Raw genomic sequence first — 61,626 nt, 5'->3', positions numbered from 1 at the left:
AATAGGTAAATATAAAGGGCGTGCTGCCCAAATTTGCACTCGAGGGCTAGGTAGATGTACTCGTGACTTGAATAAGGGTTGAAGATGAAACTAACTTGAATCATCTAAGGTATTCAAGTCTTCTTTATTAGAGGTATATAAGTTAGAATCTAGCCGAAACTTGTACCCTTGAAAAAATAAAATTTACGACTAATAGAAATACGTTTTCTTCGCTTCTTCGACTCAAATGGAGATTTCAAAGTTTTACGAGCGAGCATGAGTTTTACAAATATTTTACTCATGTCCTTTGGTTTAAATGTACTCTTTTCACTTCCAAAACTATACTTATACTTTGTACTAGTAGTTATTCAGATTTTCTTTGGTTCACCTAAACTTTGAATGGTTTAACTGTAATATTTTCTCTTGGTTATTATTAGGGTTCCTTGGTGATTGAGAGTATTATCCGGAAGGAAAATTTGGACGTTATTTTGCTTAAATAGGTGAGTGTTCTTTGTAAGTTATGTTTCCAATGACTATGTGGATTGTTGTGACTATGTGACTATTTGTGAATGTTGGATTAAATGTTAAATATTTTCAATGATTTCTAAAAATGAATTTTGCTAGGCGAGTGTGTACTTTATCGCACTCGACCTAAATGAATATGAAATTTATAATGATTAAATGTTTAAACACTACTTGTACATGAATGTAAGCCTTTTGGATAAATTGGGCCCTTGCCCTTCGTTGCCGGTCGACTCAAACCAGAAGCGGACTCGGTCAAGCGATTGGTGACCCTGGGTTAATGTTTGGTATACTCGAATATGACCACGAGATCTAGTGGAGACTGGCCAGTGTCCAGTAGGGAGAAAATGAAATGAATGAATGGATAGTAAGAACAATGGAGGAATTTTCACTTACAAATGAAATTATTTTTAATGCTGGAGGAATAAGGAAATGGTTGGTGGAATGAAAGAACGAAGAACTCCATGTGAGCATGTATCCTTTTAATGAGTGTGTTATCATTGCTTTATATTGTAAATGTTTTCTGGATTACTTGTTGTTACATGATTAATATCCTTGTTTAATTACTTGGTTATGTGTATGGAACCTCACTGGACTTTTAGCTAATTCCGTTAGTTTTGTTTTCCTTGTAGGGGATGCAAGCGAGAGTGTGAGATCTGTGCAGACTAGCCTGGACTAGTTCTTTTGAATTTTATTTTTTTTTACGATTTTCTCACGCTAGTGCTTGGATAGGGTTGGATGTATTAAGAACTACGAACTTTCGTTTTATTTGGGATTGTATATTATTTTGAGATAGAAATGAATGTAAGTATGCGTCTCAAGTTTGGGATTTGATATTTCACTTTTCCTCGAAGTTATATCTTATTTTGGTTTGAAGAGAGTGAACGAGTCCTGGTGAGAGTTGGGCAGGCGGTCCGCCGAACCCTTTTGTTCGCCTTAGGGGAAGGTGGAGCTATCACAGGTGGTATCAGAGCCATTTCGCGTGGTCTCTGCGCGGAGTGAGCTTGGGCCAAGTGATGTTATGGTCCTAATTTCATGAATAAGTATGAAAGATTAAGTACTCTTTTGAGCATAGGCTATGAATCATGAAGTGTTATAGGTCGTAAATCTTTCTCATGGTACTTAAGGACAATAGATATGTACGTCAGGTAGGAATTTCAATGGTAGATAATTTACTCTTGGGACTAGCCTGTTCTAGTGGTGAATTATCTCGGATTCTTGTGCCCAAGTACGCGGGAATTGAGGGCAGTACTAAGGACTTACGATCTTCATTTCGAGGAATAGGTATGGGCTAACGTTTGGTGGGAGCAAGTGCAAGGGGTCCACGGATGTCTAGTTCGGATAGTATGAGAAGTGAGAGATCGGATGGGGGAATATTTTAACCGAGTGTGGAACGGCATGTCGTGTTTCTTCTTGTTTTGTCCTGTATTGCTACTGTATGTATTTGGCATGTGGCATTTCAATACTCACATGTATAGTACTTGTTGCACTTGATTTTGTCTAACTTGATATGTCTCCTTGCGTATTTGGTGTGTTATATCTTGCCATTTTAGTCAATTTACTTTTTTACATACATACTAAATCATCTTTTAAAAAAAAAAGAAAAAAAAAGAGAGAGAGAAAAGGGTATGGAGAGGAGACGTAGTCGGGGACGTGGAACTAGTCGTGGCCGTAGCGTTAGGCAAGTTCAAGAACCAAGAAAAGAAAGAAAAATAGTAGCTGAGTAAGATCGTGGATCGAGGGTTGAGGCCGGAGATCAAGTAGCGACGGCGAAACAACAAATGATAAATATCTTAGCGCGATTGGTAGATCAACAAGGCCAGATGCCAGTGAATCAACCCCGGAATCCCGAGATAGGAGAAGATAGGGCTCTGGAGCGGTTTCAAAAATTTGTACCTCTTAAATTCCTTGAAGGGCCTGATCCGGATGTAGCTGAACAGTGGTTGATAAGAGTTTATTTTACGTATTTTTAAGTGCATTTTATTAGTTAATTTTGAGTTGATTATTTAGTTTTATAAATAAAATAAAGAGGTTTTTGGTAAAATTATATATTTTTGGTAAAAGTGGATAATATTGCATTTCTATTGATTTTAATGGTAAAAACTTCATTTTTATGCAGGACTGATGATTCAATCACCAAAGGATGTCAAATGAGGTGAAAAATAGAGATTTGGTGATGAATTCAAGTGGCAACAAGAAGAATGAAGTGAAAAACGTTCAAGTGAGGAAATGCAATACAAGACAGTTTTGACACTCTTCGGTATTTTGACCATATCTGGAGCTACCCTTATCGGATTGAGGTGATCTTTATACCATTTTAAAGCTAAGAAAGAGACATACAATTCGTATGTAGACATCGAAATCCAATTCTACCATTTTCATGGACAAAAACTCAAAATACAAAAGCTAAATTCTGTGGTCGGAAGTTAAAACAGAGGTTTGACCAGGTGTTAGTATTTCGATCATATCTCAGGCTACAAAACTCTAATTTGGATGATTTTTGAAGCATTGAAAAGCTAACTCAAAGGGATACAACTTTTGTGTTTTGCACAAAAGCTAGTTTGGCCTTTATCATGGAGAAACTCGCAGTTGAAATAAGGCCAGAGAGAAAACAGGAATAGATAAAACGCGATTTATTGCCGTGTTTTGTGTAGGCGCGTTTTGTAGCCGAAAATCTGCAATTTGCTCAGCCATTCCTCTTGTGTTCAGACTACTTTCCAGCTATAAGTTGCAAGGAAATTCGGTGCACATGCTTCAGAAGACCGAAGGGCAAGAAAGGGGGCTTATTTTCAAGTTAAAAATATTGGTTTTTGACTATGCTAACAAAGTGGAGATTTGGGAATCAAATGTTAGAATTTGACTTGGAAAAATGGAGCCATTGAGTAGTTTTTATGCAGAGACATTGAGGGAGGTCTGGACATCCAGAGGTAGCTAGTACTCTCACTAAAAAACATAGTCTCTCTCGCTAGGTACTTGCAAGGGGCAATTGAGGTTTCATCTTGTAATCATCTAAGTTCAAGACAAAAGAGATTTTTGGAAGGTTTCACCATATCTTGGCTAAGACTTTCTTTACTCTTTTTGTATTTGTAATTCATGATGATTTACATTAATGAAGTTATGAGTGTTTCATCATTCATGAGTAGCTAATTTTCTTTATCTAGGGAGTAGATGAAGCTTATTGCCAAATGATATGAAGTAATTGTGATTTATACTTGTTATGTCTTGTATTAACTTATCTACTTGTGTATGTTGGATTACTTGTTGTTGCTTGATCACCAATAGCAGGTTTATAGTTGTTTTTACTCATTGAGAAATGGTAAAAATAATGGAATGACATAAGTAGAGCTTGAGTAGTATATTCATGAGAATAGAAATACATTCAAGTGGATAAAATCTATATTTCAGGTATGCACAAAACAGATTTAGTATTTTCCAAGAGATTAGGAAAAACTAATCTGTTTTAACCCATTATTATCATGAGAATGTGATTTTGGTATTGTTGGAAATGAATCCTTGGTTAAACAAGAGTTGTAACAAGTGTTAAATTCATTCATTTTAGATCTTTTGTGTCATAAGTGGAATCTACATCCCTAGATCTTAATATTTAGTGAATTCTACTCCTTTTGTGAAATTGCATTTATCTAGTTAAGAATTTTTGTAGTTGGATTAAATTCTGAATTTTCTACTCAAATTTATTGTGAGTCTAGATAATAGAGTAAATTAGTATCTAATAATTGTTTTAATTGCTCCTCGTGGGATCGACCCGATACATACCCAATATTACGATTTTGGCCTGTATACTTGCAGTAAAACGGGTATAATTCAGAGTTAAACTTGCACTTGAAGTAAAAATCCGTCAAGTTTTTGGCGCCGTTGCCGGCGAGCGGCAATATTAGAACCTAATCATCTTTATTAATTTAGACAGCTTTATTTTTATTAATTGAGTTGATTATATTTAAGTCTACATTGTAATCAATTTTTGACAATTGAAGTTGCATAATATCTCTTATTTCTGTTTGTAGTGTATGCACCGGGCATCTCGGGAAGTTACACCTTTCGATCCAGAAATTGAGAGGACACTACGTAAACAAAGGAGGCATCCACCTCAGCAAGAGGAACAAGAGATTTGGCAACCAATAGAGGAAATCTTAATAGAGCTTCCAATTGAAGAAGAAATGGCCGAAAACGAAGCAAATAGGCGAGTTCTATGAGATTTTGCTCTACCGTTTGCTCTACCGGGAACACAAGGATCTCAAACAAGCATAGTAAGGCCTACGGTAAATGTTAACAATTTTGAGATTAAACCATCACTTATCCAAATGGTTCAACAATCTCAATTTGGAGATAATGCAGTAGAAGATCCTAATTCGCACCTAACTACATTTTTGAAAATTTGTGATACAATTAAAATAAATGGAGTTAGTGATGATGCTATAAGGCTAAGATTATTCCCATTTTCATTGAGAGATAAGGCCAAACTTTGGCTACATTCTCATGCTCCTAATACTTTCATCGGATGGGATGATTTATCAAGAGCATTCTTGAATAAGTATTTTTCACCAGGTAAGACTGCTAAGCTAAGAATGGATATCACTAGTTTTAGCCAATTGGAAGGTGAATCATTATATGAAGCATGGAAAAGGTTTAGAGATTTGCTTCGAAAATGTCCACATCATGGACTGCCGGAGTGGTTAATCATACAAACCTTCTATAATGGTTTAGTTTTTTCTACTAAAACTATGATCGATGCAGCTGCAGGTGGAGTTTTAATGGGTAAATCATCCCAAGAAGCTCAGAATTTGATAGAAGAAATGGCCGCAAATAACTACCAATGGGCCAATGAGAGAGGTAATACAAGACGTCACGCAGGTATGATAGAAATGGACACTCTCAATATGCTGAGTGCTCAAATGAATAATGTGATGAAATTGCTAAGTAGACAAGGTGGAGTTGATCCAAGTTCATCTAATGCACATATGGCATGTTGTTCTATATGTGGAGGTGAATATGATACTAATGAATGTGTTGATTCTGAGCAGGTACAATTCGTCAATAATTACAATCGAAGTGCTCAAAATAATCCCTACTCGAATACTTACAATCCGGGGTGGAGAAATCATCCAAACTTGGGATGGAAGGACCAAGAAAATCAACCAAGGCCAACCAATCCACCGGGGTTCCAATCAAGGCAACCACAAACTGAAACTAAACCTGGCTGGGAGATGGCAGTGGAAAAACTTGTTAAGGTTACCTCGGACAGATTTGAACGAGTAGAAGGGACACTGGATCAACTCACTACAATGTACAGGAATGTAGAGGTCCAAATTGGTCAAATTGCTAGTTCTTTGAATAATCGAAATCAAGGAGAATTACCTAGCAAAACAGAGGTCAATCCTAAGGAGCATGTGAAAGCCATTACTCTTCGTAGTGGTAGACAATTAGAAGATCCTCCAATGATGGAAGTTGAGAAAGATGAGAATGAAAAATAAGAAGAAAAGCTGAGGAACCAAGAGGCGATTGTGGAGGAAAATAGTCGGGAGAATCCAAGAGAAAAGCAATCATCATCTTCCACTACCATTCCAATACCTCCTGCGGTTCCATTTCCACAAAGACTAAAGCAAAATAAGTTTGATAAAGATTTTGAAAAATTTGTTAAACTTTTCAAACAATTGCACATTAACATTCCTTTTGCCGATGCTATTTTGCAGATTCCGTTTTATGCGAAATTTCTCAAGGAAATCATGACTAGAAAAAGAAAGTTGGAAGATTGCGAAACAATAGCATTAACGGAGGAATGTAGTGCAATTATTCAAAATAGGCTACCACCGAAGTTGAAGGATCCGGGGAGTTGTTCTATACCTTGCACCATAGGTAACGTTGATTTTTCTAAGGCATTGTGTGATCTTGGTGCTAGTGTATCATTAATACCTTTAACGGTGGCTAGACAATTGGATTTGCATGAGTTTAAACGCACTAATATTATTTTGCAACTAGCGGATCGGTCTATTAGATATCCATTGGGAGTGTTGGAGAATGTATTGATAAAAATTCAAAAATTTATCATTCCAGTGGATTTTGTGGTGTTAGATATGGAAGAAGATATATCTATGCCAATTATTCTTGGTAGACCATTTTTATCTACTGCAGGTACTATTATTGATGTCAAAAATGGCAAGCTTAAGTTTCAAGTAGGTGAAGAAGAGATAGAATTTAATTTGAATGAAATGAAAAAATACCCTTCTTTTACCGATCATGCTTATTCTATTGGCACAATTGATAAATTAACCCAAGAGATGAGTCAAGTCAACTTTGACTTAGATCCTCTTGAGTATTGTTTAATGAGTTTAGGTAAGCAAGAAGATGTTTGTGAAGAAATTGAAGAATTGACCAAGTACTTGGATTTTCAAGCACCTTATAAAAGGGGTAATTTGTATGAAAATCTTGGCCAAAGAAAAGGGTTTTCACAACCTTCAGAAATTGAACCTCCAAAGTTAGAGCTCAAGCCACTTCCAACTCATCTAAGGTATGAATTTCTTGGAGAAAATAGCACTTTACCTGTAATTGTTAGTGCTGACCTTGATGATGAGTAGTGTGCAAAGTTGTTAAGAGTTCTAAGAAGGCATAAGAAGGCAATTGGATGGACAATTTCAGACATTAAAGGTATAAGTCCTTCTATATGCATGCATCGAATTTTATTGGAGGATGGTTGCAAACCAGTGGTGGAAACACAAAGAAGACTCAATCCAAACATGAAAGAGGTGGTAAGAAATGAAATTCTTAAGTGGCTTGACTCAGGTATAGTTTTTCCTATCTCCGATAGTGTTTGGATTAGTCCAATTCATGTGGTACCAAAGAAAGGTGAAATAACTACAATCGTGGGTAAAAATGATGAATTGATTCCATCTAGACTTGTGGTAGGGTGGAGAGTGTGTATTGATTATCGTAAGTTAAATACGGTAATAAGAAAAGATCATTTTTTCCTACCATTTCTTGATCAATTATTGGAGCGAATAGCTGGATATGAATTTTATTGCTTTCTTGATGATTTTTCAGGATATAATCAAATAGCTATAATTCCAGAGGATCAAGAGAAGACTACATTTACATGTCCTTATGGCACTTTTGCCTTTAGAAGGATGCCATTTGGTTTATGCAATGCACCTGCGACTTTTTAACGTTGCATGATGGCTATATTTTCAGATTATATTGAGAAAATTATGGAGATATTTATGAATGATTTTTCTATGTATGGTTCATCTTTTGACCATTGCCTTCATAATTTGGAATTGATTTTGCAGAGATGCGAGGAAACAAATCTTGTACTGAATTGGGAGAAATGCCATTTTATGGTAAAAGAAGGGATTGTCTTACGACATAAGATTTCCTCCAAGGGAATTGAGGTGGATCAAGCCAAAATAGAAGTCATCGAAAAATTGCCACCCCCAAGCAATGTCAAGGGGATAAGGAGTTTTTTAGGACATGCTGGTTTTTATAGACGTTTTATTAAAGATTTTTCTAAAATAGTAAAGCCATTATGTGATTTATTATGTAAAGATACCCCTTTTCAATTTGATGACAATTGTTTGGTTGCATTTGAAAGGTTGAAGAAGGAATTGATTTCGGCCCCAATTATAACTTCGCCCGATTGGTCACTACTATTTGAATTGATGTGTGATGCAAGTGATTATGCGGTTGGAGCAGTTTTGGGACAAAAGAAAGAAGGACGATTGCACGTCATTTACTATGCTAGCAAGTTGCTAAATGAGGCACAACTCAATTATGCAACTACAGAAAAAGAGCTATTGGCAGTGATATTTGCTTTGGATAAATTTAGATCTTATTTAGTAGGATTTAAAGTTATTATATATACGGACCATGCGGCTCTTAAATATTTGTTACATAAAAAAGATGCAAAACCAAGACTAATTCGGTGGATTCTTTTATTGCAGGAATTTGATGTGGAGATAAAAGACAAAAAGGGAACGAAGAATCTAGTAGCGGATCATCTATCACGCCTAGAATATATTCCAGTAAAGGATCAAGTTCCTATTCAAGAGAATTTTTCGGATGAATTTGTCCTAGCAATTATCAATTCTCCATGGTATGCTGATATTGCTAATTTTTTGGTAAGTGGAGAGATTTCAAGGGGATTTAATTACCATCAAAAGAAGAAATTCTTACATGATATCAAAAGTTACTTTTAGGAGGAACCATTGCTGTATAAACATTGTGCCGATGGTATGGTACGTAGATGTATTCCCGAAAATGAGGTACATAATATCTTATATCATTGTCATAACCTTGAAACAGGTGGTCATTTTAGCACTTCAAAGACTGTGGCAAGGGTATGGCAATCAGGGTTTTATTGGCCAACTATGTATCGAGATGTTCGGGAATATGTTAAAAGTTGTGATGCATGCCAAAGAACTGGAAATATATCTCGAAAGAATGAAATGCCCCTAACTACCTTCTTAGAAGTTGAGTTATTTGATATATGGGGTATAGATTTTGTGGGACCATTTTCAAGTTCTTTTAATAATAAGTACATCTTAGTAGCAGTGGATTATGTTTCTAAATGGGTAGAAGCAATAGCTTCACCTACTAATTGCTCTAAGGTTGTACTCCGATTCCTTAAAAAAAATATTTTTTATAGGTTTGGTATACCTAAGACCATAATAAGTGATGAAGGAAAACATTTTTGTAACAAACAACTGGATTCCTTATTGTTTAAATATGGCTGTAGGCACAAGACATCACTCCCGTACCATCCTCAAGCCAATGGACAAGCGGAGCTAGCTAATCATGAGATAAAACTCATTTTGGAGAAAACTGTGAATAAATCACGCAAGGATTGGGGTACAAAGCTAGATGACATACTATGGACTTACCGAACGGCATTTAAGACTCCCTTAGGGATGTCACCGTATCGTTTAGTCTATGAAAAATCTTGTCACTTACCTGTAGAGATTGAAAATAAAACTTATTGGGCTATTAAAGCAATTAATATGGATTTTAATCTTGCAGGCGGAAGGAGATTACTTGAACTGAGTGAATTGGAGGAACACCGATTACATGCATACGAAAATGCCAAAATTTATAAAGAAAAGATCAAATATTGGCATGACAAGCACATGCACATTATTCCTAAACAATTTCAGGTAGGGCAAAAAGTGCTTTTATTCAATTCACGCCTGAGGTTATTTCCAGGAAAATTGAAGTCAAGGTGGTCTGGACCATTTGAAGTCACTCAAGTATTTCCCTACGGAGCGGTTGAAGTGGCAAATTCAAGAAATGAAAGGTTTAAGGTCAATGGACAACGATTGAAACCCTACTTAGCAGGTGAAATCGTACCCAAGGGGCTTATATGTCTTTTGGGCGAGCCCTCTTCAATTTAAGAACCCTAATATGTGAGTCGAGCCAATGACTATAAACAAGAGCGCTAATTGGGAGGCAACCCAATGTTTATGTTATATGTGTTAATTTGGTGTGATTTTGTGGTTTGAATAAGTGTTTTAGTTAATTTGTTGTTTTGGTGTTATAGGGTTGACAATTGGAAGCAAGAATGACCATTTGAGGTAAAAAAGGTGAACTTTGATCAATCCACTCAACCTCTTGATTTGCGTAAAGGTGTATTTGATCCGTCGAAAAGGGGTAAAATGCATGTTTTTATCATTTCACATGTGCGCACATTAATAAATTTTGCAAACAAATGATCCATGATGCATTTTGAGTGATTGGAGTACCAATGGTAATTTTTCAAAGTTCATTTTCTGCAAAAAAAAAAAAAAAAAAAAAATTGCAGAAGAAAACGCACCTAGCATAAAAACGCGCTTCTTTGTCGCGTTTTCCTCAAAACATGTTTCCAATTCTGCAACCACAATGAAGAAAACGCACTTAAAAACGCGACATAGAGTCGCGTTTCTCAGATAAATCGCGTTTTCAAGCCTGGATCATAATCCAAAAACCCGACTTCAAATACGCGACTCAAAGTCGCATTTTCCAACACAGTCGCGTTTTCGTTTCTGCAAGATTTGTGCATGAAACGATACTTCAAAAACGCGAGTTGAAGGCGCGTTTTCAGTCGCGTTTTTTGTCTCTGAATATAGCCTTCAGAAACGCGATTTCAGCTTCATTTCTTTCTCTCTTCTTAATTTTCCAGGCGCGTTTTTCTTCTTCTCTTCTACCCAACTCACAAATCTTCAATTTTGTTCCATAATCTTGCTAGAAACATCAACCCAACACCTTTTGAGCTTTATATAACCTTTTTAACCAATTAAAATCCAAGAAAAACACCTCAAATTCAGTTTTTGAAGGATTGAAGGTTAGGGTTCTTCAACTCTAATTACTTCAATTGGAGGTCAATTGGAGGTTGTTTCATAGGACTTTTTGCATTTTTAGCTTCACCAAACATCCTTTTACGTGATTGAGGTAAGTTTTTTCATCAAATCTTTTGATTTTAGAAAATCATATTTTTTATCCTGAGCTATCTGACATCTTTTAATGTCGAAAATTTGATGATGTATTTGATTATTTTTGAATTTATTCATACTTATTGAGATTGTTTAAGTATGTTTATGAGTTTAAATGTAGCAATTTGTTGGTCATTATTGCTTTATAAATTCATAATTGCTATATTTGAAGGAAAATGAAAAATGAAGTTAGGATGTTTTTGAGCCATTGGTGATGTTTAATTATGGTTAAGAATGGTTAGTGAATGATGTTTGAGTATGTGCATTGTGTATAGTGAGTAATTTGGTTGATTTGGTGAGTTAATTAGTTTAATTTTTGCTTAAACATGATTATAGCTAAAAGCATATTTTTATTGTTAAGTTTAAATAGTTATAATAATAATTGTTGTTAATTTCACTGATTGGGTTATAATTATTCAATATCTTGTTTCAATTGGTGATTTTGAGCAATTTTTGGCATAAATTATGGCTCTTCTTGATTCGGTCTTTTACATTAGTTATTGGACGAATTATCACTTGCAAGGACACATTAGAGATTATTTGGATCATTTTAGGATATTCATTGTCAAATTGTACATTGTATCTAAATACATGTGGTTAATTGCAACATTTTCTTTTAGGTACTATGCCAAGGGGAAGAAGAGCGGTACTTTCATCCTCTAATAGTGAGGAGAGGGAGGTTACCAACAGGGGTTGGTTCGAGTGGTAAGCGGCTCGGATTCGCTTAAGCAGGTCTCGTGTTCGAGTCCTAGTGTATGCAGACACCTCTGTTGGGAGACTCACTCACCATAACCAGGTGCGCGACGCGGGTCGGGTTCGGATTAATCGGGGCAAAAGCTTCGGATACCGAGCGGGCAACCAAAAAAAAAAAAAAAGGAGATGGAGGTGACTGAGGAGGAGAATTCACCTTCTCCTCCACCAGTTAACCGACAGCCTGGTGAGGGCACCTCCCGTGGAGCGGGTAGATCGGTATTTGACAGTGCTAAGTTCAATACTCGCAGGAATCAAGAATGGCATGAGGAGCATGCTAACTTGGAGTTCCTGTTTGAGATGCATGTCAACCCAACAATTGAGATGATGTATAACATCTCAGAGGCTTTTGCTCAGCTGGAATGGGCGCCGATTCTCACCCTACCAAACCATTACTACCCCGACTTGGTGCACGAGTTCTACGCCAACATTGAAAGTAAGGCGCGTCATAGTGGAGAAATAGTTGAGTCCTAGGTGCGTGGAAGACGAATCACCTTGTCGTCAAGATTTGGCCGCTATTTTGGGGTGTATGGATGACGGACGTCCAGTAGATCTGAAGAAGGAGTTTGTTCCCCCGAATAGGAGGTGGGATCCCTCGTTGGCCATGGCTAGGTTTGGTCTCGAGTACCAACCTTTTCGCTCTACCAGAAAGGAGACCATATTGGCGAATGTATTCGAACCTCGTCATCGTCTTATCATTTACATGATGGCTCACAATGTCATTCCAAAGAAGACGGGGCACACGGAGGTCCGCAAGAGCGATATCTACTTCTTGGATTACATGTTCCATAACCGGACGTCTCCATATACTCGGATTTCATTACCTAACATCATCATCAGCCACATTAGGTCTACGGCGAGGCGTAAGACAACTTCCTTCAAACTATCATTTCCTCGTCTACTAACTTTAATCTTTCCCCGTTTTGAGGTTCAGTTGGAAGGAATGAGGCTGGAGATTGTTCCACCACTGGTTGAAATGACTATCACTACTCTTCGCCGCATCGGTATTGGCACGGGGGACATTCCATGCCCTGTTCAGGAGCGGAGACAGAAGGCTAGACATGGTCGCGATGAAACCGGACCATCTACTACAGCACCACCTCCTCCTCCACCACAAACTAATTGGCAGCGACTTTTTGACCATATGGAGGACTTTACATTCCAGTTCGCTGACGTTAGAAATCGTCTAAGCCGAATTGAAGATCATTTGGGCATTCATCCACTGCCTAATCGTGATGCACAGGATGACGATGATGCTGAGGGGGATGACTGACTTGGCACACTGCAGAAGCTATCTTTAGTTGCTGGAATTGCTTGCCTAATTATCTTAATTTGTGGAGCTTAAGATGTTTAATTTCATTTTATTTTTCTGTTTTCTATGTGGTAGGTACTTGTATTTTGACAGTGGTCCGTGATTAGTGGCTGATACGGATCTCAGCCATTCACTTGGGGAGTACTTCTTTCTTTTCATTTCTACTTTTGTTTATTTCCTTCCCTACACATTGAGGACAATGTGTAATTTAAGTGAAAGGGGAGAAATATGTGTGGTACTTGTGGTTTTAGTTGTGTTTAATATAATTCTTGTGCTTAAATTGTGTTTCTTGTGGTTGATGGCAGGGAGTTTTAGTCCACTTTTAAGGAAGATTCTGTCAAAATTTTTCCAAAACCTTATACATATATATATGTTATTAACCATAATAAATAAATAAAATTTTGTCACTTATCCTTTTGAAATAAATATATGTGGTTTTGAAACTTTTTTTCTCATGGAATTTGAAAATGATTTTTATGTGATTATAATTTTTACATCTATAGGAAAGTATATCTAGTAAAGTGGAGAAAATTATGCCTACATTTTGCATATTTGATGAAAATTCTTCTTTTTATCTGACTTTATAAAATAAGAAATTAATATGGTCAATAAGTGTCATACTTTTCTCATGATTATTCTTAGAGGAAATTTTATTATATATATATATATATAAAAGGGTCATTCTACTCCAATAGTTTTTGGTAACCGAGAGTCTTCATCTACAAATGTCGACTTTCGCGTAAAACGGTACTTAAATTAAGAGTATGAAAAGCAACATGAGTATGTGAAATGTTGAGTAACCGGGGATCTTCATCTAAAAATGTTGATTTTCGGGTCAAAAGGCATTTTTCACAACTTAAGTAATATTTAACCCTTAAAATATATACATAAAAAAAACAAAGAGTAAGTAAAATAAATTCCTCTTTAAAAGAAAAATAAGAAGTTGATCATGAGATTAGTTAGCATCTTTATTGACTATAGGAGTTGCTTGCTTGCGAAATTGGATAAAAATAAAAAGTTGAGTTGAATTGGTAAAAATTATGGTATATTTGGCTCTTTTTTGCTTGATATGATGAGTACTTGAGGTTAATTGAAAGATCACATAAGAGTTATTTACCTTGATTCAAGGAAATGGAGTTGAAATACTACATATGTTTATTTTCAAATTTTTGGATCATTGATGGTTGGAATTTTATATTGCTTGAGGACAAGTAATGATTCAAGTGTGGGGGTATTTGATAAGAGTTTGTTTTACGTATTTTTAAGTGCATTTTATTAGTTAATTTTGAGTTGATTATTTAGTTTTATAAATAAAATAAAGAGATTTTTGGTAAAATTATATATTTTTGGTAAAAGTGGATAATATTGCATTTCTATTGATTTTAATGGTAAAAACTTCATTTTTATGTAGGAATGATGATTCAATCACCAAAGGATGTCAAATGAGGTGAAAAATAGAGATTTGGTGATGAATTCAAGTAGCAACAAGAAGAATGAAGTGAAAAACATTCAAGTGAGGAAATGCAATACAAGACAGTTTTGACACTCTTCGGTATTTTGATCATATCTGGAGCTACCCTTATCGGATTGAGGTGATATTTATACCATTTTAAAGCTAAGAAAGAGACCTACAATGCGTATGAAGACATCGAAATCCAATTCTGCCATTTTCATGGACAAAAAGTCGGAATACAAAAGCTGCATTTCGTGGTCGGAAGTTAAAATAGAGGTTAGACTAGGTGTTAGTATTTCAATCATATCTTAGGTTACAAAACTCTGATTTGGATGATTTTTGAAGCATTGAAAAGCTAACTCAAAGGGCTACAACTTTTATGTTTTGCACAAAAGCTAGTTCGGCCTTTATGATGGAGAAAATCGCAGTTGAAATAAGGCCAGAGCGAAAACGTGAATAGATAAAACGCGATTTATTGCCGCGTTTTGTGTAGGCGCGTTTTGTAGCCGAGAATTTGCAATTTGCTCAGCCATTCCTCTTGTGTTCAGACTACTTTCCAGCTATAAGTTGCAAGGAAATTCGGTGCACATGCTTCAGAAGACCAAAGGGCAAGAAAGGGGGCTTATTTTCAAGTTAAAAATATTGGTTTTTGACTATGCTAACAAAGTGGAGATTTGAGAATCAAGGTTAGAATTTGACTTGGAAAAATGGAGCCTTTGAGTAGTTTTTATGTAGAGACATTGAGGGAGGTCTGGACATCCAGAGGTAGCTAGTACTCTTACTAAAAAACATAGTCTCTCTAGCTAGGTGCTTGCAAGGGGCAATTGAGGTTTCATCTTGTAATCATCTAAGTTCAAGACAAAGCAGATTTTTGGAAGGCTTCACCATATCTTGGCTAAGACTTTCTTTACTCTTTTGTATTTGTAATTCATGATGATTTACATTAATGAAGTTATGAGTGTTTCATCATTCATGAGTAGCTAATTTCCTTTATCTAGGGAGTAGATGAAGCTTATTGCCAAATGATATGAAGTAATTGTGATTTATACTTGTTATGTCTTGTATTAACTTATCTACTTGTGTATGTTGGATTACTTGTTGTTGCTTGATCACCAATAGCAGGTTTATAGTTGTTTTTGCTCATTGAGAAATGGTAAAAATAATGAAATGACATAAGTAGAGCTTGAATAGTATATTCATGAGAATAGAAATACATTCAAGTGGATAAAATCTATATTTCAGGTATGCACAAAACAGATTTAGTATTTTTCAAGAGATTAGGAAAAACTAATCTGTTTTAACCCATTATTATCATGAGAATGTGATTTTGGTATTGTTGGAAATGAATCTTTGGTTAAACAAGAGTTGTAACAAGTGTTAAATTCATTCATTTTAGATCTTTTGTGTCATAAGTGGAATCTACATTCCTAGATCTTAATATTTAGTGAATTCTACTCCTTTTGTGAAATTGCATTTATCTAGTTAAGAATTTTTGTAGTTGGATTAAATTCTAAATTTTCTGCTCAAATTTATTGTGAATCTAGATAATAGAGTAAATTAGTATCTAATAATTGTTTTAATTTCTCCTCGTGGGATCGACCTGATACATACCCAATATTACGATTTTGGCCTGTATACTTGCAGTAAAACAGGTATAATTCAGAATTAAACTTGCACTTAAAGTAAAAACCCGTCAGTGGTTAGAGGCAATGATTAACATCTTTGCAGCCTTGAACTATATGGAACAAAGGCAGGTGAACTTTGCAGTATTCCAATTTGAAGGGCCGGTCCGAGCATGGTGGAATATTATTAGGGTAAAGTGGGAGAGAGAACAGACTGCATGGAAATGGGCGAATTTTATAAGGGAATTTAACGAGAAATACCTCCTACCTTTGGTCCAAAAAAGGAGAGAGGATGAGTTTATTGGGTTGCGTCAGGGAACCCAGAGTGTGGTTGAATATGAGACTAAATTCACTAAACTATCTAAGTTTGCGTCCGAATTGGTGGTTACGAAGCGAAGAAGAGTGAGACGGTTTATACAAGGATTAAATTTGGAAATCCAAGAAGTTTTAGTGGATGTTCAAATTAATACTTTTACTGAGGCTTTAGAGAAAACTCAAAGAGTTGAGGACGCAAAAGCACAAGTAAAAGCTTTTCAAACACGAAAAAGAGATATATCTAGTAGCATACCTGAGGAATCTAGAGAAAAGATAATGCCCTCCAAAGTGCAAAAAGTGAACTATTTACCTTACCCACCATGGACATTAGGAGCATTAGATGAGGGGTCTACAAAAAGAAGTCAAATAGGATCAGAGAAAATTTCTCAAGAAGGCCAAAAAGTGACTTCTCACTTGGCCTGTGGATACTGTGGAAAGACAAATCACACTGAAAATGATAGCTGGAGGAAAGGGCGAAAGTGTTTGATTTGTGGGGGTAGCAATCATCAACTTAGTAATTGCCCGAAAAAACAACCACGAGAGAATAGTACTCAACAAGTGGATGGAACCAAACCGAAACAAACTAATGAAAGAGGGAATCAAACAAAAGTACCAACACAGGTATATGCCGCAGATCAGCAACAAGCTCTGAGTTCCTCTGAGGCAATGGAAGGTAAAAATTTCGAGGACGAAATTTCTTAAGGGGGAGAGAGTGCGAGAACCTGAAAAATTTTAACATTTTCTAAGCATTATTTTATTTTTGCTTACATTTTTATACTTGCCTTTAAAATATTAAAGTTTCTATGCATTTTTATAAGTAAGTACAGTTTTAAATCATTTTCCTAGTATAAGTTAGAGTACGTTAAATTTGTAGTGCATTATAGACGTGGGACCCGCTAGTGGGATAAAATTTTGTTGACTAAGTGATTTTTATACTAAGTATTATTATACAAGGTGTTAGAGAATAATTAGAGGTTTGTTATATGATGTAACCATTGCAAGCCAAAGGATTAGAGAAAACACTAGAAAGGCCAAGTGTCACTACATCATTGGAGGTTGGACTTCGACCTAATTTTCTTCACTTTACTAAAACAAATTTTGACCCAAAATATCCTCCATTTTCTTCTTCTTGGCCAGTTTTTTTGAGGAGCAAAACAAGAGAGAAAAACTCTATTTTCTACTTCACTTGCTAGCTTGAATCTTGAGTTTTAATCAATCAAATTTGAAACTACTCCATACAAGTGATCACTAGGGAAGTTTAAAGGCTTTGGTGGAGTTATTTTGGAGGGGGAAAGACTAAGCTACCATTTTTCTTGAGGTTACAAGATATTTTTGACTAGCAACTTTTCCCTACTTTCAATATGTGCAAACTAGTAACTTATGATTGAGATTTTGATAGTTTTATGCAATATTTCATGAGTTGGGGTAATAATATGAAAATTTTCAATTTTATGGTGTAATTGCTGTTCACATGTGAAGTGTAATGGTTGGTCATGATTTATTAGCTTTGATGTATGGAAAATCTTGTGTTTAGGTGCTAGGTTACTTTGTCTAAAGAAATTTCTGGTTGATTTGCATAAATTCCAGTTTAGGGTTTTTATTTGGTAGTAACCTGTTCTAACCAGTTTCATTCAGTCATGATGGAGGTCGAATTGGGTTTAGCTTAAAACATTAAAGTTGTAGAAAATGATGTTTTATAGCTGCTTGTAAATTTTCAGCTCAATCAGAGTACTGTATCATGTGAAATGACAACAATACCCTTGACTGCCATAGGTAGAGTTTTGCGGACAGTTTTTACATTTCATCATTTTGGCTTCGTTTTTCACCTTGATCCGTATTAAATCCGCAGTTGGCCAAAACACAAAAGTTGTATTCTTATACTTTATCTTTCCAACGCATGTGAAAACGCCTCAATCGGACTTGTGTAGCCTGAGTTATTGTCATTTGAACCCAGTGCTGTTATCCAGCTTGATAGTGAAATTCTGGTTCTGTAATCTGTAAATTCGACCTGGATAAACTGTGAATCGGGCTGAGTTGTCTTCATGAAAGTTGTAACCCTTTGTCTTACTTTGAAATGGTATAAATTGTACCACAATCCTATAAGCGTAGCTTCATTTGTGACCGATACACTAGGAGATGTCAAACCTGCATTTTGTTCTTTACCTTAAACCTTATTTCCGGTCACTTTTCTAACTTGGTTTTGTAATGGAATGACTTTTAACTTATTGAACGGCTATTGTAATGAGATTATTTGTGTGTGATTTTGGGGGCTGATTGAGGAAAATAATGAAGGCATAAATCACTGAAAAATAGGTAAATACAAAGAGCGTGCTACCCAAATTTGCACTTGAGGGCTAGGTAGATGTACTCGCGACTTGAGGAAGGGTTGAGGATGAAACTAAATTGAATCATCTAAGGTATTCAAGTCTTCTTTATTAGAGGTATATAAGTTAGAATCTGGCCGAAACTTGTACCCTTGAAAAAATGAAATTTACGACTAATAGAAATACGTTTTCTTCGTTTCTTCGACTCAAATGGAGATTTCAAAGTTTTACGAGCGAGCATGAGTTTTACAAATATTTTACTCATGTCCTTTGGTTTAAATGTACTCTTTTCACTTCAAAAACTATACTTATACTTTGTACTAGTAGTTATTCGGATTTTCTTTGGTTCACCTAAACTTTGGATGGTTTAACTGTAATATTTTCTCTTGGTTATTATTAGGATTCCTTGGTGATTGAGGGTATTATCCGGAAGGAAACTTTGGACGTTATTTTGCTTAAATAGGTGAGTGTTCTTTGTATATTATGTTTCCAATGACTATGTGGATTGTTGTGACTATGTGACTATTTGTGAATGTTGGATTAAATGTTAAATGTTTTCAATAATTTCTAAAAATGAATTTTGCTAGACGAGTGTGTACTTTATCGTACTCGATCTAAATGAATGTGAAATTTATAATGATTAAATGATTAAATGCTTAAATACTACTTGTACATGAATGTAAGTCTTTTGGCTGAATTGGGCCCTTGCCCTTCATTGCCGGTCGACTCGAGCCAGAAGCGGACTCGGTCGGGCGATTGGTGACCTTGGGTTAATGTTTGGTATACTCGAGTGTGACCACGAAGTTTTGTGGAGACTAGCCAGTGTCTAGTAGGGGGAAAATGAAATGAATGAATGAATAGCAAGAACAATGGAGGGGTTTTCACTTACAAATGAAATTATTTTTAATGCTGGAAGAATAAGGAAATGGTTGGTGGAATGAATGAATGGAGGGGTTTTCACTTACAAATGAAATTATTTTTAATGCTGGAAGAATAAGGAAATGGTTGGTGGAATGAATGAACGATGGGTTCCATGTGAGCATGTATCCTTTTAATGAGTGTGTTATCATTGCTTTATATTATAAACGTTTTCTGGATTACTTGTTATTACATGATTAATGTCCTTATTTAATTACTTGGTTATTTGTATGGAACCTCATTGGGCTTTTAGCTCATTCCATTAGTTTTGTTTTCCTTACAGGAGATGCGAGCGAGAACGTGAGATCTGTGCAGACTAGCCTGGACTAGTTCTTTTGAATTTTGTTTTTTTTTTCGATTTTCTCGCGCTAGTGCTTGGATAGGATTGGATGTATTAAGAATTGAGAACTTTCGTTTTATTTGGGATTGTATATTATTTTGAAATAGAAATGAATGTAAGTATGCGTCTCAAATTTGGGATTTGATATTTCACTTTTCCTCGAGGTTATATCTTATTTTGGTTTGAAGAGAGTGAACGAGTCCTGGCGAGAGTTGGGCAGGCGGTCCACTGAACCCTTTGGTTCGCCTTAGGGGAAGGTGGGGCTGTCACAGAGGAGGTGGATCTATTATAAAATTCAAACATTATTATCCACCTCTTGAATTGAAAAAACTTTAGCCTACAAAGTTCAAAGTTTTCACACAACTAAACATTGGATCCACCTCTTATCGTGTGCCTATAAACATTTAATAGAGAAGTCTAAGTAATATAACTCATTATTAGTTAATTCTTTATGTGCACACTAATAAATACATATATTAAGCCAATGTTGAGACCCACCAGTTAAAATAGGAAGATGATATGAGAATCTAATGACATGAATAAATCAAATAAAAGAATTAAGAAAGAAAAAAAAGAAGTTTAATCAACTAGCTTTCAGTGTTTTTAATCTAATAGATAGTCAAATTTCCAACTATCTTTGGTAATGTCCCTGCCAAGTTATAGCTTTAAAAAGTTTAAACAGCTCAAATTCAATACAATGTTAGAATGATGAGTAAGGACTTATTTTCTATAGGAATTTTTGACATTTATAGAGTGCAATGTATTAAAGGATTTTCCAATTAGATTATCGCTATTGATCCGTCATTAGTAATATGATAAATCTCTTAAGCTTTTCTCCCTGGACTTCAAAGTTTTCCATGAAAATGCTTTACTTGTTTTAGTGTGTAAAATTTTACGTGAAAAGGCCTATAAATTCTTAATTAATTTATTTTGCTCAACTTCACTACAATGATTGTCGAGAAAATTTTTTCACACCATATCTCTTTGTTATCAAAATTATTGGATTCTACAGGTTAGCAACTATAAACAATTAAACATTCTATTGTCAACTAGCACATCATATGTTATCTATGTCTTTTTTAATATGCATTTGAAACATGCAACCATTGCCATGTTTAATTGATAGGAACTTTCTTTCTCCATGTTAGCGTGGGTCACTTACAATTGATGTTCCTAATGGATTTTTGACTAACTATTATTTTTATAACTATATAACTATTCCAAAAAATATATATATTACTGAATACCACTATTAATTATCCTAAAAGTAGTTTAATACTTGAATTATATGTTTAAAGTCTTTTAATTTAGTGTCATGCTTTGTCTCTACCACCTAAGATTAACTAAGAGAAAAAGGGTGGAGAGAACACGTTGTATACCTAGACTTGGCTCCTTTCCAGTGGATTCTCTCTTCATTTCTCACGGTGCGCATTTCGATGAATGCTGCGTATATTCATTTATTAATAAGGATTAGGATTAGTCAAATTTAAAATAACCATGTCTCTTTCTGATAAATGAAAACATATGTCATGTATCTAGATGTGCATTGTGAAAAATAGACAGAGAATCCACTGAAGAGGAGCCAAATCCTGTCTACCTTAGCAAGCTTAATAGACGTGCATAGTCTATTATGTTAGATAAATTTACACATATACAAGAAAGAATTGTGTATGACAATTGGGGAAGGAAAATAAAGCAGAGAGAGAGGAGCATCAAGGAAGGCTCACTATACTATCAATTTCACAAGTAGTACAAGGAAGGCCACAAACCTATAAATCTTTTTGTTTCAAGATTTTACTTAGACATGAAAATTTTTGTACCGTTTTCTTATGAATATGTTTGGATTTAGATACGATTTGTGTGATTCAAAATATTGGTTTGGCATGATTTTATATCTTTGAAACATATTCATTATGTCTTGTTGATTGTGAGAATATTGAATTTTAATAACTCAAAGATTTTGTAGAGATATAGCCACGGGTTTGAAACAAATATGACGATAAAGACATGGTTTTTCATTGCTTGGTCATTTGGCTTAAAGAAAATGAGCAACAATAGCTATTAGAGCCCATTTTGATAGTATTTTTTAGGAATTTTTGAAAAAAAATATTGTAGTATTTTTTTAGAATGTTATTTATGTGATATAAAAAAAGTGATTGAAAATCATGTAGAAAAAATATTTACAAAAACCATAAAAATATTACTCCAAAAAATCACAATCCAAACAAGGCCAATGTTTTGATGATGATGATGATCGATGAAGACAATTTTTTGGTTGCTGTTGTGGGTTTCCATTTTTTCTCTTTTTTTATTTGAAAGATGTTGTGGATTTTCTTTAATTTAGATCATGCGATTATTTAATTTAGTTAAAGGACTAAACTTATGTTGGATTGGTCCAAGTTTATATAGTCTTGAAATAGTGCTCTTGCAGGTTTCGTTTTTGTGAAGCCAATATAGTAATGCCTCCTTGTTCATAGTTCAAGTTTTTTGTTCTGTAATAGGATGGTGGTGTTTGGGTTCTTCTCTTACTAAAAAGAAAAAACTATTTTAAGTATTTGGGCCCAAATTTATGGACTCCAAAACCAAATTGGGTTGTCTGATTGTCTTGACCAAATACTATGTTGGGGCTGAAATTACTAGTTGGACTAAATGGATTTGTTAAAGAAAAAGGAAAACTAACTTTCTCAACACATGCAAATGGATGCAATTGAACTTATAGAGAATAAGCCCTAATTTCAAAATGTCCATTTCTACCTTGTATATAAAAAAAAAAAGAGGTTACTGTAGCAACCTCTTTTTTTGCCATATGTATAGTTTTTTCTTTTAACAAGTGACAGTTTCCATTTATAGTTAAATTTTTGCTCCACTATTTTCTTTGATTAACCAAAAGTCATGAAACGTGATTTTTTGTGCTAACAGTTATAAACAACATTGCTAGTCAATTTGATCTCTCCCGAAGTGAGAGCGCCTTCTTTCTAGAATAGAGAGAGAATTCCCCTTTAGTGGGAGCCAAAACTTTTCAAACTTTTCAAAAATTTTTGAAACTTTTCAAACTTCAAAATTGCTTCTCAATGAAAAGAAAATTTGATCTAACCTAGCCTTTTAGGAACACTAGTTCCAAGATCTAGATTCAGTCTAGAATTCTTCAATCCCATTTAGTATAGAATCTTTAACCCGTTAGCTAGCCTTTCCTTTAGTCTCTTTCCTAATTAGGTAGCAGCATCCTATACAAAAAAATTCCCACAAATTGAATACTTTTCTTTTGATCTATTTATAGCCTAGTTTTATCGTTTCTCTTTCTAGTTTTCCATAGTTAGGGATTATTGTGGGTTTAACTCTTGTTTACGTAGGTCTGGAAAGGCTGGGATTTAGAACAGTGATAGCCAGTGGAATTGTAGGGTTCTTCAGTATAGGATGGTGGTATTGGAGAGTGTATTGAAAAAATTTAATCTCTCAGAAAGGGAACAAGAAGGAGTGGATTTGGAAGAGTTAGAGGTTAGAGAAGAGGTATAGGAATGTAAACAGTGACTGGAAATTAGCAAACCTAGTGGGGATTAGAGCTTTATGAACAACATGTGGGGTTATCCCAAAAACCTGAAGATAGTAAAACTAAGCTGTAACCTCTATTAGATTATTTTTCAATCCCAACATGAGATGGAGCTAGCTTTTAGTGGTAGACCATGGACTTTCAATGGCCAACCTTTTGTGATTAGCCATGGCAAGCAGGCATAGAAGAAGATGAAGTAGCTTTTACAAGGAGTTGATATCGGTGCAGATGTGGAATCTACCAATACATTGGATGTCTAAGGAATTGGCAAGAAAAATTGAAGGAGTACTAGGAGGAGTTAAAGATATCATTATTCCAAATATGGGTAGCAAAAAGGTTAGGCATGTTAAAGTTCTAGTGGAAATTGACATTATGCAACCACTTCTCCAGGGAACAACAATCAAGATGCAGGGGGTGACAAAATGGATAGAGTTTAGATATGAACGCTGCAGAGATTTCTGCTATGGATATGGGATTATAGGTCATGCAGAGAAAAATTGTAATCGAAAGAGAGCTAACATAGGGAGGAATACACAGTATGGAAGTTGGATGAAAGTATGTCAACCAAGGAGTCCAACTAAGAAAAACAACTATCCTAGGAAGTAGGGCAGCATAGAAAAGGACACTGATGAACAATAAAGGAAGGAATCGAGTGATTTCCTGCTTCTCACATATGAGCCAGTAGGACATAGCAGAAGTGACATTCGCAAGGATGAGGATAGGAATGATCAAAGGGAAGATGACCAAAGACAAATGGAGGAAAGTAGTGACCAAAAAAGCATGAATAAGGAACTAAGAGAGATTCCAACAAAAGGGATAATGATTATGGAAACACCGAGGGAGGATAAAGGAAAAGGGGTAGTAGGGCAGACAAAAATTGAAAAAATATAGATAGAGACCACAAGGACAGGAATGACAGATATGATGTGGATTGATGTGGAGACAAAGGAATTACAAGGAGCAAGAGAAAAAAAAGACACTACAGAGAACTGCAAGAGGAAGGTGGAAAGGAAGGGTAGGCAAAAAATTGAAGAAGGAAATAAGATGAGCAAAGAAAATTATAAAGAAAACAGGGGATTGAAGAGACTAGTTAGGGAGGGGAGCAAAAGAAAACCACTGCAACAAATATGGGGTAATGGGGAGGTCAGAGAGGGAAATGGGAAGAGAAAGAAACTGGCTAAAGAGGTAGATGGGGTAACAGATGATGCAAAGATGGAAGATAGGAGGAAGCTGAGGAAGCATGCACAAATGGTGAATTCTAATAGGTAACTAAAGGTGATGAAACTCTCCATCAATTGGGCTCTCGAATCCCAATGAAGGTGCTGGCATGGAATTGCCGAAAAGTAGGGAGAGGTTCCCCAACTCAATGATTTAATACACCTTCACTCCCCTAATCTGAGATTAAGAATAAAAAGACTTTTATGAACACAGTAAAAATGAGAATTAAGTATGTCCAACTTTTTGTAGTGGACCCAATGGGCAAAGCTGGTGACTTGGCTATTATGTGAAAAAATGATTTAAATATTAAGAAAATACATTTCACAAATTTTACTATTGAGGTAATGATTTAGGATAGTGAATCGAGTACACAATGGTGGTGCATTTGTACTCATGCAAGTTCTAAGGATAGAAGGAGGAAAAAACAATAGGAAATTTTGAATCAAAGGAAACTATTATGGGGTAATTCTTAGATTATTGTAGGGGATCTAAATGATATACTGTCGAATAATGAAAAATTGGGGCAAGATTAGGAATGAAGAAAGCTTTAGGGACTTTGGAAACTTTATCCAGGGGAATAGTCTAATAGATATAGGTTTTGAAGGGGTGCCATGGACTTGGTGTAATGGATGGGATCCTGAGAGGAAAATTAAGGAAAGATTAGATAGAGTGTTTACTAATAGGAATTGGAGACAGTGTTTTGGTAGAGCTAAGTGCTTACATATAGAGAAAGAAGTCTTGGACCACTGTATTTTACTACTAGACACAAATCCTAACACCAGGCAAAAGAAGAGAAGATTCTATTTTGATAAAAGATGGCTAGAAGAGGAGGGCATCAATGAGGTAGTTAATAAAGTTTGGAACAAAGAACAAAGGGGTACAAGGCTTTACAAATTTCAAGCTAAGATTAAGGAGTGTAGGATGGCTTTATTGTCCTAGAAAAAAACTTTGAACATGAACTCCAACAAACAGATTAAATAGATCAAAGAAACTATTACAGAGATACACAACAAAGGGGAGTCGGGTAAGAAGACTGAATTTGCTGGATTACATAAGATGTTGGGGGATGCTTACAAAAGAGAGGAGCAATTTTGGAATCAAAAGGCCAGGGTCAGATGGTTAAGGGATAGAAACAAGAATACAACCTTTTTGAGGAGGATGTAGAGCGGGTGATAACTAATTATTTGAACAACATTTTTTCCACTTTGTATCCTGAAACTAGGGAAGATATTACCCAAGGCATTCCAGTAGCTATCATTGACCAGATGAATTCATGGTTGACTAGACATGTGACTGAACAAGAGATTAAAAAAGCAATATTCTCTATGCACCCAACTGAAGCTCCAGGTACGGATAGTATGTCTCCCATTTTTTATCAAAAGTTTTGGCATATTATTAAAAAGGATGGGATTGAAGCCATTCAAAATTTTTTCCATTTTGGTAAACCGCTGAAATCTTTCAATGAAACCTTATCACCCTTATGCCTAAAGTTGAGGCTCCTACTAAGGTTTCCCATTACAAACCTATCCATTTATGTAACACCAATTACAAGATCATTACAAAAATTTTGGCCAATAGACTTAAACCTTTGCTTGGAAAGTGCATTAACAACACCTAATCAACATTTGTACCAGAAAGGTAGATAATTGATAATGTGTTGATTGTCCATGAATATATCAATGTTCTCAACAACAAAAGAATTGGGAAGGATGCTTATATGGTCCTTAAACTATATATGTCAAACGCCTACAATAGGGTAGAATGGGGATTCCTAAGGAGGGTTATGAGCAAGATAGGATTGTGTGATAAATAGATTGGATGGATAATGGAATGTATCTCGACTGCCTCTTATGCTGTTAATATTTATCGGGAGGAAAAGTGATATATTAAACTAACTAGAGGCATTAGATAAGGGGATTCTTTGTCCCTATACTTATTTTTGTTCTGTACTGAGGGATTAACTAGTCTCTTGAATCAAAAGGTTAATTAGAAGCACATTTCTAGGTTAAAAATATCTTCTCCTGGTCCCACTTTGTCTCACCTATTTTTTGAAGATGATACATTAGTGTTTTACAGAACTAATAAGAAAGAAGTAGAGAATTTGATGCAGATTCTCCAAAATATGCAAGAGCATCGAGACAAGTTATAAACACTAATAAGTCATCGGTGTTTTTTAGTAAGAATACAAAGGAGAATGAGCAGGAAGAGATTTTGGAGAAGTTGGGCAAAATGAAACATGCAAAACAAAGCAAATTCCTCGAGCTACCAATGGTGATAGGAAGAACAAAGGTTCAAATTTTTTTATTACATCAGAGAGAAAGTGATGAATTAGCTAAATAGATGGAAGAGCAAGTTGCCAAGCCAAGCAGGGAAAGAAACTTTACTTAAATCTGTGGCATTAGCTATGCCCACATATTCAATGGCTCGCTGCAAGTTACCAAAGACCCTATGCAAAGATATATGTAGCGAAATGCCCAACTTTTGGTGGGGACAGACTGGAAAGGAAAAGAAAACTCATTGGCTAAAATGCGAGAGACTATCAGATGTGAAAAGGAGGGGTGGGCTTGGATTTAGGGATCTCCAAGATTTTAACACAGCAATGCTTGCAAAGCATCTCTGGGGATTATCACTCAACCTAATCTATTGGTTAGTAAAGTTTTTAGAGGGAGATACTTTAGAGGACATCCAATATGGGAAATAAATGGATGGCCAACAGATTCATGGATGTGGAAAAGCCTGTTAAGCTCTAAACACCTACCAAAAGTAGGCACAAGGAGGAAACTAGGAGATGGCAAATCAATAAAAATATGGACAGACAAATGGCTACCCGATCAGAAAGATGGAAGGATACATACAAGGAAACCAGAGGAAAGCAATAAGAAGAAGGTAAGTGAGTTGATTAAAGATGGAAAATGTGATTCGGAGATTATTACAAAAATGTTCTAGGAGGAGGACAGATGCAAAGTTGCAGAGATACCTATTAGTATGGAAGAAACCAGGGATAGCATGTGTTGGGTGTTCTCTGCAAGCGGAAACTACACTGTCAAATTAGGATATGAAGTAGCAAGTAATTGGCATATTAGGGGAGGAATGGAAAAGAGAGGCCACGAAAATGGGAGTAGGAATGAATACAGAACAAGTATATTGAAGATGCTATGGGGACTCAACATGAAACACAAGATAAAGCACTTTATTTGGAAGTGTCTGCACAGTATCCGTCCAGTCAATCAAGTGATGAAAGATAGAACAGGAAGAGGGGAAGCTATGTGTACATGCTATGGGAAGCATGTGGAAACAATTGAGCATACCCTTTTCATTTGTAAGAATGCAAAAATGATGTGGAAAGTAGCACCACTGGATTGGGATTGAATTAAAGGTTTAAGATGAAGCTTCTAGTTGTGGCGGAGTTAGCTAATGGAAGTCGCAAAAAGAGAGGAAGGAAGAGAACATATAAGTCTAACAAGGACCGTTTTGTGGCAAATTTGGAAGAATAGGAACGAGATTCATTTTAATGGAATGAGGAAAAATCCAATTATCCCAGCCAATAAAGTGGTAAATCAGTGGAATGAGTATAGACAAGCTCAAGAGAAGGAAAAGAAGGAGTCGAACAGGCAAAGAGAACCAGAAGAGCTGAGATGGAGACCTCTGAGACTTGGCTGGATTATTCTCAATACTGACACAGCAGTTAAACAAGACAAATAGAGTGTTGGATGAGATGCAGTGGCCAGAGTAGCAGATATCAAAGTCATTTCTTGTTGGGCAAAGTCAGAAGAGAGGTATGCTGAAACGATAATTGAAGAAGCTAAAGCCGTTAGATTTACTCTAACGAAAGCAAGAAAAGAAGGTTGGAATATAGTTGAATGTTAGTCTGATTGTAAGCGATTGATTGACAAGATTAAATTCGAGTATGGACAAGTTGTCACTTCTGAGTACAGTGCTTGTGGATATCAATAGATTTCAGATGGGGTTTGTAGAATGTTGCTTTTTCTTCACTTGAAGGACAAACAACTATGTGGGATATAAACTGGAAAGGTTTTGCTATAGATGTGTGTTATGAAATTTTTTGGAAGGATTCCTTTCCAACTTAGCTTTTACAAGTAGCCAAGAGTGATGTAATGAGTAGTTGCTCAACCTGATGTAGTTTCCTTTTAATAGTTATAAATTCTGCCATTTTGGGGGAAAAAATCAAAAGTCATAAACATCTCTCCCCCCAATTTTTCTCTTCTTCCTCTTTTTGCATGTACCTTCAACCCTTATCTCCCTCTTTTTTTTCATCTTTCTTTTTTTCTTTCAAATTTTTTCTTTATAATTAATTATAATAAAATTACTTTGTTACTATTTTTTTAGATGATTATTGTTGACCATGGAGAGGTATTGTGACAATCAACTGATTTATACTATTACTTCCTCCTCCATCAATTTTAAATCTTTGATCTAGTATTTTGCTTTTTCCCTTCTTCTTTTCCTTCATCCTAATTTTTCTGTGTCTTTCCTCCTTTCGCTCAGTTGATACATCTTTTCCTTTTTCCTATATAATTAATTGAATGTATGTTTTTCTTTCACGAAAATGGATATTTTCTTTTGTTCAAAAATCATGATTCGTGATCATCTCTTTTTTTAGGAGAAATATAGACAATAGACTTTTTATCTCCGCTACTCCTACTATCTGGTATTTTTTTTCATTAACTATATTTTATTTAGTCTTTACAATTTTTCTTTTTTGGCCTCTTTTATCCTATTAGCATGGTGTATTTATTTATTTTGGCTTGATCTCCATGATATTTATTAAGCCTTTCATTATTTTGGTCATGCGAGTCAATTCTTCTTTTGTGAGATTTATCTTCAATCTAAATGTAAAATTTGTATTTTGCAATTCTAATGTCTTAGTTCCTTTTCATTGCATAATTGAATCTTGCATTTCCTTTAGTAATTCTTTGGTACTGAATTTTTGTACCCTTTTTATGCATTGAAAAGCCTTCCATTCGAATTTCTTGCAAGTTTTATTATGAATTTTTAGGATGGAAGTTTTTAGGTGATGGTGTCTTGTTTGAAAAACAAATAGTGGTGAAATTTTGTGCATTTGTAATTATAATGCATGATATTTGAACTTTATTAAGCATATATCATTTATGTTAACATTGAATTGGTTTTGCATATCTCATGTGCTTGGTTTTTGAATTCTTTACTATTGTTTGTCCATACAACAAGGATATTCATAACCTTTTGGATGATACTTTATGTTAGCCTTGGACACGAGTTTAAATGATTACAGTAAGATATATCTCTACTGCATCACATTAAGTAAGCTTGAGCAAACTTTTGAAACATTCCACTAAAGATAAACTCTATTTTTATAGGCTCATTTTTTGACAATTATAATTGCTCTTTATTTGAAAGCAAATTATAGTGTGATGAATTTTAGCCAGAATTTTATAGGTGGGTCTAGGTTATGCTTACACAGCCTAATTCCTTCTAGTCTACCTTGTATATAAGAAGAAAGCTAAGTTATTGTAGCAACCCATCTTTTTGACATATGAATTGCCTATACTTTTGACACGTGGAATCTTGCTCATTTTAGCTAAACTTTTCCTTCCCTTTTTTCTATTCAATTGGGCCAAAAGGGTTAAAATATTTTTTCTCCATCAGAAAATCAACTACATCTCTTCTTCTTCTTCTTGCAGTAACTATAACTTTTTTATTTTTATTTTTTAAAACTAATCTAACTAAGGTTGTTGCCATGTTTCTTTTTTTTCCCCAAGATAATTAGTTATTTAACAAGGATGAGTCTTTATTGTTTCTTTGATTCCATTTTACATTTTCTTTTCTTCCATTTTTTCTTCATCTATAATCTCTCTCATTTGCTTTGCTCTTCAATCTTAATGTTATAGCCAATTGGCATTTGTTTGTTAAATTTATAGGATGACATTTTATTTGGTATTTCTTCATGGATAAAAGGCGTAATATTGAAAGATGTAAAAAGTTCTTAGAATTCATTTTATACTAGTGATCATCTTCTATGAAGAATAAAGCAAAAAATTCATTCTTTTCTTTCCTCCTCCCAGGATTTGATTACTTACTTCACATTTTTTCATTTTCTTTGTTTTTTTGGTTCCATTTTGTTTTTTTTTTATTGCAAAAACATTTTCCTAATCAAAATTCAATTTTCTAACATTTTTTTTGCCAAGTCACACTTTAAGCTAAAAGCCTCAATTCTGACTTCCACCACTAACTACAATCCCTTGGGTTTGTTTGGATTGTAAATTATTTGAGATATTTTTACTATAGCACTTTTTGTGATGTGATGTATGTGAGATAAAAAGATAATTGAGAAGATAAAAAGCTGCATTGGAAATTGTAATAGTGATGTTAGCAAATATATTTAAGGAAATAACCCACTATCCAAACAAACCCGTTTGCCAACCAGATTGACACTACAGCATTTAAGTAATTAAAAAAAAGAAATTAACATTAGTTTAAATATATACAAAATTTTATTGGATGCTTCAATTAAATTGAAAGTGATTGCAAAGGGGGGGGAGAAAGAAACAGAGAAAAACAGATGTAGAAGAATGGCTAATTAGAATTTTCTTGGCTGAAGCATCACATGATATATCTTTTCTCCTAAAAAATACATAAAAATTGTAGATAATGTTCTATTTTGTATATGTAGATTTGGAAACGTAGCAATTCATATTTTTATCTAACCTTACTATTTATATTCTGGAGTTGTGGGATAATGTTGTCACCTTTAGTTGGGATTTAAATAGATAAACTAGCTTCTTCTATCAAAAAGAAAGAAAAATGTGCAATTTGTAGTAAACTATATCGATGTTGAAGATTGTGCCAACTCTTAGTGGCTTTCTAAACTTTTTCTCATTATTAAAATACTAGAAGCATTATGATTGCTTTTGACTTAGTTACAACTAAAGCTATGCTACTATTAATATGGCAATGCACTTTTAATGTACTAATTTTAGTGTTCAAAAATCTTTATCTAATTCACAATAAATAGGGGAGTTGAGTTCATAGATGGAATTTCTTTTCACAACAAATTTTGAGGAAAATTTTATTTATACTTCATGTTTTGTCAATTGTATTCCTACTATTTATTTTATTATATAGTCAAATAAATAAAAGTTATATGATAAAAATGATAGTGAAAGTATGATTAACAAAAATGAGAGTTCAAATAACATTTGTCAATTTTAATTATTTTGATACTCAATTTTTTTGCTATATTTCAATTCATTCATCATGTGCTAAAATAATTTGATGTTATGTGTTTGACTAAGTTTTTAAGGGATCCAAACTATGTTTTGCACAGCTTAAGTACCTCTAGTCTTCAAACAAATTTAAAACTCTGATTTTTGTTACCATGACCTATTTTAAATTAATCAAGTTCAAGGTTTCTTTTAAAAGTCCAAACTGACCAAGACAAGTCTTTTTAATGATGGACCAAGGTTTAGAACTCGAACCAAAATCTATCCCATTCTATTATGTGCCAATTTACATAAAAGATATAAACTTTTTTATGAGATATTTCCAACTAAGATAGGAAAGCTTTCCAAATGGAGAAACTTTTTTAATCAGGAAACTTTTTTAAATGGGAAACCTTGAATCTCACTTTTCTTCAAAGTTTCAAACATGTTTTCTAAGGTTATTAGAAAAAGAATTTGTACCCTAAGAGTATAATGTGAGGACTTATTGAGGTATATATGCTTTTCGCTCTGGATTTGAGACAACTTTATGGTAACTCTAAGATATCTATAATCGAGTAGTCTAAGGTAAGTGATGCGAACTCGATTCTCCAAGCTCCTGCTCTCGAAGAAACAAATTGCACAAGCAGCGGAAGGATCTATGTTGATCAGGTTATAGACAATTGGGTGGATTCTAAACAATCAAGAATCGCTCGAAATTGATTAAAATGATAGAATGACACCACAATCTAGTGCGTTTCTAGATTGATAAGTCAGTTGAAAACTCAAGAATCCTCTCAAGAATTCAAGTTAGGGGCTTTTGGACAAGAGACTCACGAAAACACAAAGTGTTGCTGAAATTTCGTAATTCATCTTGACATAATAAAAAATGTTAAACTCAAGGCTTATTTATAGCCCTTACATGACTTAAAAATTGGAACCAACTAGGGCTCACTTATTGACTTTCGTAAAACCTAATTCGCCTAGACTACTAAAAGAAATCACTCAAATCAGTTCAACTAAAGGTTAACATGACCTAGCCGTGTAACTAACCAAACTAACTCTTAGTCAGCAACTAACAATTGGAAAAATTGGAAATAACTTAAACTAATGGCTGGAAAATAATTAAACAAATGACACTAAGTTATCATCTCTTCATTGGAATTGGGTAGATTGGACATGATTTAAAGCTTTCTTAAGCATGACCAACTTTGAAGATTAACTAAACGAAAACTTTATGATTTGAGAGATGATTAATAAAAGTAAGTTTTTCTCCTTTTATGGAGTTCCTTGCTGAAAATTTTCTTCTTGAAATGTATCAAGCATTTAGCTTGGATACTTATGGTGTTCAAGGCAAGAGATCACATCATCTTTTTTTTTTCAAACCAATAACCAATCCACTAAGTTTCTAGAGACGGATTCTCTTTAGGTCTAATAAGGTAGTTATTGTTCCATAACCTGATCAAAATAGATCCTTCCGCTACCTGATCAATTTGGTCCTTCAAGACAAATTCTTGCTGGGTCGAGTTTGTATCAGTAAGTGATGACTGTTCCTTTGTATTTTTTTTAAGAAATAAGATTTCCTATTTTAAAATGTTTTTCCTTTTGGTTAAGCTTTCCATTTTTGGAAAGTGTGTTAAAAGTTTTCCAAAATGGAATATTCTGTATCTTGGAAAGTTTTCCTTTTTGGAAAATTTCCACTTTGGGAAACGATTTCTCTTTGGAAAGTGCCTTAGTTGGAAATATCTTACAAAAGATTTTTTTTAAGGTGTGCACGACACTTTCACCCAAACTTGGGTTCAGTGTGGCCCTAAAACTAAGTCCATCCTCAAGAAAAATTTGCCTAGATAAATTTGGGATTTTAGAAGAAACTTTGGGCGTAACTAATATAGATAGGTCATGGTAACAAAACTTGGGGTTTTGAGCTTGTTTAAAGGATTGAGTATTTGAAATTGTCCTTCAAAAAAAAGTCTTTGAAATTGGTCTTAGGTTCCATAAGTTCAATTATTGGCCAAACTATAAGAACATGCATATTAAAGAGCATGGGTCCAACAAGTTAATTTTCTTTTTCTTTAGGAAGTTTGCTCCAAAAAAAATACTTACTCAATACAATCAGTTAATCCAATTTGGTTGGGGAAAGCTTACACTTGAGCCCAACAAATGAAATAGTAAGATAAGAACCTTAACATCACAACTCTATTAGAAAACAAAAAACTTGGATTTTGAACAAGTAGGTGTTACTAAATTAACTTCACCGAAATGAATCCACAAGAGCACTATTTCAAGGCTATTAAAGTTTGGACCAATCAAACAAAATAATCCAACAAAAGTTTACTACTCAACCCAATCAAATGACCCAAAAAACATACCCCACGACAAAAACAACACAACATCTTCATCAGGTCATTACTGTCAGAATAACATGATGTTGCAGCTGTCCATTGTGTTACTATTCTAGGGGCAAGTGCAATTCTAGCTCCTCCCTTGAGGAACGGCCACCCTTCTATATTTCTTTTTTTTTTCTTTTTAAGCCAAATAACCAAGTAACAAAAAATCATGCCTTTGTCATCTTATTTGTTTCGAACTTGTGGCTACCCATATTTCTACTAGATCTTTGAGCCATCAACAAGCCACAATAAAACCAATGTTTCCAATCATAAAAATCACACTTAAATCCAAACATATTCATAGGGAACTTTACAAAAACTTCCAAACCTAAATTAAATCTTGAAAACAAAAATATTTAGAAGTTGACGACCTTACCATATACTGCTTGTGAAATTGACAATATCGCTAAACTCCCTTGATACTGCTCTCTCTCTCTCTCTTCCCCTTTTTCCTTCCCCAACCTTCATGCACATTTCTCTCGTGTATGTATCTAATTTTGTTGAACAAAATAAATTACGTTTGAAGAATCTGTCTAGAGCATGATCTAAACAGGACACTAAATACGCGCAATTGAATTGACCTGCAATGAGTCGAACAACGTGACTATCTCCCCATTGTGACTCCAACACTCAAGCCAATCTGAGAATAGTAGAATAGAGAAGAATAAATGTAATGTATTTTTTGTACCTTTTGTTAGTGCATCCAACTATTATTTACAAGACTTCCCTGGATATCTATGAAAGAGTCCAAAGTTATCCTTCTATTTCTCGTAGTTATCCCATTCATGAGTATGAGTCCTACTAAGTTACTAGAGTTAGAGTAACTTTGGCCCTGATCTTATCTCGAAGATTTGACTGTCCCCAACTAAGATAATCAGTTCAGTTCAATTCTGGTTCAAGGGTGAGGTCCGAATAGAGCTCCATGGCCCTGACATGTGTCCATAGAGAGTTTCCCCCTCCACAATGTACATCTAATAAATGGCTATATCAAAGAATGTATTCTATGCACCCTTTTTCTCTTAGTGAGACAAAGTAGAATACTAAGTTAAAACTTTGAATAGATAATGCAATTACAAAACTACTTTGGTTAATTAAAAGATTTTGGATAAAGAGAAAGACCAAAAAATTCAGGGTTTCACCATAATTGCAATTAAAACTTTATATAGGGATTTGCATATTTTTGTCTACATTTAATTATTTAGAAGATAAGGAATGGGAAATTATTGGAGACTGACATGATGAACTCAAAGTATATGACACAAAATGAACTTGATGTATCTACGAACAACAAGCATTTATGGGATGCAACCAACTTTCTAATGTATAAGTCTTATATTGTCATCAAAATGAAGCAATGATAATAACAAAACAATAAGAGAGTACTCAATCTATGATTCTTGAGGACATTTTGTAGACGTGTAACTCTTGCAAATAGTTGTGAGGTCTTCTGTTTTTGAGTTGTAATTTTATTAATGCATGTTGGTCCAGAGGCCGGCACTATTTACTTCTTATTGAACTTCTTTTTTAGGTTAACTGTGTTAAGTCAAATAACCTCAAAGTTTTGGTTGGTATATTTTTCACTTCATGATTTTTTTGAACTTTTAGACTCCATTAAATGCTAGGACGAAATAGGAGAGGGCTGTGGCTGATCTTCTATGATTTTTTTTCTTTTTTAGTTCTTCAACTAATATTGGTTATACTCACTACATGTGTGACAATATTCCAGTATCAAGTGGCAGCATTACATCAACAACTTAGTCCATACTCCATATTATCTTCAGATATTGCCATTTTTGGAGTTAAATTGAATCATGAAGTTCAAGTTGTTAAATAGGTAAAATTATTCCTCCATATAGAAGTCTCCCCTTGGCTATGAAACTCCCAATCTCCATTTTTGTAATACTAGTATAACGCAAAAGATAGCAACTAAGATATGAAAGCAAACAAATTGAAAAGAAAAATAAAGATATAAGGAAATATAAGCTCAATAAAAAATATTGTGCTACATCAATTAAAATAAATTAGGAGTATTTGTCAAAGTAATTGCATTTGTTAAACTATATTAGTTACATTAGTTATGTAACACGTCAAATAGAGAACCAACTTTTGTTTCTTTATAATTTTTTTTCAACTATAAACTCTCTCTAATTATCCAAACTCATTTTCCAATTAATTTTTTTCTTTTCAGAATGTCCATTATTGTATATTAGGTAAGGGAAATTTTATTTGCATTCCTATTTTCGTTAATCACGCTCCTACAATCATTCAAGTCATACAGTTTTCATTTATTAGACTATATAATAAAACAAATGATAGGAATATGAATAACATTTTCCTTAGTTAATTCTATAAATAGTTATTCTTGTTTATCAGTGAGAAGTACAACCATCTTCCATGTACATGACCTAAAGGAAATTATAACTTTTACTTTATTATTGTCATTCTAACTTATATTTAGCCTTTTCCTCATATGTTTTTACTAGATTTTTTTTGTTTTAGATGTCATTCATAAGCTACTAGGGGATTGTTTATCACTATTTCTTGACTTCCTAATGAATTTAATTTTTAATATTTTATTTTATTTTATTTTATTTTACATTTTGTCTATTTGGATGCTTGTCATTGTCTTGTAAGTATGAACTTTGTAATTTTTTGTTTGGTTGTTTGCCCTTCTAAACGACAATCCTAGTTCCATTCTTAATTAAACGCATTTTGCCAAAACATCTTAATTTAGATCTTTTGATTGGTCGTTTAACACAAAAAAGATTAATATGACTAGAACATCAAGTACACCTACACTATTTTATTCAGTTACTCAAAAATGATTAAATAAATTAAGGAAAATACCTTTTAATTGAAAAGGTAATTTTGACCACCACTGATAAGTGTCAAATCTGTTCAATAATAAAATACCTACTCGAGAAAATATAGATTTGCATATAGCAGTGAGTAGGATCATCTCCACAGGAATTGAGAAAATTTTGTTTCTTTTAGAGTAAGATTTAATGGGGATTTTGAATAATTAAAATAAATAATTAATTTGTACTAAAATAATTAAACAAAAATTAAATCAACAAATAGCAAACCTCTACCCAAGATTAATTCACATATATGAAAAGAATGAGGCATAAATTAGCAAAAATACCAGAAAATAAAACAAAAAAAAAACTCAAAAAAAACAAATAAACCAAAACACGAACCCACAGGAATATAATAAAATGCCTATTCGAGAAAATATAATATTGCGTATAGCAATGAGTAGAATCGTCCCCACAGGAATTGGGGAAATTTTGTTTATTTTAGAGCAAGATTTAATGGGGGTTTTGAATAATTAAAATAAATAATTAATTCACACTAAAATAATTAAATGAAATTAAACTAAAATTAAATCAATAAATAGCAAAACTCAAGCCAAAAGAGTGACTTTTAGAGATGGTTCGCAAAATTGATCTTTGATGCAGTAATAAATTCAATTATTTAATGATAAACTAGTTATAGCTATCAACAAATACTGATAGCCAACTTTTTCTTACTTTATCGATAGTTAAAATACAACTATTAACTATTTTCTTAATCAAGAGATAACCTTGGATATAACCATAAGATTCAATCTCTCAATTGCAACAAAAACTAGAAAAATCCTAGTTGTAACCAACAAACGCACTACAAGGATTTATTTAGATTATATTGATTGTTTCCTTTATACAAATCCAATCATGCCAGTCACTACAAGGATTAAAATAACCAAACAATAATAGATTCAACTATTTTAATTGTTAGTAGATTATGTAACGACCCCACTTCTCCTTCGGACGAATCCTAGGGTTTCGGCAGGCCGCCTGCCTAGTTCTCGCCGGGGCTCAATACTAATCAAATTTAAATTTAAAGGTAATCAACCAATAATAAGATCAATATAAAGAAAAGTCGCTTCCTTATATAATCATTCAAGTCTTACATTACAAAGTTTCCAAAGGGTACTGTGAGAACCCTAAAAATTTTCACATTTTCTCAGCATTATTTTATTTCTTTGCCTACATTTTATACTTTTCTTGGAAATATTAAAATTTCTATGCATTTTTACAAGCAAGTACGGTTTTAAAATTATTTTTTCCAGTATGAGTTAGTGTACATTAATTTGAAGTGCGTTATAGACGTGGGACCCGCTAGTGCGATATAAGTTTGGTGACTAAGTGATTTTTGTGCTAAGCGTTATTATTATACAAGGTGCTAGAGTTAATTGCAAAGATTAGAAGTTGTTGGGGGCCATAGTGTGAGGATTAGCAAAGTAAGGGTACTAGTAATCTAAGAGCTTCTAGGCTTTTCTTATGCTCAAGTTTGATTGGTGGACAAAAAGCATACTTTGACCATTGGTTTAAATATCTTCTAAGCTAGTAAATCAAAAGAAATACAAAGCAAAAACTAAGAGAAAAAAAAGAGAGAGGGCTGAACCTCTTAGGGAGAAAAACAAAGAGAGCTTCAACTTTCATCTTCCATTTCTTGCTTAGAACTTGAAATCTAAACCGATTAATCAATAGTTTGAGAGCTTGGGAAGTTTAAGGAACCAAAAATTTCAAGGAGTAGTGGAGGATCACTCTTGCAAGGCCTTGTCTTGAGGTATAATGGCTGATCACCCTTTCTTTTCCATTAATCATGATTAAGTTGGGTATTAATGTTAGAATTGTGCTTGTGATGCTTGGTTGAAATGGTTTTGATGATTGGAGGGATGAATTTTGAGATAGGGTTTTGATTTATTCACTTATAATTCTTGTTGGTTAGGTGTTATATGGTGTATATATATGGTATATAATCTTGTAAAGGAGAAAGTAGTGGTGATTTTAAGGTAAAAATGTGAATTATAGCTTGATGTAGCAAAATTCCAGATTTCTGAAAATTGAAACTTCAGTTCTGCCCGGTTCTAGTTCCCTATGTTAGAGGCCGAATTAGGCTTAGCACAAAACATGAAAGTTGTATAGAATGATGTTTTATAGTTTTCTACAAAATTTCAACTTAATCGGAGCACCGTAGCATGTGAAATGACCAAAATACCCTTGACTGCCCATAACCCCTATTTTTGCGGACAGTTTTCTATATTCGTGGGAATTTCAATTTTTGACTCTGAAAATGCATGATTTAGCTTTGGAGGTCATCATAAGAAATGTAGGTATATGTCTTGGATTCGAAACTCCATAAGATACACCTCAATCAGACTTCGGTAGCCTGAGTTATTGTCGTTGAATCATAGTGCGGTTAACTAGTCTGATTGTGAGATGCTGGTTCTGTAATTTGGAATTTTGACCTAGATACACTACAAACTGGACTGAGGGGTCTTCATCAAAGTTATAGCTCTCTGTCTTAGGTTCAAAACGGTATAAATTGCACTCAAATCCGATAAGCGTAGTTTCGGTTGTGTCCGTTACGCAAAACAACGTCAAATCTATCTTTTGTTTTCCAACTTAAATTTCATTTCCACACATGTTCCTAGCTTGATTTTGTACTTATATGACTCTGAGCCTATTGAACGGCTATTATAATGAACTTACATTGTGAATGACTTTGGGGCTGATTGAGAAAAAATGAAGCCATAAATGGCTGGAAAATAAGTAAATACAAAGGACATGCTGCCCAAATTTGCACCCGAGGGCTAGGTAGATGTACTCTTTTCACTTCCAAAACTATATTTATACTTTGTATAAGTAAATATTCGGCTTTTCTTTGGTTCACCTAAACTTTGAGGGTTTAACTGTAAAATTTTCTCTTGGTTATTATTAGGGTTTGTTTAACTTCTTTTTCATATGATTTTACCCAAGACACTTGTTATACGTTATTTCTTTGCATATGAGTTAGGTTCAGACCGAACGAAGAGCTTTACGCCAATTTGAATAACTGTCTTTTCATATCCGGCCGTATTTTGAAGTGGCACTATTAATTTATTTTCAATGGAATTTTCTGGAAACCTTTTTGGTATGATTTTGTGTTTGATTTGGGGGAAAACTCTTAATTACTAATGTCCTCTAATCGAAATATACACTTTTCACCTTAAAACTCATATTTATGTATTGCACTAGAAAGCATTCGGATTTTCTATGAATTACTTAAACTTTTGATGAATGAACTGTGATAGTTTCTCTTGGTTATATTAGGGGTCCTTGGTGATTGAGGGTATCACCCGGAGGAATACTTTAGACATTCTTTTGTGTAAATAGGTGAGTGTTTCTTGTTTGTTATATTTTCCTTGACTTCATGGCTTGTGTTATTGTTGACAATGTGTTAAGTGCTTTTAAGGATTTTCAAAACGAGTTTTCTAGGCGAGTGTGTACTTTATCACGCTCGACCTAAATGAATGTGAAATTTTTAATGATTAAATGATTAAATACTAGTTGCGTATGGATGTAAGCCTTTTGGCTGAATTGGGCCCTGCCCTTCGTTACCGATCGACTCGAGCCAGAAGCGGATTCGGTCGGGCGATATGGTGACCCTGGGTGAATAATTGGTATACTCGAGTATTACCTTGTTGTCGGGTGGAGCCTAACCAACGTCCAGGAGGGGGTGAATGAAATGAACGAACGAATGTCAATACAAACGAGGGTTTTACTTACAAAAAATGCATTTTTAAATAATTGGAGGAATAAGGGGAATGATAGGAGAATGAAACGAACGAACGAATGACTCCTTGTAAGCCCGTATCCTTTTAATGAATGTGTTATTATCGCTTTTCATTGTAAATGTTTCTTGAACTATTGATACTCTATGATTAATGTATTGGATTGATTGTTTGATTATGTGTTCGGAACCTCACTGAGCTTTTAGCTCATTCCTTTAGTTTTGTTTTCCTTAACAGGGGACGGCGAGCCAGGACGAGAGCTCTGTATAGACTAGCTTAGTCGAGTTCTTTGATTTTGTAATGGTTCTCGCCCTAGTGCTTGGCACGGGTTGGATGTATGGTGAATTGAGAATCTTTGTATATTCGATGTTTGTGCTCCCTTTTGAGATAGTGATGTACATAAGTTTTGCTTTAAGTTTTGGATCGTTGTTATATTTATTCTTGTGGGTTTATTCTGGTTTTGTTTGAGGGTTGAAGTGAACGACTGAGTCCCGGCGAGAGTTGGGCAGACGGTCCGCCGAACCATTTGTTCGCCTTAAGGGAAGGTGGGGCTGTCACAGGTACATCAAATTTCCCCAAAATACAACCCTACAAAGTTGACTAAACCATTTATATCCAAATTCTAATCAAAAGTAATCAAGTCAGCTTCTCCAAAAAATCTTTCCATTTCGAGCTCCTGTTAAGAAAAATAAACTGCGGGGGTGAGCTAACGCTCAGTGAAGTCAAAAAAAACATGCAAACAAATAAGTTCAAATAACAATAACACTTGTACAAGAAATATAACTAGAAAGTTCATATAATTCACAAATAACAATAAAGCACAGTCAATAAGGATACGGGAGCTCTCAGGCGCTAAATTTCCATTGTTTTACCAAGGCTTGATCCAATACCTACACGTGATGACATTCCGTCAACCAAGTAGGTAGCAAGTCTGTAGAAACCCCGCTTACTTCCTCCATCCCTCATTTCACCCTCTTGGATCCGTAACCAAACATTCACTGAAAGGGCAATACTACTCGAGTATGCCAAGCAAGATTTCAAAAGATCAAACTTATAATTTTCTCATGGTTCACCAGGCTTCTCGACCAAGCCCATGCCGGCTCGAGTCGCAAGGTTACCCAATGAGTTTTGGGCGTCCTCAGATGTACAAATACAATTTACCAAGTTCACGTAATTCAATTATCAAGTCACGTTCACACAAGTTAATTGTCTAGTCAGGTAAAAGAGAACAAGTGCGATAAAGTACACACTCGTCTCGCCAATTCTAAATCACTTAATTAACAAGAAACAATTCAAGTATTTAGCAATAAGTTATGCACTTGACACTCACCAATTCAAAAGTAATTAAGCAAATAAGGCCTTTAGTTGTCCGCACCGAGATTTCCTTTGAAACCCTCTTGAGCACCTGAAGAAATAGTGACCAACCATCATTCACATATACTCTAGACCACTTAACATTCAAGGAAAAAAATGCACTTGCTTAAAATTTGAGACAATGCCTTAAAAGAGTTTTTTCTCATCAAAAATTGAGATTCAAAAATGAGGATTTAAAGTCTCAAGTGAACTCATATCCTTCATGAAATTGAGTTTAAAATGAACCATCAATCTCAAAAGGAAGTTAGAAGTTCATAAAAGTTCATTTCTTAAGAAATCAGAAATTTTCAGCTTTACGCGACAATACTTGGAAAATCAGATCTTGAGTTTTATAAGTCCAAAATTTGGAAACTTTAGACCGTTGGAAACTAGATTCATAGTACTAAAACTTTCCAGAAGACACTTTTCCCAAATTCCAACTAGAAATTATTCAAATTCCAGCCCAAGATTACTGTTTCATGAAGACAGGGCAGAACCAGTTCTCATTTTTCAGCAAAGTTTGAAAATTTGTCAAAATTCACAGGTATTGAATTAACCTCTAAAATTTATAACACAGAAAGAGTTTCAAGTCAAGTTTCAAACACAACAAGCAGAACTAAATTTGGATTTCTGAACAGCAAGATACAACAGTTTGAAAATGGCTGGATTTTACAACCTGTTCAACAATTTTCCAGTTACCAGCTTTGACAGTTTTGAAATCAGACCATATCTAACTCTACACAAGTCCAAATTAAGAATGTTTATGGTGTTAGAAACTGGATTCAAAATATAATAATTCATTAGAAGACATCGTTTTCAAACTCTTTTCACAAGTGAGATGAAATTGAGCCACAAGATACAGTTTCACAGTTTCTCTCGAATAAACAGGTAAAACAGGTCAGTCCACTTTGCCGGTTCGCTATGGCTCACCCAAAATGAATCAGCAGGGGAATCTTATACCATTCAAAATCTCTTGGTATCTAGTTTCAAATGCCATAAACGGCACTCAATTTTGATTTTTGTGCAAAGATTTATGCTCAGACAAAGTACCCTTGGTCGGCTGACCTGGGTAGTTGTTTCCAGATTTCTTCCTTTCTTTGAAACCCAAGTTTTATGTAACCAATTGAAATAATTTTTGAAAACCAATTTCTACACACATAAGACAACATATAACAATAATTTTAGCAGCCATATAAATAACAAAAATTCGAAATCCAAGCAAGACAATAAGACAGCAAATTCGGCCAGCACCTCTTAAGAGTTTCTTCCAATTTTCTCTCCACTTATCAAGCCAATATCAAGTCACTCATCACAAAAACAACATCAATCAAGTAGGAAGCCTCAAGTCAGCTACCTAAAGGCTATCTCAAGACCACTAGCCTAGGATGTAAAGCAATGAACAAGGTTTCCTCAAGTCCTCTAGCCTAGATTTTTTACTAGGGTTTCAAACCCATGAAATACAACCTCTATTCTTGGTAAAATTTGAAAGATTAAAGAAGGATGAAGTGGTTACCTCTTCAAGCTCCTAAACCCTAGTTGTAAGCAAGACTTTCCACCAATACTTCACCAAGAAACACCACAAGCTTGCACCTTCCTTCTAACTAGAGTAAAATTCCAAGAGATTTGTGGGTTGGATGAAGAGTATCAAGCAAGATTGGAGCAAAAGGTGAAGCTTTTCTCTTCCCCCCTTTCTTCTCCTTGTTTCGGCTGAGAGAGTGTGTGAGGAAGTGTGTATCTTTTGATTTTTGTGGAGGAAAAATGAAGGAAAGACTAACCATAAGTTTGTATAAAAAGTCAACTTTCAATAGTGGCTCAATAGTGTCTTGCACTACCACTTTCTCTCTTGTTTGCTATACTTATACACTAATTCTCCAAGGTAATTCCTCTAGTACTACAATTACTCATACTTACTAGTCTAGTATTAAATCTCCAAATCTCCAATTAGTCGTGTCGGTGCGACTTTCAAGAAACTTTTGACGCGCACGCGATAAAAACTTAATTTAAGAAAAATTCAAGCAAAAATAGTAAAATTAAATAACACTAAGGCAAAATAATTATAAAATAAACTAAAGTAAGAATAAAATATGAGTCCTCACAGATTATCTAGTTCAATCAAATATTGGACCCTAGATATTTAACTAAACATAGCAATCATAAGAAATTAATCCAAAAAATGCACAAATACCAATGAATAAAAAAAACAGTAAAAATTAATTCGATTTCACGGTTGCTTGTAGAACCAAATCTTCAAGTTTTCCCTAGACTAGAAAGAGAGTTTAGTTGCTCCTCATGGAGATAACCCAAACAATAATATAAAAAATTGCAAAAGTCATATGCCCAAGCAGAAGCAAAAGTCGTTGGTCTTGCCAGGAAGAAAGAGAAAAATAATAGTTGAACCGTACTAACTAAGTGTTTCCCAATTCATATAGTTGTCTAAAACTTATCCAAGTTCCTCTAGGAAAAAGAAAATAAAAAGAGAAACATAAAAGAAGACTAATAAGTATCCTAATCAAATTGGAAGGCTTCACATCCAGAAAGGCGTCATGTTCTCTACTGCAATAAATTAGGATTTGGAAACACGCATGAAAATCCCAAACTTTGAAGTCACCTTTAGACGTGCCCACGCCTAATCGGATAGAAGTTTTCTGAAAAACACCATTTTGGCTCCTTTTTACTCCCAATTCCTTCAATTGTCACCAAATGCAAAATGTAAGTAGAATCAAGCAACTAACACTATATTTAGCCAAAATAATGAAAGAATATTCATAAATTTAATCACCATTATGCACCCTATTAATCTCCTCCACACCTAAATTATGGTTTTTCTCAAGTATATCATAGCTCAAAAGCATAACTAAGATAAAAAAAATTATGTCACAACATAATATACTGGCACAAGCATCTAATTCTCCCAACAACTTCATTAAAATCTAAATACATAAAATTCGACTGTCCTCACAGGAATTTAGACAAATGCACTAGTCACCCTTAAAAGTGTATAGGGTATAATTTAACTCTCAAATTAGCACTCTATAGTGGCATTACCATAAGTTTGATCATATATCCCATCTCCACCACTTACTATGAATTCAATATAAAAATCCAAGGGACTTTTATAAGGTTGTAATGGGACTTTGGGCAAGGGGTAAGATAAAACGGTAAATTGAGAAGTAAACACATCAAAGAGAATATCAAAAACTCATTACATGAATCCAATGGCCAAATTTAGAAAAAAAAACTCAAACTTACAAGGCATATTGATTCCACCAATTCAACAAGTGTTGGCATATTATTGGGCTTTCATCAATGATCACAATATGATGAACTCGCTATCAACTACCTCCCTATTCAGATTGGAAATTTTATTAAGCACAAAATATCCTGCATGATGAACTCGATTTATATGATAGTTAAAGGTGTATAGTTCTAAATTGATATAACGTTCATTTGGAAGGGAAAGATGGGTTGGTGGTACGGGAGAAAAAAGTGTAAGTGAGAGATTCTAAGTTCGAGACCTCACACTTATATTAAAAAAAATTAATCTTCCAGAAAAAAGAGTTGGATTGGATGGTAAGGTGAATTCAAGTCGTCTCACTGACAAAAAAAAAACTTCATCTTCCACAATATTGTATTTCTTATCTAGAAATAATTCTTAAGAAGATAGGGGATGGGAAATTGGGGACTGACATGATGAACTCAATCTACATTATATAAAAAACTCGACGTATCCCCTGCCTCATCCTTACTTTTAAATCCCACATCTCTCCTATTAAAATAATTCTATAGAAGATAAGGGATGAAAAATTAGGGACCGACATGATGAACTCGATTTACATGACATATATCCCACTTGTCCCCTATTAAAGTAATGCTTTAGAAGATAAGTGTAAGGATCGAAGACAACCTAAGAGTATGGTGAATTAGGTTTATTAAAAAGCTAATCAAGTTATAAACACTTTTTGCTCAATATGAAATTTACCCTCTTTTCTAAGTGATCACACAATAAATCAATCAATGAATGAACAATATCACTTGAGAGAAATAGAAGAAATAAGAAATTTAAGAATTACAACATAATAATAAGTAAATGAGAAGAAAGGAATTGCAAACCAATTGACTACCAAACTCCTCTTGAACTTGAAGATCAATTTAAACAAACTTCTTCAAATTGATGAAATACAATCAATCTTGTGTACAAAGGAAGGCTCACTTTCTACTTGTTCCAAACTCAACTCGGTCAAGTTAGGAAGTTTTACTATCTCTCAGGACAACCCTCACAGAACTACACTATTGAAGTATTCACTCACAAATGAAAACCTTACAATGAACTTCACACCATCAAGACTACAAATCTTCGTTAGAGAGTGTTTTCTCACTAAAACTACTCTATATCTTTTGTATTTTCAATGTGCAAAAGTTGTTTGAAGTTTTTGACCATGCACTATTTATATAAGATCAAGAAAGTGCTTCATTAATACTTCCAACGAATAGAAAGTAACTGAAGAGTCAACTAGTCATTAGGAGTATCGGACGTCCAGTACTTCCGATGCTTGCATCCAATAGCAAACAGAGAGTTTAAAGGATTATCTCAATTCTATCGAACGTTCGGTGATGGAGTTCTTCATGCGTCCGAAGTGTTCCATTGTTTATCGGACGTCCGATGTTGTCTTCGCGAGCGTCCAACAGTTTTCAACTTCCTTTATCTCTTTCAAATGCTCTTATTCTTTGAATCAGATTTGCTTCATAACTGAAAGTATTTCTTGAAGAGATATTAGTATCATCCAATTGTTTTGTAAACATCAAAAGTTAGGGATCAAAATCAACATTCTTCCCCTTTTTGATGGTGACAAAACAATTCATGGAAGAAAGAAAAAAGATTGAGCATAAGTTCCCTCTTACTCATTGCATCCAAAATTTTTAAGTACCAAACTTATAATTTTAGAATAACTCCCTCTAACACATAACATCCATTTCTTCCCCTTTTTGTCATCATAAAATGAGAGTAAAATCCAACAACTATAATCCATGATGTAGTTTTCATAACAGAGAATCTAAAATACCAATCAAAAATAAAGAAATGATACCAAAATACAGTAATCACCAACCATTCTTGCCAACATCTCCTATTCCAATTGTTTTAACTTTCATATCATCTCCAAATGTCATTTTGCCACTTGATTTTGACTTGAGTTTAATGAATTGTAATGGATCACCAATCATGTGTTTTGAGTATCCACTGTCTACGAACCACTTTGATTCCTTAATGATGTTCACCAGATTCACCTACTCAAGAGTTCAAGAACTAATATTTGGTACCCTTTAATTTTTAGGTTTTTGAGAGTTAGCATTATGTCTAACTATTCACATGCATTTCATGTCTTTTCTCATATTCTTTTTAATATATTAATCACTTTTCATGTGACCTTTTTACAACAAAAACTACACATAATCAAAGAGTTATTTACATGAACAGATTTAATAAATCTTACTTGTCTTCTCTTATAAATAGCAAATTCATTTGCACCAAAATTTAACTTCTTCTCATAAGTGCCAAGATGAGTCTTTGATTCATTCCTTTGAAAACAGTCTTATTTTTTTATGTTGGAGCAAGTCATTTAAATTATCCATTCTTTTTTTCAAATCACTTTGTTCCTTTTTGAACATTTCACAAAATCTTATTGTTTTATCAAACTTATTTTGTAAATCAATCTCATTCTTTTTCAAGAAATCATTTTCAGTTTTTAGCTTCTTGTTTTCTTGAAAAATATGTGTATTATTCTGAAAAAGAAAACTAATTTTGTGTTTTAATTACTTGTTTCTAGCATAAGATTCTTTCAAATTATCATGCAACTTTTTAATGAAAGATTCAAGATCATCATCAGTTTCATAATCATTTTCAAATTGAGGATTATAAATCGTTATCTCATTATTTTCAATGGCCATAAAAGTCAATTGAGTAGATTCTTCTTCCTCTTCTATTTCACCATCGGAGTTGCATTCATTTCATGTGAATTGAAAATTGTTAAATCTTGATTTTCTTCCTTCTTTCTTCTTCTTCATTGGATACTCACTCATGTAGTGTCCAAATTGGTCACATTCATAGCATTTGTCAGTTTATTTTTTTATTGGCCTCTTACTTTCCTTTGTTCCTTACAAAGTTGAATTGATTGGAATTTGAATTGCTAGGTCTTGCTTTTCTAAATTTTCTTTTGTTGAGAATTCTCTTGAAATCTTTTGTGATGAGAGCAAGATCATTGAAATCAACATCCAAATCTTCTCCATCCATTGAAACCGAGTCATTTTCATCTTGAGATGCTTTTAGAGTAATACTCATTTTTGTCTTTGCATCTTCTTCTTCTTGTACCTTGGTCTTAAGTTTCAACTCATAAGAAGTTAGAGAGTTTATAAGAGATTCAATAGGTATAGAATTCAAATCTTTAATTTTCTCAATGGCAGTCACCTTACTTTTCCAATCCTTGGGCAAGACATTTAAGATTTTTCTGTTTTTCTCTCCTAAAAAGTATTCCTTTTCTAGTACCTCTAAATCCTTAATGAGATCATTGAATTTACAATACATTTTGTCAATATTTTTATGAGATTCCATCTTAAATAATTCATATTTGGTAACTAATATAGATTTCTTTTGTTCTCTCACATTTTCACTCCCTTCATGAATTTTTCTCAGTTTGTCCCAAATTTCTTTAGCAGACCTACAACCTTTGATCCTAATAGATTTATTTGAATCTAAAGTACTATATAACACATGCATAGCGTTGGCATTCAAAGTGAGGTGAGTTCTATCATCACTAGTCAATTCATTTCTGATTTTTAGTCTTGATCTATGAGTGACTTCATTTATTATAGAGGCATCATATGGACCTTCTTTAACAATAAATCATAGTTCAATATCAATAGATTGCAAGAAAATAATCATTCTTTCCTTCCAACTCACATAATTGGACCCATTAAACATAGGTGGTCTAGTGACAGATTGTCCTTCAAAAAATATGGCATTGTTGGTTGTTATTTTTACTCCAAAGCCGCTTGAGCTTAATCTCTAGGAGACCAAACTCTGATACCAATTGTAAGGATCGAAGACAATCTAAGAGGGGGTGAATTAGGTTTATTAAAAAGTTAATCAAATTATGGGCATTTTTTGCTCAATATGAAATTTACTCTCTTTTCTAAGTAATCACACAATAAATCAATCAATAAATGAACAATATCACTTGAGAGAAATAGAAGAGATAAGCAATTTAAGAATCACAACATAACAATAAGTAAATGAGAAGAAAGGAATTGCAAACCAATTTACTACCAAACTCCTCTTGAACTTGAAGATCAATTCAAACAAGATTCTTCAAGTTGATAAAATACAATCAATCTTGTGTACAAAGGAAGGCTCACTTTCTCCTTGCCCCAAGCTCCACTCGGTCAAATTAGGAAGTTTTACTATCCCTCAGGACAACTCTCACAGAGTTACACTATTGAAATATTTACTCACAAATGAAAACCTTACAATGAATTTCACACCACCAAGACTACAAATTTTCCTTAAAGAGTGTTTTCTCACTAAAACTACTCTATATCTTTTGTATCTTCAGTATGCAAAAGTTGTTTGAAATTTCTGACCATACACTATTTATATAAGATCAAAAAAGTGGTTCATTAATGCTTCCAATGGATAGAAAGTAGCTAAAAAATCAACTAGCCGTTGGGAGTATCGGATGTCCGGTACTTCCAATGCTTGCGTCCGATATCAGACAAAGAGTTTGAAGGATTCTATCAGACGTTCAGTACTTCCGATGCTTGCGTCCGATAGCAGACAGAGAGTTTGAAAGATTTTCTCAATTCTATCGAACGTCCGGTGATGGAGTTCTACATGCGTCCGAAGTGCTGCATTGTTTATCGGACGTCCGATGTTGTTTTCACGAGCGTCCGACAGCTTTCAACTTCCTTTATCTTTTTCAAATGCTCTTGTTTTTTGAATCAGATTTGCTTCATAACTGAAAATATTTCTTGAAGAGATATTAGTATCATCCAATTGTTTTATAAACATCAAAAGTTAGGGACCAAGATCAACAATAAGGGATGAAAAATTGGGGACTAACATAATGAACTCGATCTACATGATGTATGAAGAAGTTGAAGTATCTCCTGCTCTTCCCTCCTTTAAATCTCACCTCTCCCCTGTTAAAAAATTAAAACAAAAAGGGAGCTCGATGTATCTACAAAATGTCTCGTTCTTATTTTTAAATCCTACATCTCACTTGTTAAAAAAATTTAAAAAAAAGGAGCTTGATGTATCTACAAAATGTGAGCATTTATTGCATGCAACCAACTTAATGATGTACAAGTCTTAAAATAGTATTCAATATATCTTTCCAGAGCAAGAATATCAGCAAAACAATAAAGGTTAATAACACTCTGCCTCTTGAACCTATAGGGCTTGTAACACTTTACAACCCTGAATTCAAAAAATATACACATTTTGCCCTCCAAGTGAATTATATTTATACTTTTAATTTTGACAACCCCATGTGCATATTGTTCTTTCCAAATTACCCCTAGTATTCCATTTTCTCAATGGTCAAGTTTTAAATTGTTGCATTTCCTTATCATATGTTCATCAAAGTATTCTACTACTGCATTATGTGATGTTGGATAGTAGTTTAATTAACTTATTGTGTAAACTTATGCATAATTTAGCATCAATTTAAATAGGACCTCCACTTGCACCTTGTCCCCCTTCTTATATATAATGTATTATAGTACTAATGTGTGTGTGTGTGTGTGTGTGTGTTGTAATTTAAAATTAACAAAATGGTATATTGTTGTGATAAAATAATGTACCCTTTCCTTAGCAATTTTTTATGTTTGTAGTAAAAGTATGATTTTGTTATATCAATTTGCTTCACTTTTTGTTTTACGTAGTATCAAATGTGAAAAAATGATTGATAATTTCAATTGTTTTTTGGCTAAATATTCAAAAGACTGATAATTGCGAATATTATTGGTGATATATAGACACACACACACACATATATATATATATAATTATGTTAAATAAAAAAAAAGTAGTGGCCACAATGGGTAGTGAAAAGGGGTAGGGATAAGGTAGCAATTGAGGAAGTTTTTTTATTTAGTTTATCCTGTATTCTAATATCATAGCATGCAATAGCAGAATATTACGATAAATATAGAACTTGAAAATATAAAAATATAAAAGTTGACTATTGAGAAATTAGGAAGTTTGGGGTAATTTGAAAAAAAAAATGCATATGGGCTAGTCAAAATTAAAAGTACAAAATATAATTCATTTGGGAGTAAAATGTATATGTTTGAAGTACAAGACGTCAAAGTGTGACCACCCCATAAGTTCAAGGGGCAAAGTGTTATTGACCCAAACAATTATAGAGTGTTATGTACGATTCCCGAGAACGTATTGTGGTTCCGCAACTCGTTCAAATAATTATGAGATGTTCTGTTTTCAGCTATGATGCCATTATTGCAGCCTGGTCGAGAGGCCCACACCATTAACCCTTTTCTTGAACGTTGTAGAAATTTGTTGCGGAAATAACTTAAAAGATTTTGGTTGGTATATTTTGACTTCATGACTTTATATCCTTGGACAACATTAAACGCATTTTGTCTAGAAGACTTAATTTAAATCTTTCTGATCGAACTTTAACACGAAAGAATTAACTTTGGCCGCTGCCTCAAGCTTGCGAGTGATATATAGCCTTGGTCCTTCCACAATTTTGTTTCACATAATGAGAGAAACTTGAGGACATTTATGTCATTTCAAAGGTTCAAGTCCAGAGTAAAGCAGCCGTTGGGCTCAATTCAAGATACAACTTAAACACTGGATTTATTGCTAATATCAACCCTAGAACGTGTCTGTGAATGCATACATACCGTTGAATTTAGGATAATCCTTTTAGTTGTTTATCAATTTATTCTTGACGTGGAACAACTCTTTTCACAGATGACCTCTCTCACTAACCCCCCCTAATCCCCCAAATTTTCAGTCGGGGCACCTAATCAAATCCTACAAAGTTTGGTAAACAAGCCAACAAACTTGTCTTAACTAGTTTCAACTTTCAACAACTTTAGAGCATTGCTTGTGAACAAAGTTCTTGACTTGTGCAATCAACTCTTCTGATTCCTTAAGTTCAGGAAAAACGTAGAAAGCATGAACCATATTTGGGTACTCCACCAAGTAGACTTCTTTACCAGACCTCTTCAGCCATTCATAGTACCTCTTTTGCCAATCTTTGAGTGAATCAAAGCCACCAATGAATACTATGGTGGCCGGAAAATCCAATCTTGATAGATCGACTGCTCTTGGACCGCTCACATTAATCACCTCGTGGTCACGGTTCATCCCTTCTTCTGGCGGCAGAAATGCCTCCCACATCCAGTCAGTTCTTGCAATTGAGACCAGTGGATCAATGCTAGCTAGACTTATCTCGGACTCTGTCCTTTGTTCCCCACCAAAAAAGGGTTGTATGGCCACCAGTCCTATCACCTTAATTTTCACCAAAACCCAAAAAAAAAAAAAAGTAACTCAGAAAGGAATGGTAGAGATAGTAACAGATAAGCAGAAAGAGACATCTCAGCAAGTTCATCAAACAAAAACATGACAAAAGGGACATGTCACTGTTCTCAACACACTTGATTCTAGAGCCCACTATATATTTAGTTAATTTTCCAATCTAAAAATCTTATCATGAAATTAAACCCCCGTGACAGCCGTGACACCGGTTTGGTGTGCCGGCTCGAACCCTTAGCCGGCTCGAATCTTAAGGGTTCGAGTCAGCATGTTCTGGGTTACCAAAAAAAAAAAAATCGAATCTGAAGGCAAACTTTAATCACCCTGAATTAGAAATTTAACTATATTCTTATAAAGTTTTTTTTTTGGGGTAGAAAAAAGGATAATTTAAATTAAAAAGCATGCAACCAACAAATTAAGAGTCATTAAGTATAGTAATCCTTGGCAAAGCTAAGCCCCTAATATCATCCAAAAGAAGGGGATACAAAAGCTGGGCAGTGGGGATAACAATCAAGAAACTATTCTACACGCTACCTTTCTTTATGCAAATGCATGTGCACAAGGTTCGCTTCATGAAAGTTATGCTTCAAGGTGGTTTGCTGAAACTGCTCTGTCAGCATCCTTGGCGGAGACATGGACCTAGTGTGAGGTGCCCTGACATATGCTCTAGTCTTTTTCCTTAATACATGCATTAGAAAAGTTTTAACAATAATTCGTGGTACCAAATTACTTCTAGCCTTGCCTGGGATATGGAAGATCATGCCTTTGTGCATCAAGTGGCTATGACCTGATTCAACTGTTACAGGGTCTGGGCGGATTTGAATTTATGGCCCGATTAAATTGTCATGGAAGTACATTAAATTCTATGCTACTACAACGGACGCAGCACCGTACAATGAATGATACGTTTCAGATCCATTTCCATTGACAGGTGGTCCAAACATGAATTAGCTCAACAATAGGTACAAGGGAATCCTGAGTTACGTTAGCCAGCAACGCCGATTCAGATAAAAATATTCAAATGAAGGATACAAACAATTAACATTAGCTCATGAATTAGGGCTTTTTGCTAAAAAATCTAAAACTCTATTGAATCCTCGTGGAACTCTCCTTCGACCTTTGTTAAGCAATTCGTGCTGAACGATTTCTAACAAATTTAGTAATAAAATCTTCTTTAGCAAAACATTCATCTCAGATAATAAATCAGGTTTTTCACCTAGTATTTCGGAAAGATTACCGAACCTAAGCTCCGCAACAATATTTTGCCCAAAACGTGAAAATTAGCGTGTCAAATTTCGATTCAAAATTCTATTGCATTTTTCACTTTACTTTTTGATTGATAATAACAGTCGAACCTTTAAAAAAATAAATGCCAATTAGGACAAGTACGGATCATGCTAGGAGGAACAAAGACCACAATTTAAAAATCAAGGGGTTAAATTGCAAATTGTCATTAATTTTAGGTAATGATGTAATAAAAAGACATTCCGTGGACTTGCCTTGAGTGTTTTAAACTCCGACTCGCAAGCTCGCTTGGCCACGTGGTGGGCTATGTTAGCTCCGGCGCTATCTCCGGCGAGAAAACAACGTGACACGTCAGCATTCTCCGGCAACACACCCTTCCTTTTCTGTTCATCATCCAGAAACCTGAGACAGTCGAATCCGTCCTTGTATTGAGCGGGACAACGGTACTCAGGTGCCAGCCTGTAATCCACGGAGACCACAATAGCCGGCACAGAACTCGAGAAACGGCGGCAGACGGCGTCGTAGGACCTATTATCAGGACTCAGATAAGTAAATCCTCCGCCATGGAAAAAAACAATCACAGGAAGTACCGAAGACGACGTCGTAGCAGCAACAGGGACGAAGAGGCGGAACCAGAGCTTGCGAGTGGGGTCGACGGTGATATCGAAGGTGGAGACGCCGCCAATTGGTGTGGAATTGGCGGAGCATTTGTAGCCGAGCATGTTGAGGAGAGTGCGGTTGACAGTACCGTTTCGACGTCTGGAGGCGGTCGATATGGTGCTTATGATTTTGATTGAGATTCGAGTTCGCCATGGGAGTGCTGGAGATGATATTTTAGCAGCCTTCGGTGGCGGTGGTGGTGGAAGTTCATCGGAAAGTGCCATGGTAGGTGGAATGGTGGAGGACAGGGAGCAAGACCGGGAAGAATGAGATATATGGTCTTATTTGTTTCTTAGTGCGAGTGATATGGACCCGATTTGGCTGTTATACTGACATGCCTGACAGATCTCGTGGGCTGGGGTATGGGGGTTGCTTTTAAGATTTAATAAGGATTAATTCTATCTTGCACCCCTTAACTATACCTTCATTCTCATTTTGATCTCTAATATATATAGAATTAATCTTCTATACATCGATAGTCTATCGTGTATATATATTTTCACTATTGGATATATGACATATAATTTGAATTTTAATCTAAAACCCAAATTTTACACATGTGTCATGTATTTAATCGTGATAAATTGATAATATATATACTGTCAGTATATATAAGATTTATTTTTTTATTTATTATGACACTTTAAATATAAATCCTAAACTATAAAATAAAAATCATCCTATTGAAGGACAATTGTTAAGGAAATCGGCAAAATTAATGGAGCACTAGTCTGACGAGAATTGAAAAAAGATTAAACAATAATTTTTAAAAATTTCAAAATTATGGGGACAGATGGAGTTTAGAGACCAAATTTGCAACCGTGACATGGTTTACGGACTAAATGTCCTATGTTTGAGTTTAGAAAACAAAGTGGGGATCAACTTATAATTTAGGGACTAAATTGGCGTAATTTTTAGAGTTTAGAGATTGAAGGGTGCAAAATATAAAAAAAAAAGAGTATAATTGAAGGGTGCAAAATAAAATTAGCTCACCTGAAAAAGATACTTTTAAGCTTTCTTGTTTGACGGTCCAAATCAGTTAAAGTCAGGGCAGGTTGATTTTAACGTCACTCAGGGCTCACCTACATCTAGATGACTCCTAGGAAATTGCCGGGGGCTTGCGCACGCATCCACTTTCGGCATTTCATTGTCACGATAAAAAGTGCTATTTTATTATTCTTCCTTTCAAAAAAAAAAAAAAAAGAGCGTTCGTATTCCCATTGAAAAAAATAAGATTTAATATTTCATCAACAATTTTTAGAATGATATATTAAAAATCCTTAGCAACATTTAAAATAAAACTGCCATTCAAAGAGATAATCAAAATAAGATATAAAAAACATGAGACAATATATGGATTAGTTGGTTTAATGTTTAAATGATTACAAAAAAATTAAAATAATAAATGCATAATTACTATGCAGATCAAATGAAATACAAAAGCAAATCAAATACAATTCACACCCACGCAGTTACACTTACAAATCCCCAAATTTTGTAATTAATGTAAAAGCTGAAGTAGTTTTTTTTTCTTTTTTTTTTTGCTGATGGAGTGGGTGTCAGGGTCAATCTTTACGGGGCCCGACTAATCCCACTCCGGCCCGGGAGGAGAGGCCCCATCCCTCCGAACACCATAACCACGGGACTCGGACCATTGCGGGCACTGGACATCAGTTCCTAAGGAGGCTTGCTGAGACCAACCATTAATGTAAAAGCTGAAGTAGTTAACTTCGACTTTTCTAAGGGATGGAGTGTGTTTGAATTACACATTATTTTCACCTTATTTGCACACACTGACTTGTTTGCATCATTAATATATTTTTTAATTACCTTTTTATTTCACATATATCACATCAAAAAAGTACTATAATATTTTTTTTTCAAAATTATCTCAAATAATTTGCTATCCAAATATGGGCTAATTCCTTATATTATAGCTAAAAAAAATAAAAAGTTGGTGAATTGTTGTTCTAATAAAGTTTGTATACTGAACTTAAACTATACCTGCTATGCTGACGAAGTACAGCAGGGTAGTTAAATTATTAGTATTTTTTTTAAATGGCAATACTGTCGTGCTTAATAAGCACGGTAGCCAAATTAAGCACGATAGCCAATGATTAGGCACCAAGTAACCACGGCAGCCACCCATACGCTACGGCAAAAGAAGAGTAGTTGAAGAAGTAGAGGGAAAGAGTTAATCGCAGTAGTAATAGTAGCGCCACTGGTATTGAGATGATGAGATGAACCTTTGGGATTTGGTAAAGATTGAAGATGTTGTTGCTGTTGTGGAGATGGAGTCGGGCATGCCTCCTTTCTTCAAACCGCGCAACGAATTTACTCTGGCATTCTCTTTCTGCCTCCTTCTGGCTTTTGTTGTAATCGGGATAATTTCAGAAACCTTCCATGAGGTTTTTAATAATTTCACTTGACTTATTTAAAATTTTAAAAATTATATCTATCTCCATTACCAATTTAAAATGACAATACTAATTTTAATATTTTAATAAAACTCATTTTTTTGATAATTTTAAATATCATCTAATTTTTTGTAATTTTTAATTTCTAATATCTATCCAAATCAAACGTTAAACTAGTAATATTTTTTTGATAACTTTTAATATCATTCAATTTTTTTGTGACTTATTTTTTTTGGTATCAAAATTAAGAATAAATCAACAATAATTAAAACTAAATGGCCCAAAATTACTACCAAACTATGGTAGTTTCATCATTAAACTAGTTCATAAACTTTTATTTAAAAAATAGCCCATAAACTTAAAAAAAGGTAGCACTTTCTTCTCTATTTTTTTAAAAAAATCTATATCTCCAATAAAGAACTATAAAAAAAAATCTATCATTGCAAAAGATTTATTGTTATAATTAATTATCAAATAATAAATATTGACGTAAAAAACTTGAGACTCTTTTTCTTTTACAATTGTGTCAAATTACTTTAGAATTGTTTAAAAAAACAAATTTAAACTTTATAAGATAAGGGTATTTATTAAATTTTTTACCCTATTTTAAGATTTGATTACTAAAGTATCAAATCAAGGAAGGTAAATGTAATTTTTAAAATTTTAAGAAAACTAAATAAAATAATAAAAAATTTCAGGAAAAGGTTTCTAAATTATCCATTGTAATTACTTACTCTTATCTTCTCAGCTTTGCTGCCTACTACTACTAGACTAGACTAGACAAGAATTCAATATTCTTTACTGTTTCAACTGCCTAAAACCGCGGCTTCCTGGCTTCCTGCTTGCGTCTTTTTCTGCATCTACAAAGCAAAAACCATGGCTGCCGTGCCTGGCTGCTGTGCTTGGTTGGCGTGGTAGCCTTTGCCATTTAAAAAAAAAATTTGATTACCGCATTGCTGACTCAGCATAGTAGGTATAATTTAATACACAAATTTTGTCAAAGTAACAATTCATTGATTTTTTTTTTCTATAATTTAAGGAATTAGCCCATGATATGAGAGTGAAACCCAAAAAGAAAATTATCTTGAAAAACTAGGCATGGCATGGGAAAAGAACATTTACAAAACCGCGGGTCTTCTAGAATTGCTTCACAATTCTTTGCTTTCCATCAAAAGCGAGCACAACCACCAGCCCAAAGCCTTTTGTGCTGGTGGGCACCACCCATGTATTAAGATTTGGTAGGGTTCCATCAATTTATCATAATTAAATGTGATTTTGTTTAAAAAAATTCAGACGAATAATGCACCTGTCTAATCCAATGGTGATTCAATCCCCTCCGAAATATCCCAGAACTTCTTTAGGCCCTCTCCCTCCCCATAGTGTAGGAAACTATCGTATCGACAAAAAAAATAAAAATTCAAAAGCGAGCACAAAGAAGGGGATGTAGTTGGATTGTAAGAATTGCATGAGTTCTTTTCTCATTTCAATTTCTTTTCTTTTTCTTTATATTCAAGGAGGAAACTGCTGAATAACAAGTGGAAAAACATGAGAAAAAGATGGTCAGACTCAAACTTTTAGAGCATCCTAAACAAGGCAAGCAATCAACCTGTGGTGATACCACAATTACCTTACACGAATTTTGGTTGGATGATTAGAAGTTATTATTGTTCATGTTTACAGCCAGTTTGTTTTAAAATGATTTGTGCTTTGCATTTTTTACAATATTTAATTTGTTGATTTTACTATGATGAAAGAATGAAGTGTGTGCACTAGATCAAATATGTTATTATTCTTTCAATATATGTGTTCAATGCCTAGTTAGTAAATACTCGCATTGTATAATACATGTTTGTACGTATCATTCAAGAAAAACTTTCAGATTTCGTATATTTAAAATCTACTCATACTTTTCAATTAACTGTATAAAACACATACTAAACTTTTGATGTATTATATATACTTCATGAATTATACTTCAAATTTTGAAAAAAAATTAAAACTTGAATAAGGATAATGACATACTTTTGAATTATATACAAAATAAGAGCGATGTATATCATAATAACAAAAGATGTATACACATTTAAGTAATAAGATGACAAAATTTTAATAAATTTAATGTCTTGTACACAAAAATAAGTCTAAAATTGCTATACATCTCTCTCTATATATTAAGTGTGAGCACCCTTTAGTGTTAAAATTTTCTATTATTTATAGACTACCCTCTTCTTTTACACTTTCACTATCATTTAATAGATTACCCTCTTCTTTTACACACTTTCACAGCCCACTTTAACTTCTTTCTCTTGCCCACTCTCCTTTCTTTCTCAATGATACTTAGTATAACTTTCTCCAAACTACTAGTAACCCATGATACTCATATAATATTTAAAAAAAATATAACTGTAAGTTGCATAATGTTTTTTCACCCCTTATTCCTCTAATTAATTTGGTATTCTTTGTCTTTTTAAAATTTATGTATTCATTACTTTCTTCTATAATATGGGTGTGCCTCACCCGCTAATGTAGTATGGTCCTTGAAAACTATAGTAAATTTATCTATATTTTTACTTCCTGAATTTTCAAACATATAATCCATACTATTTATGTGTGAATTTATATTGTAATTTTGTCGAACACGCATTTTTTACATTGAATTTTTAATTGTATTTTTTAAAAGTAATTTCATATAATATATGTACATATAATATCTCGTATTATACCCGTCTCACATTTTATTAACTGTGGTTCAATGTGCTTATTTAAATTATTACTTTCATTCAATAAGAAAATAAAAGCAAACAAAATAGTGGAATACATAGGCATGGTATGAAGTCTACATGCTCCCACATTCTTTAGCCACATCTTTTTGTTTATTTGTTTAGGACAAACTCCATTCTGCACTCCTAAATTTTTATCGCTTTCACTTTACATTTTAAAATTTAATTTTAGACACTATATACATAACCTCTCATATTTGTCCCACTTAAATCCAAGTGATGACATCCAATGCAACAAAAAATTGTGCAAATCAATGGTAATGTGTGGTCAAAAAAAGCAAAGGGGTTGTAATCAGAAGAAAATGATACATTGTTATTATTTAACATGGTCCTCTATTTCTTTAATTTTGCTAATAATATTATCAATTGGATTTAAATAGGACAAATTTGAGAGATTAGGATATAAAATATCCAAAATTAAAATTTAAAGTGGAATATGAGAACGGTGTACAAGTTCGAAGGTAAAGCAAAATTAATCCATTTATTTATTTGAGAGAACCATAGAAGATCACTTATATTACACATGATGATATAGAATAAGGACCCTCGGAATCTCATGTCACTCGTCTGTATCGATAATACTTAGTTTAGGGTTCTTAGTTAGAATCTTTTCTATGATTTTATCATTATTTTTTTATTTATTTTAGTAGAATCATTATTGTTATTGTTGGCGGCTATGGTCCATGCAAAAGGGAGTAAGAAGAAAGATGCGCGTAACTAACTTCTGAGGAAGTCCAGCTTCGTGATCGGCTCCAGACTTCCTATGGTGATGATTCAAGGATATCTAACATGAAGACTGGCTCCATAACTAGTGTCGGACTTTGTCGCGAGCAAATTCGTGTGTTATCATCGTTTTTCATTTTTCATTGTATTTTGGTTTCCTTTCATAATTAGATGTTTTTGAAGTTTCTTATTAGTTAAGTAGTTTCTTAGGCTAATTATTTCACATTCCTTATGTATTCATACTAGTGCTTGTAGCCTATGAATAGCCATATCTAGGACCTTTTGTATTAATCCTCTTTTGTCAAATAATGATTGGGAATTCCAATTGTGTGAGTTTTCTCACGTTCTTAGATTCTTGTTGAATCTTGATATTTTGGAGTTGGATTGTGCATCAACCCTTAAAGAGGGTGTTTGTGAAACCCCTTTAATTTATCACGCTTTCATATCGCATCAGGTGGTATTAGAGTAAGCTTCTCCTGCAACAAATAGTGATGCATATCACCATACCTTGGATCATGAAGAAGAGGTTGATTGCGCTTGGAGAATTGCTTACGACCGTACCCTTATTTAACATGGTCTCATCAACCTCGTAGACAGCCAGACTATGAGGAGTCATCTTTGGATAATGATATTTTGGCAAGTTTTGTCGGGTTAAACCCTAATCTTAGGGTAGACTTTCATCAAAACAAATAGCTCATATGTATGGCTCGCAATCTCTTGTCAAGGAGGGATGATGATACACAATGACATCAATTATTTCGAACGAGATAAAGAATTCTTATTAAAGTCTTTGATTTAGTGATTGGCAGTGGTAACTCTTCAAATACTATTTCTAAAAAATTGGTTGATAAATTAAAATTGCCTGTTGAAGAGCATCCCCAGCCTTGTAGAGTTGGTTGGATAAAAGGGGTTGAACCTGTAGAGATGACTCCAAGATGCC

The 61,626-nt window shown here is 34.1% G+C and overlaps 1 protein-coding gene and 1 non-coding gene across 2 annotated transcripts; both read right to left on the bottom strand.

The window, feature by feature from the left end:
• Window positions 1-5,075: 5,075 nt before the first annotated feature.
• On the bottom strand, window positions 5,076-5,182 carry LOC113778926. The gene has a single exon (XR_003469391.1). It is a non-coding gene; the product is annotated as a small nucleolar RNA R71 (small nucleolar RNA).
• A 46,969-nt stretch (window positions 5,183-52,151) lies between these two features.
• On the bottom strand, window positions 52,152-55,101 carry LOC113777772 (probable carboxylesterase 18). The gene is made up of 2 exons (XM_027322971.1): window positions 54,361-55,101; window positions 52,152-52,837 (listed from the first exon to the last, which is right to left on the bottom strand). Exons 1-2 carry the CDS (start codon window positions 54,988-54,990, stop codon window positions 52,403-52,405), a joined length of 1,065 nt encoding a protein of 354 aa, XP_027178772.1. The 5' UTR covers window positions 54,991-55,101; the 3' UTR covers window positions 52,152-52,402.
• Between the last annotated feature and the right edge of the window lie 6,525 nt (window positions 55,102-61,626).

This window comes from Coffea eugenioides, chromosome 7 (genome assembly GCF_003713205.1).
Source record: "Coffea eugenioides isolate CCC68of chromosome 7, Ceug_1.0, whole genome shotgun sequence".
Classification (NCBI taxonomy): domain Eukaryota; kingdom Viridiplantae; phylum Streptophyta; class Magnoliopsida; order Gentianales; family Rubiaceae; genus Coffea; species Coffea eugenioides.
The sequence above is the reverse complement of the archived record's forward strand: the minus strand, read 5'-3'. Positions and strand labels throughout refer to the sequence as shown.

Bases quoted from the DNA above. Each gene is read 5' to 3' on its own strand.
- LOC113777772 (XM_027322971.1), bottom strand. From the start codon at position 54,990: ATGGCACTTTCCGATGAACTTCCACCACCACCGCCACCGAAGGCTGCT. The intron at 52,838-54,360 runs GCAAGTCCACGG...GTGAAAATTAAG, and splicing joins CGGAGTTTAAAACACTCAAG to GTGATAGGACTGGTGGCCAT.